General features: G+C 37.9%; 2 protein-coding genes across 4 annotated transcripts; both read left to right on the forward strand.

Moving 5' to 3' along the window:
• Positions 1-8,983: 8,983 nt before the first annotated feature.
• LOC150018849 (caspase-1-like) lies at positions 8,984-58,555 on the forward strand. Of its 3 annotated transcripts, XM_090267870.1 has the most exons (9): positions 8,984-9,079; positions 10,339-10,605; positions 13,079-13,170; positions 20,467-20,640; positions 26,395-26,629; positions 27,696-27,839; positions 29,096-29,202; positions 33,328-33,431; positions 58,383-58,446. In XM_090267870.1, the coding sequence occupies exons 1-8, from the start codon at positions 9,073-9,075 to the stop codon at positions 33,424-33,426; spliced, it is 1,125 nt and encodes a 374-aa protein (XP_090123996.1). In that variant the 5' UTR covers positions 8,984-9,072; the 3' UTR covers positions 33,427-33,431; positions 58,383-58,446. The 3 variants fall into 3 exon arrangements, with proteins under 3 accessions (XP_090123996.1, XP_090123994.1, XP_090123995.1); XM_090267868.1 differs by lacking the exon at positions 33,328-33,431 and having other exon boundaries at positions 58,383-58,555; XM_090267869.1 differs by lacking the exons at positions 27,696-27,839; positions 33,328-33,431 and having other exon boundaries at positions 58,383-58,555.
• Positions 33,377-58,441, forward strand: CARD18 (caspase recruitment domain family member 18). Its single transcript, XM_090267871.1, is given in 3 exon segments — positions 33,377-33,431; positions 56,738-57,004; positions 58,383-58,441. Coding segments are annotated over 2 exon segments (270 nt in total). The 5' UTR covers positions 33,377-33,427; the 3' UTR covers position 57,004; positions 58,383-58,441.
• Positions 58,556-72,089: the final 13,534 nt, after the last annotated feature.

Below are 72,089 nucleotides of genomic sequence, written 5' to 3' on the forward strand. Positions count from 1 at the left end.
CAATCACTTGAAGACATTATTTCTTTGAGTCAAATATTGCTCTGTTGTTAGTGAGAGTCCTTCAGATTGGCTCCCTGTGTCTCTTTAGCATGACCCCATGAAGGCTTCCTTCCTGATTGGTCCAAGAAGATATCTTGTGTTTGTTTTGTACATTTCCTGCTCCTCACCTGAGATCAGTGAATTCTCCAAAGAGCCCTTACCATTTTTACTGATAAATATATTTTTGAAATTAGATTTGGACACTGTATATGATCGTCATGGTTTCTAGGCTTTTTATACATAAATTAAAATATACATATGATATTTTCTCATGGTGATATTTATAAATCACAGTTGAGGATCCAAAGTTTTATTTAATGTACTTTATTTTATATTTACAACTCTTTTCTTTTATGCTGAAAAACTGATGGCAACAACCATAACAATCACATATTTTTTTTAACTTACAATGTACTATAAAGTGAGCTCAAAATCAACAAACCGTATCACTCTTTGCAGTTTCCTTATGCCCTCAACTCTCAGATTTAAAATATTGTATATTTTATAGTTTGTCAAAATTCTTTAAAATTGCTATCAGAGATGAAAGAAATATTCTGGGAGTGATTTGGAATGTTCAAAAATTAGTGGAGCAATCTTTTCCCTTAAATTGAACCTACTTTGTAGAATACACAGTTTTGCCTACTTAGTCAAAACTTCCTGATCATCCAATTGAAATTCTGCTTCCTCCATTGCCTTATTTCCTAACATGTCTTTTTTGGTAGGAATAGTAATGAGCATAAAAATAGGTCTATATTCTAAATACTAGTACCTGTGAATATGTTACAGCTGTGGGGGCTTAAAAAATAATTTTTCTTCTACCTTTCTAATTTTCTTCTGGTTGGACTAATAATCAAATTAACATGAAACAGATTGACAAGAGAAACTTACAAATCTAATACATATGTACATGCAGGGGTGCCATAAGAACATGCAATCTAAGGATGCATTGGCCAATTGAGCTTTCCATGCCATTCTAGACTAAATAGAGGGAGGCAGATTCTAGGATTCCAGAGAGAAAGTAGGCAGTTCATGGGTAAATGAGAAAGAGACATCATGTTTTAAATAAATTCTTGCTGGGCCCCCTAAAAACAATGAGACACAGATGGGAGTCAACAAACTTGCTTGGATCCTGCCTGTTTGCCACTTAATTCACATATGCTAAAGTAAGTAGATAAAGTGAATAACTTCCCTCCTGTGGAGGTCATGGTCAAAAAAATTACAGCCTAGCAAGAATTTGCTTGTATCTCTCAGATCAGTTGCAACCTCAGACAGGTTTTCCTACCTGAATTCCTCTAGGCAGACAGGTTTGGGGATGGGGGGGTCAAAATTTCTTTCTGAGTTTTTGTTTCTTAAACATAACCAGCTTCAAATCAATATCCCAAAAGCAATATTTTGGGATGTCAAAATCTGGTCCCCTTCACTTATCAGAAGGGACTTTGTAGAACCTTGAGATGGGGAGGACACCCTGTATTACTCAGGCGGACCCATGTGATTACAAGTTTCTTTATAACAAAAAGTGGAAGTCAGGAGAGTCGTATTCATAGAAGTAGATGTAATAAAAGAAGAAGTGGTCACAGTGACAGAAGGCCATGAGCCTAGAAACATGGGTAGCCACTAGAAAGTGGAAAAGGGAAGTGAAAGAATTGCCCCTTAGCACCTCTAGGAGAAACACAGCTCTGCTGACAACTTGATTTCAGTCCAGTAAAATCCACTGTAGACTTTTGACCTCCAAAATCTACAAGAATACATTTTTGCTGTGTTAAGCCACTAGATTTGTAGTAACTTGTTACATATATACCCCCACCACACCCATGTGTGTTTCCTTCATAATATGAACTATAACTTCCAATTATTAGTGTGGACTTATTAACTGTCTCTTTCCTATGAGAATATACATGTTATGAAGCCAAGATTCTATACTTATCCATTCTCACTGAGCACAGTGTATAATATTTAGCAGAGTCACAATAAATACGTTTAAGTGAATTAAGATTAATACAATTTAAGATTGTATTCAGTTGTTCTAGCACCCATGGAATTTATGAGAAAACAATTGCTCAGGACTTTTATTTTTCACAGAAGATATTGCCAAACCTGTTCCTCTAATAGTGTTTACTACCCACCTTGGACAGATTATAATTTTGTTAACATGAATGAATGACTCATATGTCTGAATTTGTTGGTAATCAGTAAAAATATTTAAGGACAAGGACAATACATTATTATTGTTTTGAATCCCTAGATTCTAATTCAGTACCTGACATTTGTTAGATACTCTATAAATATGTATGAATGAATTAAAACAAATGGGGGAATGTGTTATGATTAAATTTTTTGTTTTTTTTGTTTTTGTTTCTTGTCTTTTTTTTAATATGCTTTTTTAATTATGCTGCTACAGTTGCCCCAATTTATTTTCACTTTGTTATCCTTCACCCAGTGATGCCTCTCCCTCCAGTTGTCCCCTGCTCCTTAGTCCATGCCCATTGGTTGTGCATATAGTTCTTCTCAACATCTTCCTGTCTACTCCATTTCCTTCTACTATGCTTAATTCCTGTACCATCTCCCTCCCTCTCCCCACTTCTTCCTCCCTGCTTACCTCTCCCTGTAATGTTCCCCATACCTATAATTCTTTTCCCACTCTTATTGCCTACTTAGTTTGCCTTGTTTCAGTTTTCTAGCTTCTGTTGTTGGTTGTTGTGATACAGAATTCATTTTTATGTTCATAGTTTTGATCCTCTTTCTCCTAAACAAGTCTTTTTAACATTTCATATAACAATGGTTTGGATGTGATGAACTCCTTCAATTTTACTTTGTCCTGGAAGCACTTTCTCTGCCCTTCTATTCTGAATGACAGCTTCACTGGATAGAGTACTCGTGATTGTAGGTTTTTGCTTTTCATTCCTTTGAATACTTCTTGCCAGTCCCTTCTTGCCTGCAGAGTTCTTTTGAGAAATCAGCTGATATTCTTATTGGGACCCCTTTGTATGTAATTCTCTTCTTTTCTCTTGCTGCTTTTAAGATTCTCTCTTTATCCTTAATTTTTGAAATTTTCATTATAATGTCTCTTGGTGTGGTTGTCCCTGGGTCCAGTTTATTTGGAACTCTCTGTGCTTCCTGGACCTGTAAGTTTATTTCCTTCCCCAAGTTAGGGAAGTTCTGCTTCATTATCTTTTCACATAATTTTTCAACTTCTAGTTCTTCTCCTTCACCTTCTGGCAACCTTATGATTTGGATGTTGGCCCTCTTATAGCTGTCTCATTGGTTTCTGAACTTCTCATTTTCCTCACTTTTTCTTTCCTCTTTCTGCACTGGTTGACTGTTTGTTCCTTCCCTACGTTCTGATTTGTTGATTTGATCCGTGGTTTTCTTTCCCTCACCACCAGTTTCATATGTGTTTTCATTCATTTCAGCAGGACTATCCTTCATTCCTTCCATGTCTGGTTTAAGATCTGCTGTCAGGTCTGTAAGCATTTTTATAACCAGAGCTCTAAACAGTGCCTCAGAAAGGTTCCTATCTGCTGAGCTGTTAGATTAGATATTTGCTGTCTGGTCAGCTGTGTCACCGGGATCTCTATCATGATCTGTGCCATCCTGACAGTTTTGTGTTTACCTTTGCTTCCTGGGCAGGGCTGTCACACCTCCTACACTATAGGTGGTGGAGCCCCATGCACTTGTCACAACCAGGTAACCCTTCTCACCACGCTGTGAAGTTTTCTGTGGTGGTGGGGGTCCAAGATGGATTTCTGTCATTCACTCTTCACTGAGAGACTGGGAGCCTCCTCCTCCATCCCCACCCCCTCTGGGCCTCATAGTCCAAGGCAATGGGGGTCTGCCTTCCCCAGCGTTGGAATCGCAAGCTGACAGGTCGGGTCTGCAGCCAAGGGTGTTGCCCAGGCCCTTCTCACCTCCCCTTAAATAAGGGTGTCTGTGCTTACCACCGTCCTGCTGCCATCATTACTGCTGTTGTTGCCAGCACATCTTGACCTCTCCGCCTTGGCTTCACCCCTCCTACCCATCCAGATGAGCATCACTTCCTTATAACTTCATACTTTGAACTTCCATTTATTTTCTGGAACTTCTGGTTATTTTTGGTTTTACAGTAGTTGTATTCCTTCTTAGTCGTGGAGGGAGACAGAGCATGTCAGTCTAGGGCTCAGTCTTGGCCAGAAGTCTTATGATTAAATTTTAAATTCATATTTATCTCTCCTGCAAATATCTTCACAGTTTAATTTTAAATTTCAAATTATTTTTCTGCTTTATCAGATTTTTTCTAAAATTTTATTCACAAATTTGCTATGTTGATATTTATCCTTCTTTCACTCTAAAACATTTGTATTTTATGATATATACAGATTACCCTCTAAATAGCAACCATTGTTTTAGGCAATGTGTAGACATAGAAATGAAGGAGATAGGCAAAATCATACTTTCCTGGGGACATATTTTGTAGCAAAAGGGACAGACAATAAATAAACAGAAAATATTAGTTTTAAATCCTTTGTGAAGAAACCAATTTATTTGGTGTATTGCTCTTTAACAAGTATTCCTTCTTTAAAAATAAATTCCTTTTCCTCCCCACCCTTACTCTTCCTGCCTACTACCTGCACATGAACTAAACTAGCTTAGGTTTTGGGATTGGAAGAGTAAATTTAAATTTGATTTCTACCAGATGTTAACAATGTGGCTTCCTGCAACAGTCTTAATCTAGAGCTTTAATCACCTGTAAAATGGATATATACAACTAACATTTATTACTGAGTATTAAGAGAACAATATTCTTTTGTTATGAAGTATCCACATCAATGCCTGACACTTAGTATATGCTCCTTAAATGCAGTTTCTTTCTCTTTTCACCTGCACACTCAAAATCTTCACATTCTTTAAAGTCCAGAGCACTTTTAAATCCTTCTTTCTCTAAAGTTCTAATCTGGCACTCCCTGTTTGTCCTACCATCTCGTGGATTCTCAACTTTCTTCTATTTTCATATATTTTTTCTTATGCTTATGCTTTTGTCCCCCAGATTATCTTAAGCTTTTTGAAAGCAGACCTTCAATATTACATTTCTTATATTCTTCTAGGTCTTGGCACAATACTCAAGATGAAAGTTGCTTTGCTACTAGAGAAAGCTGGCCCAGGGATGAGAAAAATTGGCTTCTCACTCAGGCTCATCTCATCTCTCTGGCAAGTAAGCAGGCTCATTATTATTCATCAGACAAAGTTGCTATTATTCACCTGGCCCTGTTTAGCTCTCAAGGTGGTTGTAAGGACGCAGTGTAAAAAAGTACAAAAGGAAACTTATGACATGGCACCTGCTTTCAGAGCTGTATACAATAATAACACTAATCTAACAATCAATGCAATCTATTAAGCTTTTACTATGTGCCAGGCATGTGCCATATGACCCACACCCTGTTTCTGAGGCAGCTTGGAATAATGAAGAACCAGATTTTGCTGCCAGACCACCTGGGTTTGAACTTTGGCTCAGCCACTTACTTACTATGTGGACTTGGACAAACTATTTAATCTCTCTGCACCTCAGTTTTCTCATCTATAAAATGGATGTAAAATCATCCATTTCATATAATAATCATGCATATTAAATTAATAAGTAATTGAAATGTGCATGTATATAGCACTATATAAATGTATATTAAATAAATGTTGTCATTTAGCCCAAACAAGCATAATATTATTATCCCCATTGAATAATTAAAGCAATTAAGGATAAACCCAAGGTAACACAACTTGTAAGCCAGAGAGCAGACATTTTGCTCAAAATCTAAAGAGACTCATTGGAAAGTGAGGTTGAGAGAGGGGTACAGCATTTTGCAATGTCTGGAGACATTTTTGGTCATCACCAATGGTGGCAGTGTTTCTGAAACCCAGTGTGTAGAAGCAAGCAATGCTACTGAACATCCTACAATGCACAGGAGAGTCCCCTTCTGCAAAATATTATCTGGCCCAAAATGTTAATAGCGTTGCCAGATAAAACACTGAACAACAGTTAAATAACATATACTTTTCTTAATATAAAAAGATCCAAATACTTCAATAAATATCCTCCATAGAAAACTGGGGACATATTTAACCAGAATTCATGTTTCTTTTTAATACGTTAAATATTGTTAGCTATAAAGTACCTCATTAGCTCTTAACAAAAACTCCATGAATTGATGGTACATAAAATACTCCTATTTATAGTTTACAAAATGAGGCTCAGAAAGGTTAACTTATTTGCTCATGGTCATGGAGCTGGAAAGTGGAAAAGACGAGAGTTAGGATGCATCCATCACTTCACAGTTACTGCTCTCTGTTTTTTCATTTTTTTGGTAAGAACACTTGAGATCTATTCTCAGCAACTTTCAAGTCTCCAATACAGTACTGTAACTATAGTCACTATGCTGTACATTAACTCCCTAGAATTTACTTATCTTATAACTGAAAGTTTATGCCCTTTGCCCAACATTTCCTTATTTCCCCACCTCCTAAGGCCTGGCAACTAACAATTTACTCTATTTCTATGAGTTTAGAATTTTTAGATTTTACATATAACTGAGATCATATAGTATTTGTTTTCTCTGTCTGACTTATTTTACTTAGCATAATGCCTTCAAGATTTATTCATATTATCTCAAATAGCATAATTTCTTTCTCTTCTCTGTGTGTGTGTGTGTATATATATATATATATATATATATATATATATATATATATAATATTTTTTATCGGTTTAACTATTGATGGACATGTAGGTTGTTTCCATGTGAGGCTATTAGAAATAATGCTGCAATAAATTGGTGGTTCAGAAATTTTTTGAGTTAGTGCCTTCATTTCCTTCTAATGTATACCCAAGAATGGGATTGCTAAGTCACGTGGTAGTTCTATTTTTTATTTTTTTGAGAAACTTCCATGCTGTTTTCCAGAGTGGCTGTACCAATTTACATTCCCATTAATAGCGTGCAAGGGTTTTATTTTCTCTACATGTTGGTTCTTCTCTACATGGTATCTCTTATCATTTTAATAATAGTCATTCTAACAGCTGTGAGTTGATATCTCACTGGGGTTTTGATTTGCATTTCTCTGATGATTTGTGTTATCAAGGACCTTTTCATGTACCTGTGGGGCCTTTATATGTCATCTTTGGAAAAACTGTCTATTCAGGTCTTCTGTCTATTTTTAAATTATATTATTTGTGTTTTGCTATTGAATAGTATGAGTTTCTTATATATTTTGGATATTAACCCCTTAAACTAAAGGGGTTAATTAATAAAAAAATCTCAAATAACCAAAGTAATCTTGAGAAAGATCAAAGCTGGAAGGCTCACTCTTCCTAATTTCAAACTTTATTTCAAAGATATAATAAAAACTGTATGAGACTGGCATAAAAACAGACATAGATCAGCAAAACAGAAACAAGAACATAGACATGTATGATCAACTAATATTTGAAAGGGAAGTCAAGAATACTCCATATGAGGGGATAGTCTCTACCATAAGTGGTGTAGGGAAAGGTCATTGTGATAGAGGTTAACCTGACCAAAAGCAGCTCCAGAAAAGCTTAAGAGCTTGTTTCAGGGTAGGGGAAGGGTTGAAGGTACATAAAGCACTCACTCCTCTGTATAGGAATTTTCACTGTCTGAGCAGGAAAGTATGTTTTCTCTTTCAACACATGGGAAAACTGAGCTAGCCAAGGCTGATGTGCAATTCACTAAGTGCTGGAATTGTAAATTATTGCCGGAATAAATGTCCTTACCCCTTCCATGGAAAAAAAAAAAAATGACAGTGCTCATATTTAACACTTGTGAATAAAATGGAAAGGATTTGGTGTCATTCCTGATGAGCTTTGTGGTATTTTTCATGCCACAATTTGTGAGTTGTAATTGTGGTTTCCCATTTAATTGTAACTGGGCAGAATTTTTTTTTTTTAAATCAGAAGAATTCAATAAAAATACAAATGGTTCAGCAAAAATAAATAATAAATGGTGTAGGGAAAACTAGATATTCACATGCAAAAGAATAAAATTGAATTTCTCTTACACCACGGGCAAAAAATTAACTCAAAATGGATTAGTATTTACATGCAAGATCTGAAACTAAAACTCCTAGAAGAAAACACAGGGAACAAACTCTTTGACTTTGATTTTGGCAATGATTCTTTAGATATGACAATATGTAGCTGAGGAAGAGAATGCCCCCCTTCTGCCCTTCTTTAATTCGTATGGATAGATTAATAAAATTGACACAAAACTAGACTAACATAAATTTTAAAAAAAATTAAATACATGTGCATAGGAGAATCACAATATGATGTTCAGATCATAAAATGAGGTTCAAAGAAATGATAAAATTAGACACTTTTTAGACAAAAAAATAGTAAATTTGTGAGAAATTGATAGGACAAAGAAAGTTAGTGCTCATGAGAAGGGAATCTGCAAAAGGATTGGGTTTAAGTAGTAAATAATAAAGGCCTTACTGGGTTTGTTTATACAGCCTTTTTTGACTCTGGATTTAATAATCCTTTAATAAGGTTGTCTCAGCCCTCAGGCACAGGGAGGGCATCCATCACATGCAGAGTCATTTCCTGCATTTAGAGAGACAAACTAGCTAGAGCGTTCCTCTGACTCCTGCTTTTCAAGTGATTTTAATTCAAAATTATCAATATGACATTGAAGAATATCTTGAGGTGACCTGCTCCAACAACACCAAAAGCAAATGCAACAAAAGCAAAAATAATCAAGTGAGAGTAGGTCTAACTAAAAAACTTCAGTATTGCAAAGGGATCTCCAAAATAAAAAGGCAACCTACAGAATTCTTCCTCATTCTTTCGTAAGAAGGTATCCTGAGAGATGATATCAGGGTCTCATTTAAAAAAAAAAAAAGGCATGCCTATGTATATAGCCATTCATATGCACAATGCAATAGTTATGTCTCAAGATGTGAACAGGGCCTGCCCAACAAGAAAATCCTGATTGTTCTGAGTATTTGTTTTTCTTTGCTTTTTTCCTGATTCCTGAGAAGAGAGCCACGAATATCATGGCTGGTAATGTTTTGTTTTGTTTTATTAGGTTGTATTAATGCAGGTGTCCTGGGAGTCTGGGGAACTGAGGGTCCATGACCCCACTCTGGGTTTTTGGCTTCCTGCAGGGTAGAATTCAAATATAAGACAGCACAGAGTTTAAAGTGAAAGTGAGTTTATCAGTGAAGCAGTGAGACAGAGAATGGGCTACTTCGTGGGCAGAGAAGCCCCTATTTAGTAGAATTTTCTACTTTTATTATGTTCATTAATTAAGGGGTAGAGTATTCAATTAAAGAAAGGAATATTCAGGACCTTCCCAGGGAAATGGGTGATTTCTTGGAGGAGCTTCATTGACTATTTTTGTCTTTATATCTTCTTCCCATTTCCATTTCTTTCCATTTCTAGCTGGGTGTGTTGTATAGCATGATAATGTATTACAATGAATGTGTATTGAAACTAAGGGTCAACCTAAAGTGAAATTAGTCCTTATGTTGATTGAGCCGGTATCTGTCTATTTTTAGCCATAAATCTGGGGATGGGTGGAGGGTGAGCTGGTCTTCTTGAAGCTCCTGCAGCTGTTCTGCCATATAACTTTATCTCAGTATCTTTAGAGGATATATCTTGGGGATAAAATAGATTTAATTTTTTTTTTTTACTAGGTTTTGTCTAGTTTGTGTGAGCAATATTTAGTTGGAAAAGAAAGGAAGATGTTTTTGTTTCATCAATATTCTTTCATGTTTTGAGGTATGAACCATAAGCTAGCTAAGTTTTTTGGTGTTTCAGAGGGAAAAGTAAGCAGCATGAAAGTATGGCCTTATTTTCTGAGGTTTTGTGTCTGTGCATGAGTGTATTTTCCCTGAATGCCCAAATATCCAAATATGATTGAAGTTCAGAATCTGCATGGCAAGATCACCATGGGCTATTGTTCCTAAGTAAGAGAATAAAGATGACATGAATGTGACCATTATTGATTCTGTTTTCCACAAACATAATCATCAGAGTAATAGCTCCTTGAGTCCTACCTGTAACTCACCAAAGCAAAACAATGAGAACAACTTGGATAAGCTCAGCTTTACTCTGACATTGCTGGGTTAAAATTCTGGGAGTGGGCACCCATGGGCTTATAAAAAAATGGAAGTGATCTTGGATACAGTAAATAATCCATTTTTGGAACATTTAACCTATAAAGAAGAAATACAGAAAAAAGAGTATCTCAGTTACTGAGGTAACAGTGATGTTTCTTAACTTGTTTATAAGTCTCAACCTTTTTGTGTTCCCAACAGATAAGAGACTAACTGAAAAAAGAAAAATATTCATTAATTCAGTATCTGAAGATACACTTAATAAGTTGCTGGATGATGTCCTAAGTGAAAAGGTGCTAAACCAAGAGGAGAGCGAAAAAATAAAAAAGGGAAGTGTTACAACTATAGCTAAGGCCCGTGACTTGATTGACTTCGTGGTTCCCAAAGGGCCCCATGCCAGCCAATTATTTATAGGCTATATCTGCAAAAGAGATTCCACTCTTGCTTCCAAGTTGGGATTTTCTTCAGGTGAGATTCCTCAATTTTGTGTAAAGGGTGTCTCAATTTGCCCTTGTAGCTTGGCATTCAGTATCTGCTTTCTTACTGACTTGCTAAATAATAAATAATTCATTAGCTTTTAACCTCATATGTCCTCAACTGTAGGCTCCCATTCATTTTCTTCAGATGAGGCTGACCTGCTCCCTCTGTTCTTCCTTAGTCCCTGCAAAATTTTCCCAGTTCTCTGCTTTATGTCCAGACCATATCTTACTCTTAAAGTATTTTTCTATTATAGGAAAGTAATTTAATTCTATAAAATAGCTTGGAAAACTTCATTCTAATCTTCCTAAGTAAATAAAAGACAAAAACCTTTATTTTGGTCATTGACAGTAGGCTCTTATAGTTCATGAAGGCTCTTGAAGAAAAATTAAAAGCAGTTTCCCAGCCCCTACTCTTTACTTACTTGATTTATATATGTTTTTAATATTTCTCTGACCACATGCGTCTCCTCTACCTAAAATACAATAAATAACTAAATTTTTCCAATAATGATAGAACCAACATGTCATCTCTTCTACAAAAGCAAAGGGTCATTGTTTTTCTTAATTTTTTTTACAGCTGGATATCCTAGAAACATTTCTCATAGTCTTCACTGTGCCAAATCCAAATCTGTTTCTTCAGAAAAGATACTAAATACTAATGGCAATAGTGAAAGTAATAAGGTACAAAATAGAGCACTTAATAAAATGACTTTCCATAACTTGAAAAATGTTACCATCCCATATTACTAAGGCCAAAGTCCACAATTCCTAATTTGGCACTTATTCTGGCTCTCTAATCCAGCTTCTATCTCATTTTGCATGGCTCTCCATGTTACATTGTGTTCCTCCTAATAGAACACACTCATTCTTTTTTAAAAGGCCTTGTACTAGGATCCACACTCAGTTTATAAAACAACTTAGGTCAAAATTTAACCTGAATTTTTAAAACTCACCAATTCATTAATTTATTCATATATTTGTCAACAAAAACTTTGAGTAACTATTGCCAGTTATTCTTTTTCACCTTGGGTATTTATAACTTTAAAATGAGACTCACATAGATTTGACTTGAGTGAGGAGGAGATAGTAATTAGAAATAAAAAATAATTAACATGTTTGTAGAGATTGATAAAAGCTACAAAGAAAAACAAAAGATGACAATGGGATAGGTTAGACTAGAAGATGGCTGGAATGCTACCCACATTAGGTAGTCAGTTAAAGTTATGCTACTGCTGTGAATGACAAAAGCCAGTTTTATGTAAGTCTAGGGGAAAAGAAAACACAAATAGGGAGGATGGTAAGTGCAAAGGTCTCAAGCAGCAATAGGAATGAGTTGTTTGAGAAACACTGAAAAACTAGATATTGTAAGCAAGAATAGAACGAAGTTAAGTTTGAGCAGTGACCTGATCATATAGATTTTCAAATGGCATGTTCAAGTCACATGGACATTATTTTAACTGTGATGAAAAGCCACTGGAGTGTTTCATTCAGTGCAGTATAATTTCCCAGAAGGCAAAGTTAATTCAAGGATGGAGGAATTGTTAACATTTTAAGTGTCTCCTCAGAGAAGAGATTGTAACTTGTTTGATGATGTATATGATTATGATTTAAGTTGTATTCTTGAGGATATTTATGTTGGTATTTTTGCAGAATTTTTTCTCTTGAGCACATTGAACTAAGGCAGAAAGTACAATGGATAAACTTCGGAATTGAAGAAAGAGAAAAAGTCCTATGTGCCTTTTTTAAAGACCATTCTGGTCATTATTAGGGAAATGGAATGGAGTAAGATAAGAGTAGATGTGCAAAAGTAAAATTCAGGCTGTTTTAGTGATCCATATGAGAGAATATTGGTGCTGGGAATGTGAACATATCAGTGTGGAGGTGAGGACTTATGTATATGATACATTTTGATGTAGACTTAACAGAATATGCTGATGGAAGGGATCAGGGGATGAAATGGGTAGAGGGTGAGGGAGATAGTGGAATCAATAAAACCTCTAGGTGTACAGCTTGGGCAAATGAGTAAATAGTAGTGTCATTTATTAAGAAGCAGGAACATGAGAGAAAATCATTTAGGAGGACTTTATTAGACCTTCTTTCCGTCTAGTCTTTACTAAGTAGTCACATGCATACATTTCTGCATCTTGGGTAGAACTCATAATTAAATAAGTTTCCTCACAAAAAAGCTATCTCTGTTGCCTGGCCATAATTCACCTCTGTTTACAAAATGTTGGACAAAATTATGACACTTACAAGCTAAGATATCTTCTTGCAAAATTTTCTTCCATCTTTTAATAGAATAAGTGCCTTTCTCTAATTGTTTCTATGGTGATATAGGGTATAGGGCCCAATAATAAAGCCATTTACCAGATACCACAATTCTAATTATACCATGTGTTTAAAACTCTTACAGAACCTCTATAACAATCATTATTATATCACATGTTTTAAAACTTGTACAGAAGCTCCTGCAACATCCGAAGAATCCATAGACCAACTCAAGCTTTGTCCTCGTGAAAAATTCCTGGAACTATGCCAAAAGGACACTAGAATGGTAAGATAATCAATGCATGGAATAAGGGTAAAATGAAGTGGAAATGTTCCTTACATAATTTTTTCAAGTGATGTCTTAAGCCACTAAAATAATTAATAATGCCCTGGCTGGTGTGGCTCAGTGGACTGAGTGCTGACATATGAACTGAAAGGTTGCCAGTTTGATTCCCAGTCAGGGCATATGCCTGGGTTGTGGGCCGGGTCCCCAGCTGGGGGCACATGAGAGACAACCACATATTGATGTTCCTCTCCCTCTCTTTTTTCCTCCCTTCCCCTTTCTCTAAAAATAAATAAATAAAATGTTTTACAAAATAAACTAATAAATAATTATAGATAGGTAATTTCATGTTATTAAGAGAATTAGATAGGTAATAATGAGTTAATAATGCTACAATGTATTATTAAACTGACATACCCCTTATACAGACATGTAGGTTTAATTATGATCAACAGAGAGGGAAGATGGTGGAGGAGTGAGGGGAGGCTGCACTCTCAGGCTCCTGACACCTGTCTGTAGTTTGGACTAATTGCAGACAGAACATTTCAGTGAGCAGCTGGACACTGGCAGGAGTTGAGCCTTGGCACTGCTGAATTAGAGAAAAACATCTGGGAACAACCTGTTTAGTGAGGATAGTGGAAGAAAAAGGAATGAAACGGGATTCCTGACTGAGGTGGCTGCCTGAGCTGCGGCTGAAAGGACACAAAGGCTTTTTGGTGACCACAGGCTTCCCCAGGGGGGAGTCAGGAGGAAAGCGGATCTCTGCCCGCTGGCAGAGACGGAACTCGACCAGGCGGCATTGGCGCTGGAAGACGGGAGACAGCGTGCTGCTGAGCAAGTGAAATTGTAATTTTTCCTTTATATTTTTCTCTTGTGAACTGCGGAGAGGTGGGGAAAGTTTGGGGGTGATAGGACATTCTTGAGGAGCGCAGGTGTAGGAGTGCACTCACCCACTCCCCAGCCCTCCCCTTGGGTTGCGGGCGCAGATAGGGAAGTGTCCTCATTCACTGGCCCAGGTACGCAAGGCCATGAGTCCAGGTGCCCCTCGGACACACCCCAACAGACATAAGATCAGTGCCCCAACGGGTGCAGGGAGGGCCTACTGGATACACAGAAGACTGTGCGCAGTCGCCCCTGGCCAGCTCCAGTGGGTGCCAGGCCCGAGTGCCAGGCCAGAGTGCAAAGCATTTGCTCAGGCTCTGCTTGTGCCTGCCCAGGCGGGTGCAGGAATGGTGGGCGTCTGCGGCACCGGAACTGCAGGCAGCAGTGACTCACCAGCACTCACTTCTACTGAGCACAAGTGTTCGGGGCCCCGCCCTAAGAGGCGAGAGACCAACTCCCAGATCGCTGCACGGCAGGCCTGAGGCAAGCTCTCAGGCTGCCTTACCGTCTCACAGGCGTGCCTGCAAGGACACCTTGGCTAGCTCCAACAGGCACTGAAGGAACGCGCAGTGTGAGGGCCCACTGCTGCAAGGAACAGGAACCTCTGACCCACTTCATTAGACCAGCTGTGGATACAGAAAAACAAACAACACACGAAGGCTGAACTGACATCTCCACAAAAGAATTAAAGATAAAGTGGATAGAGTGACTCTCAATCAACTAGCCAGAAGGAAGATCCTAACAAAAAGCATCTGAAATATAACCAGACAGCATAAACAAACGACATAAAAGGTACGCCAAGAACATCAGGCTCAGAAGATCAAAGAGACTGCACCACTGAAACCCTTAGATCTACCATAAAGAATCTCATACCACAAAGGTGGGAAGGCAAAGCAGACAATCCAAGTAACAAAAACAAACAAGAAGAATCCAACATGGTAAGATGCAGAAACAACCTCTCAATGAAAAGGAAAGAGGAATCCCCAGAAAGAGAGGTAGATGGAATAGACATAGCCCAAATGTCAGACATGGAATTCAAAACAATGGTGGTGAAGAAGCTCAATATACTCAACAACCTTAAAAACAACTATGACAGCCTCCAAGGAAGTTACCAACAGCTCCAAGAAAATTACAGGGAACTTGCAGAGAACTACACCAGCATAAAAAAAAGACATAGAAACTATCAACAAGAACTAGGAAGAAATGAAGAATGCAATCTCTGAACTGAAAAACACAGTAGAATCAGGCAAAAACAGACTAAACGAAGCAGAGGATCGGATTAGTGAGTTAGAAGATAACGTAGGAAAAAATTCTCAGATGAGAGAGCAAAATAAAAAAAGATTAAAAAAGTATGAAGAAGAGGTAAGGGAGTTACAGGATAGCATAAGGAAGAACAATATAAGAGTAATTGGAATTAAAGAGGGATCAGAAGAACAAGGAATAGGTAAACTGAGAGGAGAAATAGTGACAGAAAATTTTCCCAACCTGATGAGAGAAAAAGTTATGCAAGTCCAGGAAGCACAGAGAGTTCCAATAAAGAGGAACCCCCAAAACCCACTCCAAGGCACATCATAGTTAAAATGGCAACATTCCAAGACAAAGAGAGAATCCTAAAAGCAGCAAGAGAAAAACAGCAAATAACTTACAAGGGAGCTCCAATAAGGCTATCAACAGATTTCTCAACAGAAACACTACAAGCCAGAAGAGAATGGTCAAAAACATTTCAAGCAATGAAAAACAGAGGCCTACGACCAAGAATACTCTATCCAGCAAGGCTCTCATTCAAAATAGAAGGTGAAATAAGGAGTTTCTCAGACAAAGGAAGACTAAAAGAATACATCTCCACCAAACCAGCATTGCAAGAGATGCTAAAGGGAATATTCCAAGAAAAAGGAAGAGAAAAAACAAAAAAAAGAGTAGAGGAACAGAGGTACAAAAAGAAATGAATAACTACACGTCAATAATAACCTTAAATGTAAATCGATTAAATGCTCCCATTAAAAGACACAGGGTAACGTAATGGATAAGAGAACAGAACCCACATATTTGCTGTCTACAAGAAACACACCTCAAAACAAAAGATTTACATAGACTGAAAGTAAAGGGATATAAAAAAATATTCCAAGCAAACGGACCCGAAAAAAAAGCTGGGGTAGCAGTCCTCATATCAGACAAAACGGATTTCAAAGCAAGGGCAATAAAAAGAGACAAAGAATGACATTTCATAATACTTAAATGAACAATCCATCAAGAAGATATAACACTGATAAACATATATGCACCCAACATAGGAGCACCCAAATACGTAAAGAAAATACTAGAAGACCACAAAAAGGATATTAACAACCACACACTCATAGTAGGGGATTTCAGCACTCCATTATCAACAATAGACAGATCATTGAAGCAAAGAAACACCAAGGATATACAGGCATTGAACAACACACTAAACCACATGGACTTAACTGATATATATAGAACTTTTCACGCCAAAGAAGCAAAATATACATTTTTTCAAAGGCACATGGGATATTTTCAAAGATAGACCACATAATAGGACACAAAACAAGCCTCAACAAATTCAAGAAAATTGAAATCATATCAAGCATGTTTTCAGACCACAATGCCTTGAAACTAAAAATCAACCTCAGAGAAAAAAAATCAAAGACATCCAAACTCATGGAGAATGAATAACACGCTATTAAATAATGAATGGGCTAACAATGACATCAAAGAGGAAATCAAGAAATTTCTAGAAACTAATGATAATGAACACACAACAGCCCAAAACCTATGGGACACAGCAAAAGCAGTCCTAAGAGGGAAGTTCATAGCAATACAGGCATATCTGAAAAGGATAGAAGAATCTCAAATAAAAAATCTAACCACAATGCTACAAGAACTAGAAAAACAACAAACAAAGCCTAGGGCAAAAAGAAGAAAGGAAATCATCAAGATCAGAGCAGAATTAAACGACATAGAGACTAAACAAACAATCCAAAAAATCAGCAAAACTAGGAGCTGGTTCTTTGAAAAAATAAAGAAAATCAAAAAGCCTCTAGCCAGACTCATCAAGAAAAAAAGAGATAAGACCCAAATAAACAAAATCAGAAATGAAAGAGGAGAAATCACAACTGATACCTCAGAAATACAAACAATTGTAAGAAATTACTACAAACAACTGTATGGAAAGAAATTTGAAAACCTAGAAGAAATGGACAAATTTCTAGAAACATATAACCTTCCAAAACTGAATCAAGAAGAAGTAGAAAGTCTCAACAGACCAATAACAAAGAAGAAATTGAAACAGTAATCAAAAATCTCCCTGCACACAAAAGCCCTGGACTGGATGGCTTCACAGGCGAATTTTACAAAACATTTAGGGAAGAACTAACTCCTACCCTCCCCAAACTATTCCAAAAAATCCAAGAAGAGGGAAAAATTCCAAACTCTTTCTATGAAGCCAGTATTACCCTAATCCCCAAACCAGGTCAAGACACAACAAAGAAAGAAAACTACAGGCCAATATCACTGATGAACATAGATGCTAAAATCCTCAACAAAATATTGGCAAACAGGATCCAGCAATACATCAAAAAGATCATACACCATGATCAAGTGGGATTCATCCCAGGGATGCAAGGATGGTTTAATATTCACAAATCCGTAAATATAATACATCATCTAAACAAAATGAAAGACAAAAATCACATGATCATATCTATAGATGCAGAAAAAGCATTTGATAAAGTACAACACCCATTTATGATGAAAACACTCAGCAAAATGGGAATAGAGGGAGCATACCTTAACATAATTAAGGCTATATATGAGAAGCCTGAAGCCAACATCATACTCAATGGACAAAAACTGAGAGCATTCCCCCTGAAATCAGGAATGAGACAAGGCTATTTACTCTCTCCACTTCTATTCAACATAGTGTTGGAAGTCCTAGTCACAGCAATCAGACAAGACAAAGAAATAAAAGGCATCCAAATCGGGAAAGAAGAAGTAAAACTATCGCTATTTGCAAATGACATGATAGTATACTTAGAAAACCCTATAAACTCCACTAAAAGACTACTCGATATAATAAGTGAATTTGGCAAAATAGCAGGGTATAAAATAAACATACAGAAATCTAAGGCATTTCTGTACACTAACAATAAAATATTAGAGACAAAGGCAAAAAAGAAAATACCATTTACTATAGCAACAACAAAATAAAATACGTAGGAATAAACTTAACCAAAGAGATAAAAGACCTGTACACTGAAAATTACACAACAATGAAGAAAGAAATTAAGGAAGATATAAATAAATGGAAGCAAATACCATGTTCTTGGATGGGAAGAATCAACATCATCAAAATGGCCATACTACCCAAAGCAATTTACAGATTCAATGCAATCCCTATTAAAGTACCAATGACATATTTCACTGACCTAGAACAAATCCTCCAAAAATTCATATAGAACCAAAAAACACCCCGAATAGCAAAAGCAATCTTGAAACAGAAGAACACAGCAGGAGGAATCACGATACCAGACATCAAACAATACTACAAAGCCACTGTGATCAAAACAATCTGGTACTGGCATAAGAACAGACACATAGATCAGTGGAACAGAATAGAAATCCCAGAAATAAACCCAGGCCTCTATGGTCAACTAATATTTGATAAAGGAGGAAGGAACATAAAATGGAGTGAGAAGAGCCTCTTTAACAAATGGTGCTGGGAGAACTGGACAGGGACGTGCAAAAAAAATGAAACTAGACCACCAACTTATACCACACACAAGAATAAACTCAAGATGGATTAAAGACTTAAATGTAAGCTGTGAGACCATAAAAGTCCTAGAAGAAAACATAGGCAGGAAACTTTCAGATATCCCACGTAACAATATCTTCATGGATACATCTCCTAAAGCAAGAGAAATAAAGGAAAAAATTAACAAATGGGACTACATCAAACTAAAGAGTTTCTGCTCAGCCAAAGAAAACATCAGCAAGATGAAAAGGAAACCAACCATATGGGAAAACATATTTGCCAATGATATCACAGACAGGGGACTGATCTCCAAAATATATAAAGAGCTTATACGACTCAACATCAAGAAAACAAAAAACCCAATTAAAAAATGGGCAAAGGACCTGAAAAAACACTTCTCCAAAGAGGACATACAGAAGGTCCATAGGCACATGAAAAAATGCTCAACATCATTGGCCATCAGAGATATGCAAATAAAAACCACAATGAGATACCACTTTACACTTTTCAGAATGGCCATCATCAACAAATCAACAAACAGCAAGTGCTGGCGAGGATGTGGAGAAACAGGAACCCTACTGCACTGTTGGTGGGAATGCAGACTGGTGCAGCCACTATGGAAAACAGTATGGAAATACCTCAAAAAACTAAAAATGCAACTGCCTTTTGAACCAGCGATTCCACTGCTAGGATTATACCCAAAAAATCCTAAAACCCTAATTCAAAAAAACTTATGCACCCTTATGTTCATAGCAGCCCTGTTTACAATAGCTAAATGCTGGAAACAGCCTAAGTGCCCATCTGTAGATGAGTGGCTCAAAAAACTGTGGTATATTTACACAATGGAATACTATGTAGCAGAAAGAAAGAAGGAACTCTTGTCATTTGCGACAACATGGATGGAACTAGAGAGAATTATGCTTAGTGAAATAAGCCAGGCAAAGAAAGTAAAATACCATATGATATCACCTAATATAGGAAACTAAAGAGCAATACAAACAAACGAACTAAATAGGACAAAGAGTAGAATAGTAGTCAGTAGGGGGGAGGGCGGAGGGAGAGAAAGGGGAAGGGTCTAATCAAGGAACTTGTATAAATGACTCATGGACATGGACAATGGGGAGGGATATGATTGTGGGAGAAGAGATGGGCTGGGTGGGGGGAGCCATGGGGAAAAAATGGGACAACTGTAATTGAAAAACCAAAAAATAAAAGAAAGAAAAAGAAATAAAAATATAAAAAAATAATTATGGTCACCATAGACAAGTAGGCGGAGAATGTTTTTAATATTCAAAATATTTGAAATGGATTTTAAATATTAGATATTTTGGTTAAATGTAAAAAAGGCAAGAAGGAAAGAGAGACAATATTCTAGTGCACTCCATAAAACCATTCCATAAAATGCCCACATCTGCTCTTGTTCACCACTTTCGGATTTCACTCTTTTAATCACACCCAAGTTAGAGTCCATTATCCATTTCCCACTGCTTTCTTCAGAAATTCTATCTTCTATCAATTAGTAGAGAGTAAAGTATTAGCAAAAGTTAGAAGACAAACAATGGTTGTCATATTCTTGAGAGAGTAACTGACTATGCTGTGGAAATGAGGAAAAATTATGATGTATTTAACTTGTCTTTGTTATGCAGATTTATCCAATAAAAGAGAAGGAGGGCCGCACTCGTCTGGCCCTCATCATCTGTAACGCTGAGTTTCACTACCTCCCAAGGCGTAGTGGGTCCAACCATGACATCATTGGAATGAAGAAGCTGCTCGAGGACCTGGGCTACAGTGTGCATGTGAAAGAGAATCTCACAGCCAGAGTAAGAGTCACTTTCCTGTGTAGTACATATAAACCCATATGCTCATATACCTTTAATAGCTAGCTTTGTGATATGGGGCCATTTATTTAAATTCTCTGGAACTTGCTTTATTAAATTTCAAAATAAAAAAGTTAAAGGTGGTATCTATAATTATCTGTGCTCCCTTTGAGTGGTATATGTGTACTCATATCTTTCAGCCACAATGCTGTGATTATTAGTGTGGTTATTTTTATTATTTTTAAACCAAAAACTGCTCACTTGACTTTGTGTAGGACACACACACAACCACACTTCGTTCCAGAGTGTGGTGATGTGGTGATAGCTGGAGGAGGAAATCCATCACCCAGAAGGCACTGTAGTCATAGAGGACACAGCCAGTGACAGAACAGTGGTAACACTGGGGTATGAGGCATGTGGAGGGGTAGAGTGTCCCAACTCCTCTCTTCTACGGCTCTCCAATTACCTCAGATCTTCTGCTAGTGCCTCCTATTGGCCAAACACAATTTGAAGTTTATTGACAAGAAAGCTCAGCCTGGTCTATGATCCAAAGAGCCACCAAATAAAAAAGATAAGAGCAATATATGGGTTCAGGGTTTGAAAGTAAAAATAAGCAACAGAACAGAGTGACATCAGAGAAGGTAGAGGACTACAAAGTGCCAGAACTCCATCACGCTCTTCACCTGCAGAACAAATGTACTGACAGAAACAGTCTGAAGTAACTACTATGGGATTCTGGAGTTTATTTGAACACTTACAACTTCCAGGGAAGATCTTGACTAAGTGGACACTAATTTCAATCAGTTTTAGCTGTGAGAACAGTGGTGAATACCCATTGCTCATTCTCCAGTCCTGTGGCAGGCAGCTGTGGGGACTACAACCTACATTTATGGTGTCGCCCAATTCATCCAGCATCAACAATAAGGACATTCTCCTCCGAATATTAGGGTCTGTGTTCTGATGGTATTGCTGCTTTAGGCTACTGTGTGGTGGACACAGAATTGGATGCCATTGCTTCAATCCCCACAAACTAAACTGGATTCCAGAATATTTAAAGGAGCTGTACCTGTTTGTTTGTTATTGACATTCATAAACAACTGTGAATATGGGAGAATTTAGAAAACTATACTCAGGTATTCAGAAAGGACCTAGGAAAACCGAGCTTTCACCTCACACTAATATCTGGCACAGAGATGCACTAAAATAACAACAACAACAACAAAGCTGCAAATCCTGGGGTAAGAGAAGCTGAGTTCAAAATTATATAAAATTAAAATATCCAGTTTTTAACAAAAAATCACAATGCACATGAGGAAGCAGGAAACCACAGACCATTCAAAAGAATACACTATAAGGAAAAAATATCATTTATGAGAAAGCCCAGATGGCAGACTTATTAATAAAAACTTTAAATAACTATCTTAAAGATGCTACAAAGGCTAAAGAAAGACATTGTCAAACACAGGAATAAGATATATGAACAATGTAAGAATATCAATAAGGAGATGAAAATTATGAAAAGAAATCAAAAAGAAATTCTGGAGTTGAAAAGTGTAACTAAGTGGAATAGAAAAACAAGTGTGAAAAATCAATTAAACTAAAATTTGGTTCTTAAAAAAATTCAACAAAATTGACAAACCTTTAGCTAAACTGACAAAGAAAAAAAGATTCAAATAAATAAAATCAGAAATGAAAGAGGAGACTACTCCTGTACTTATGGAAATAAAGACAGATTATAAGAGTACTGTACTATAAATTGTTGTTAACATAAACAAGTGAATAACTTAGATGATGTAGAAATTCTTAGAAACATACAATCTAATAAGACTAAATCATGAAGATACAGAAATTCAAAAATAACCTATACCACTAAGAAGATTAAATTATTAATAAAAGAAAAAAGCAAGACCTTGTAACAAATAAAAATCCTGGACCAGATGTCTTCATTTGTGAATACCAGCAAACATTTAAAGAATTAACACCAGCCCTTCTCAAAATCATTTAAAAATAATGAAGAGAAATGAACAGTTCCTAACATTCTACAAGGTCAGAACTACTCTGATATAAAACTAGATAAAGACATCACAAGAAAAAAATTACATGGTAATATCCCTGATGAATATAGATGTAAAATTCTCAGCAAAATAATATTGAATGGAATATTAAAAGGGTATTTACCCTTGCAGGTAGGAGTTTTTGCAATAATGTAAGAGTCTTTCAACATAAAAAAACAATTAGTGTAATAAATCATATTAATAAAACGAAGGGGAGAAAACACATAATCTCAACTGGTACATAAAATTATGTATGACAAAATCCAACATTCTTTCATGATAAAAACTTTCAGAAAACTAGGAATAGAGAAATTTTCTCAGCATGATAAAGGGTATTTATGAAAAACTCCATGATGAGAGGCTGAAATATTTCCCACTGAGATCAGAAAAATACAAAGGTAACTGTTTCCATTGCTGCTATTTAACATCATGATAGACATTCTAGACAAAGCTATTAAACATAGAAAATACAAATTGTAAATGAAGAGGTAAAATTATCTCCATTCACAGATGACATATTCTATATATAGAAAATCCCAAAGAATTCACAAGAAATCTACTGGACTAATAACCAAATTCATCAAATTTGCAGGGTAGAAGATCAACACACACACAAATTAGTTGTTTCTCTACACCAGCAATCAATACCTGAAAAGAAAATTATAAAAGCCATTTTATTTACAGTAACACCTAAAATATATACTTAAGAATAAATCTAACAAAGGAGGTGAGAGCCTTGTACACTGAAAACTATAAAACAGTTTATGAAAGAAATTAAGGAAGATCTAAATAAGTAAAAATATAACCTATTTTCATAACAATATTGTTAAGATGTTGATACTACCCAACATGATCTAAGGATGCAATAAAATGTTCACCAAATTCCAACAGTTCTTTTTTTTTTTTAGAAATAGAAAAGCCAGTCCTCAAATCATACAGAATTTAAAGGATAACCAAATAACCAAAGCTATTTTGAAAAAGGATAAAGTTGTAGGACTCATTCTTTTCAACTTTGACGTGTACTACAAAGTTACAGTAACTAATACAATATCATACTGGCATAAGGACAGACATATAGGTCAATGGAATATAATAGAGCATCCAGAAATAAACCCTCATATGTATGGTTAATTGATTTTCAACAAGGGTGCAGAGACTATTGAAAAGGGGATAATAAGTCAACAAGGGTGTTGGGAAAATAGGATATACACAAACAAAAGGATAAAATTGGAACTTTACATCATATATAAAATTAATTCAAAATGGGTCAAAGAGCTAAATGGTAAAACTCTTAGTAGAAAACCTTGGATAAAATCTTCATAACATCAGATTTGGAAACAACTTCATGGAAGGTCAAACACACATAAAAGCATGTAATAAAAGGAAAAAGTAGCTAAAGTAGACTTTTGAAAATTAAGAACTTTTTTGCCATAAAGCATACAATCAGGAAAGTGAAAGATAACATATTCAATGAGACAAAATGGTTACATATCTTATATCTAATAAGGGACTAACATTCATAATAGATAAAACTCTTCTAAAATTCAACAACATTTGTAATTTTTGCCCATTGAATATGATGAATATGATGCTGGCAGTGGGTTTGCCATATATGACCTTTATTATGTTGAGGTATTTTCCCTCTATTCCCACATTGCTGAGAGTTTTTATCATAAATCAGTACAGGATTTTATCAAATGTTTTTTCTGCATCTATTGATATGAACATGTGGTTTTTATCCTTCATTTTGTTTATGTGGTGAATCACATTTATTGATTTGTGAATGTTGTACCAAACTTGCATTCCTGGAATAAATCCCACTCGATCATGTTGTATGATCTTTTTGATGCATTGCTGTATTCAGTTTGCTAATATTTTGTTGAGGATTTTAGTGTCTATGTTTATCAGGGATATTCGCCTATAATTATCAGAGAAATGCAAATTAAAACCACAATGGGGTATCATCTCACACCTGTCAGAATGGCTATCAACAAACAAGTGCTGGTGAGGATGTAGAGAAAGGAGAACCCTTTTGCACCATTGGTAAGAATGCAGATTGGTGCAGCCACTGTGGAAAGCAATATGGAGATACCTCAAAAAATTAAAAAGGATCTGCCTTTTGATTCAGCAACCCCACTTCTGGGAATATATCAGAAGGAACCCAAAACACTAATTTGAAGGAACATAAGCACCCGTATGTTCATTGCAGCATTATTTATGATTGCCAAGATATGGAAGCAGCCCAAGTGTCTGTCATTAGAAGAGTGGATAAAACAACTATGAGACATTTGCACAATGTAATACTACTCAGCCGTAAAAAGAAGAAGAAGAAGAAGAAGAAAATTTTACCCTTTGCAATAGTATGGATGGACCTGGAACATGTAATATTAAGTGAAATAAGCTAGTCAGAGAAAGAAAAATACAATATGATTTCACTCATATGTGGAATTTAATGAACAAACTTAATTAATAAGCAAAATAAGGACTGATTCATAGATGGAGAGCATCATGTCAGCTAAGGGAGGAGGTAGAGGTTAGGGGCTGGAAGGATTCAGCAGAAAGAGAAAGAGTGTATGAACTTAAACTATGGTGGAGTGACTGAGCCAGGGAGGAGGATATAAGGGGGCTAAATGGTAATGGAGAAACTACAATAATTTTTTTAACTCAATGACAACAACAAAAATACAAACAACTCAATTCAAAAATTGGCAAAAGATTTGAATAGTCATTTTTCTAAAAGAGATATACAAATGTCCATCTATTATGGAAGTTCAAGTCAAAGAAACAATGAGATAGCTCTGCACACCCATTAGATGGGCCATTAGAAACATAGACACACACACAATTATAGGCATTGACAAGGATGTGGTAAAATTGGTAACCTGTGTGTTATTGGTAGAAATGTGGAATAGTGCAGCCAGTGTGGAACACAGTTTGGCAGTTTCTCAAAATGTTATCCTACTATACAACTCATCAATATATATTCCTAGTTATATACCCAAAATAACTGAATGCAGGGATTTGAACAGGTATTTGAATATAGTTGTTCACAAAAGCATTAATCACAGTAGCTAAAAGGCAGAAACAATCCAAGTGTCCATCAACAAATTAATGAATAAATAAAATGCAGTCTATACTTAAAATAGAATATTATTCAGCCATAAAAATGAATAAAATTTTGATATATGAATGGGCCTTAAAAGAAGTATATTTATTGAAATAAGTCAGACACAGAAGAGCAACAACCATTATATAAGTCCACTTATCTGTACTTAGAATATTCATATTCATAGAAAAAGATAACAAAATAAGGTATACTCAGGGTTAAGAGATGGGACAATCTGGGCTTATTGTTTGATAGGTACAGAGGTATTGTTGAGGATAATGAAAAGTTTTCTGTAAAATAACTGTGATGTTTATAGAACACTGTGAATATATTTTATGTCACTCAATTGTACCTATGAATGTTCAAAATGATAATTACTATATTATGTATATTGTGAAATATTTGCCAGAATTATTCTAGTAACTGTGACATTAACAACAACAACAGCAAAATAATAATAATGGCCACTCTGAGCATCTTCTATATATCAGTCACTATAAAGTGCCAGGCAGTTGTCACATATTCTTTCTTTTCCCCAAAGCATCATGGTAGAAAGGGGTATTATGATCTGATGTTTAATGGTTTTCTCTCTTTCAGGAGATGGAATCAGAGCTGGAGGAATTTGCTGCCCACCCAGAGCACAAGACCTCAGACAGCACATTCTTGGTGTTCATGTCTCATGGCATCCTGGATAGAATCTGTGGGACCCTGCATAATAATGAAAAATCAGATGTGCTGCCTTATGACTCTATATTTCAGATTTTCAACAATCGAAACTGCTGCCATCTTAAGGATAAACCCAAGGTCATCATCATCCAGGCCTGCAGAGGTGGTGAGTTCTGATGGGGTCTACAAGTCAGGAAAGCATGTCTCATGCAAGGTTTCACTGGGTGTTTTATATCTAATGAAAACAATCTTGTGCTTCACTTTTGGGCAATTATACCAAATACACATCTTTGGAGAAAATACCTAGCGATGACAATTGAGAAACTGCTACACAAATAAATATAAGTGTAATCCACTGTCAGTGAACTATAGCAAGTGATGATGATATTAATGCTAACTCTAACTTATTTTTATATGGAATTTTTAAATTGTAATATAAAATGAGTTTAATTTCAACATTTGCTAATAAAAATTTCAGGATCTCTGAGCTGAGGAATATTTTACTTAATAGTGAAAGATTAAAATATAATACAATGCTAAGTAAGTGAAAGACTCTAGACCCTAAATACTCTACACAACATAAGAAAAAGGCAAAGCATAGGGATGGAATCAGGTTGGTGATTGTCAGGGGCAAGGGATGGAGGGGCTACTATTGATTGCAGTGGCAGTTACCTGACTATATAGTTATCAAAAACAGTTAAACTGTACAATTAAAAAGTGAATTTTACTGTACGTAAGTTACACTTCAACTAACAAAAACAAATTATGACATTGCTTTCTCCCATAGATATTTTACCTCAAACTTTAATATAATTATATTACTTGTGGAATGGCTTAGAAGAGAAAAGCAACAATGGGAAAGTGAGGGGGAAATTTGTTTTAGAATCTTGTGTCTATTGTTGAATTGAGCAGATATTTCCTTTCTTGATTTTGCAATGTAATTTTACTATCATTAAACCAAAAACTGATTACTTTACTTAGGAATAGTCAATAGTAGTTTATAGTACCATTACTTTCCCTGATCAATAGGCACATTCTAGTTCCAGATGGTAGTTGCTATTTATTGATAGCCTATTAGGTGTGAGTAGAGATAATGTTGTGTTAGGCCTATGCTGTGTGTGTGTGCGATTAATTGGAACACCTTCATTAAGAACATCCTATTTATTTAGTTGTCAAAGGTTTGCTAAAATGGGTTTCACTGTAAATAACATAACAGGATGGTATCCCCTCAGCAAACAGTGGAGAGGTGTGGGTCAGTGACTCGCCAGTGGCCTCAGACAACAGCTCTGCACAGTCTCCAGAGGACCTGAAGGATGATGGTGTCCACAAGACCCATGTGGAGAAAGATTTTGTTGCTTTCTGCTCCTCAACCCCACGTATGTGTCTTTCATTTGTAGGCAAGGTTGTGTGGAAAGGATGCCTGTCTGCCTTTATAATTTGCCTCAATATTCCAGAAAAGAACACAGGCTACAAGGTTTCTGGAAAGCATTTATATAGGAATATAAGAAATCTGGGTATAAAGTACTGTTAAGGATAATCAAATAATTAGTAGCATCTAGTAAAGGGAGATTACAACCTAGAGGTAGTAAAGAGTTTTAGAGAATCAATTCCAAAAACAATCATATTTAAGATGATATAATTTGAAAAAGAGGATAGTATGGCAGTGAGAAGAGAATTGCCAGGCCTGGACAAAGGGAGATAGAATTTCTGAAATGCTGAATGTGTGTGTGTGGACAAAAGCAGGTTACAGTCATGAGAACGTAAAACACAGAGTTTATTCTTACATTATTATTTGTTAATTATTATATTATTTATTTGTATTACAAATATATATATAGTTCCTAACATATCTCTATCAGCTAAATACTATAATGTCATTCACCCAGATAAGGAAACTAAAGCTCACAATAATTATATCAATTGCCTGGTAGTATTTAGATATGAATTTGAGTCAGTTTGATTATGAAGTATAGGTTATTTTAGACAACTGACAAAAACAATAGAGAAGAGAAGCTATATTACTTAAACGTTTGGACCATTTCAAAGTCAGAAGCACGTAGACTTCTGTGCCCAGGAATGGGCTACTGAAATACCAGAATACAGCAGTCATAGCAAAAGCAGACTCTGTCCATGACTGATCTGGGAATTGAACCAACCAGTATTAACTAAGAGAGCGCACCCTCAGGGTTGTCTGCTGGCTGGTCTGCTATTGAAGAGGGCATTAACGGTGCAGTATTGAACCATCTTCAGTGGCAGACAGATCTGGGTTCAATAACTGCTCCATTAATTTGTGGCTATTAGTTCTTGAAAAAAATTTAAGATTAAGTGAGACAATATTTGCTAGAAAACATGATTTATAGAATCAATTTAAACATATCAGTTTTAAATTTTGAACCATAGAACTATGATTCTAGAACTCTGTTCTGTCATCTGAGATGTTGTAACCCATACATAACGTCTTCTATGGGTTAGTATAAATCCACCATGTTCCTTTGTATAATAAAGTCAAGCATAGTCTTCTGAGTCTTTATTTTTCTACATGCTTAAGTCTGTCCAGAGATATTTTTAATCTATGACCTTTTTATAAGAATGAAGGCTGTAACTCAAAAGTTATGATTTCCTTTATGCACAGATAATGCTTCCTGGAGAAAACAAAGTGGTTCTCTCTTCATCACACGACTCATAAATTATGTTAAAAACCATTCTTGGTGTTGTCACCTTACAGAAATATTTTTGATGGTAAGTAGCATATTATCTGTTAAACTATTTATTTGTTCATAGAAGTAAAAATGTATATGATAACCCACCTGGATATCTTACACAAATTATAGAACATTAGTCACAGTGGAGCACACCTTTCTTTTAAATTATTTCAAAAGTACTAAGCTCTAGTAGGCAAAAATGTTAATACATACTAAACTTCTGTATTCAAAATATTAAAAACTTGAGAGATAAGGAAGATAGAAAAAGGATTATTAAATACAGAATATTATAGAACAAATATGGCCTATGGAAATAATGTTGTATGGAATAGTAGTTACTTAAATATTCATATTACAGAATAATTTTGGTATAAAGTATATATTTGATATATATGTATTGATTTTCTTTTTTTAAGCCTCAACCACATACATTTTTTCCCATTGGTTTTAAAGAGAGAGGAAGGGGGAGAGAGACAGAGAGAAACACTGATGCGAGGGACATCGGTTGGTTGCTTCCCATACACACTCCAACTAGGGGTATGGAACCTGCAACCTAAGTATGGAACCAACAACCTTTTGGCTTTCAGGATGACACTCCAACCAACTGAGCACAGTGGCCAGAGCTATTGGTTTTCCTTATAAGTAAGAAGTAAGGCTGTCTGGTGCAGATAAAACAGTTAAAGAATTAAAAAAAAAGGACATACAGTCCCTGCTTTTATAGTTAATATTCTAGGAGGAGATATAAGTTGTAAAATCAAAGTATTCAAAATACATCATTTCCAATTTCTAGGGAAAAAATAACAGGGTTCTGTGAGGGAGACTAGGGGGAAAGTTGTATTTACATACTGTCATCTGTAAAGTGAAAGTTTGGTAGAATAGGGCAATTTATGTGTGTTTTGAACTGAAATTAAAAGTATTAATGGATCATTGGAAGAGTGATATCATGAATTGAGAAATTAGTAAAAAAAAAAACAACTCAAGTAAGGTCATAGGGACAGTATTTTGGTTTGGGTGCATTTACATCTTGACTATTTTAAATAATTCTAGGTGTTCATTGATAGATGAATGGATAAAGAGGATGTAGTACATATATAATGGACTATTAGCCATAAATGAGAATGAAACCTTCTCATTTGTAACAACATGAATGATTCTACATAAAATAAGTCAGAGAGAGAGAAAGACACATACCACATGATTTTACTTATATATAGAATAAATAAAATAAATCAAACAAAACAGAAACAAACTCATAAAACAAACTGCTGCCTGATGGGGGTATGGATCAAAAAGGTGAAGAGGATTAAGAAGTACAAAACTGCCAGTTACAAAATTAGTCATGAGGATGCTAGACAGCATAGGGAATATAGTCGATAATATTGTAAAAAGTATATATGGTGCGAAAAGGGTAGTATATTTGTGGTGATCACTTCATTAGTTATGCAAATATCTAATCACTGTCTTGTACACCTGAAACTAATATAATATTCTCTGTGAATTATAGTTTTAAAATAAATTTAAAAAATAATTTGGGATAGGAATCTCAGAGGACTGAAAGATCAGTTCTTGATGAGGAATGAAGGAAAAAGTCTTTACAGTTAAGGTCTCCAGGGCATAAACCCTGACATGAAAATTTGTAGTTAAAATCTAAGGGTCAGAGACTCCTGTTTTTAGCAAAGATAACCTAACAGAGACTAGATTTAGACTCCTGTCTAAAACAAACAAACAACAAACAAGACACCAAAACAAAATATATGCAGCAAGTTTTAAATACACCGGAAATCAGGCAATGAAGAACACTGATTTCCGAGAAATGGTAAACAAGCAACAGCAAGACCTAAAATTATGTTGTTACTATTTTGATTGAGTTTCCATGGCACCGCACAAGGAGGCAGAAACAAGACAGAACCTGGTAGACTCACACAGTTGAAGAGACAGAGCTGATAGTTCAGGGAGAACAAGGTGATTCACAGAACAGACTACCAAAGAAGAGAGACCTATGGAAGGAGAGAACTCTGGAGATCTTCCAAGGTCCCTATGAAGTATTTAGAAGAGTATGTTCAGCATGTGTGTATGTATGCGAGGAAACTAGAGAGTCAAGGGGGAAAAAACTACCCTAAGAGATTAGAGGGAAAAATATTATGATGCTTATACAAAGCCAGAGATAGCATCTATTGCCACCAGCCAGATCGGAAAAATATCATATTTTGCATGTGGTCTACTCAGAAAGGTCTTACCTAAGTTGTAGGTATTAAAGAACCCTGAAATAAGTAATTCTCAGGTCCTTCCCAACAGATCTAAAACCAATAGCCAGAAGGATCAAACTGCTCCCAAGTAATATAATGAACCCAAGAACAAAGCACAAACATATATACAAAAATATTCTCCACTTGAAAATATAAAATTCAAAATATATGACATCAAATAAAAATTACCAGGTATGCAAAGAATTGAGAAAAGTAAAACCCTTTATCAACAGAATAATCAAAACTGAATCATAACTGACAGTTATTAGGATTAACAGAAAAGGACAATAAATAATATTTCATATGTCCCACAAGTAGAGACATAATAAAATATCTAAATTGTATCTTGAGATAGAAAAAACAAAATATGTAAGCTAAAAATACACTGAATAGGGTAAATAGCAGATTAGATATTGTAAAAGAAACAAATAATCAACTTGAAATAATACAAGGTGAAGCACAGCAAACACCAAAAAATACAATAAAAAATAAACAAAGCATCAATGAAATGTGAGATCAATTTAAAAATCCTAAAACACATTTAAGTTGTGTCCTAAGTGGGGAGGAACAAAATAACATTTGAAGAAAAAAAACAGCCAAATTTTCTCCAAATGTAATAAAATCTATAAATCTATAGATTTAAGAAAAATAACAAACCTGATATAGTAAAAAAGTAGAATCAATACAGCGGGCTCATATTAGTCTAAATTCTCTAAGCCATTGGTAACAATAATTCTAAAAGAGAATAAAAGAGACAAGCAACACACAGAGAAACAAAGTAAATGATGCAATAGATTATTAGAAATAAGTCATGCTAGAAAACAGTAGTGAAAGGCAAAAGAAACTCATCCTAAAATTGTAAGTTCAGAAAACATAAAATTATTTTTATAAACAAAGGCAAAGTGAAGGCTTTTTCAGCCATACTGAAGCTGAAATATTCTATTACCAGCAGATGGACACTACAAGCAATGTCAATGGAAGTCAATCAGCAAAATAAAAGTGATACTACATGGAAATACAGATTTACAAAAAGAAATAAAAACACTAGAAATGGTATCTACACAGACAAATATACATACGTTTTCCTTTAAAAACACTCTTTAAGAGAAAATTTGATGGTTTAAACAAAAATAATATTTGTTGAGAGATTATGACAAGTTAAAGTCATATATTATAAACCATGAATAAGAACAAAATCAGAAATTATAGCTAATATTCTAGTAAAGGACATAAAACAAAATCATAACAATACTCAACCAAAAAGACCATAGAAAAATAAAAATAAATAAAAATAAATAGATAATACATATTTTTAAAACTAGCAAAATTTAAACCTAGCCGTTAATAATTATATTAAATATAAATGGTCTAAACACACCAAATAAATGTTAGACATAATAAGACTGCATAAAAAAGCAAGACAAATATATGCTCCCTACATCAAACACATTTGATAAATAATGAGACAAACAGGTTAAAAGTGCAATGATGGGAAACTGTACTATGTTAACACTAATCAACAGTAAACTGGAATAGATTATTAGATTCAGATATAAAGTAAATTTAATATCAGAGAATATTCACAAAATAAAACTATATATGAAGATAATGAGATCAAAACATGGAATAGATATAAAAATTCTAACTAGGTCTTGGGTCTTGGGTTTTGGGTCTTGGATTTAGTGGAAGTTTATTAGAAGGTAAATTTTCAGCTCTGACTTAGGGTATCAAGTTATGTGTGTGAATGAGGAGTTGACAGCATAATCAAGGGTTTGACTCCTTTTTAGGATTGTTATAGATCTTTGACATGTCTACAGATACCCTCAATTACATCCATCCTCATATTGGTGAATGGTGTAATGGGTTCTGTTCTTCTGCCCAAGGGGTAGGACACAAAACTTTCATTTTATTTTCAGGTTCAACGATCGTTTGAAGAACCAGGTATTAAAGCCCAGATGCCTACACTTGAAAGACAAACTATGACCAGATACTTTTACCTCTTTCCAGGCAATTAAAATGAGTAAGTACGCACAGTTAATCTTAGCAAATCAGAAAATGGACTAAAGCAGGGAACAGAGTGATGATAGGTTATACACAAATAAAGTTCACAATATATAGTTTTTGCTGTTTTAATCTTGCATTCTAATATATATCAAAAATATTTTGACAAAGGGGAAAGGAACATAAAATGGAGTGAAATAGCCTCTTCAACAAATGGCACTGGGAGAACTGGGCAGGGACATGCAAAAAAAAAAAAAAAAAAAGAAACTAGAACACCAATTTATACCACACACTAGAATAAGCTCAAGATGCATACAAGACTTAAATGTAAGCTGTGACACCATAAAAGTCCTAGAGGAAAACACAGGAAAATTTCATGGATATATCTTCTAAGGGCAAGGGAAATAAATAAAAGAATAAACAAATGGGACTACATCAAACTAAAGCATTTCTGCTGAGCAAAAGAAAACATCATAATATGAAAAGGGAACCAATCACATGGTAAAGCATATTTGCCATATGGAAAAATATATTTACCTCAGACAAGGGATTCATCTCCAAAATATATAAAGAACTTATATGACTCAACACCAAGAAGACAGACAACTTAATTTAAAAGTGAGCAAAGGACCTTAACAAACACTTCCCCAAAGAGGACATATAGAGGGTCCATAGGCATATGAAGGAATGCTCAACATCACTAGCCATTAGAGAGATACAAATAAAAACCACAATGAGATACCACTTTGCACCAGTCAAAATGGCCATTATCAACAAATCAACAAACAACAAATGCTGGCGAGGATGTGGAGAAATGGGAACCCTACTGCACTGTTGGTGGGAATGCAGACTGGTGCAGCCACTATGGAAAACAGTATGGAATTACCTCAAAAAACTAAAAATGCAACTGCCTTTTGAACCAGTGATTCCACTGCTAGGATTATACCCGAAGAATCCTGAAACACCAATTCAAAGAGCCTATGCACCCTCATGTTCATAGCAGCACTATTTACAGTAGCCAAGTGCTGGAAACAACCTAAGTGCCCATCTGTAGATTAGTGGATCAAAAACCTGTGGTACATTTACACAATGGAATACTATGGAGCAGAAAGGAAGAAGGAACTCCTACCATTTGCAATGAATGCATGGAACTAGAGAGAACTATGCTAGTGAAATAAGCCTGGCAATGAAAGACAAATACCATATGGTATCACCTAATGTAGGAAACTAATGGGCAGCACAAGCAAATGAGCAATATTGAACCAGAGGCATGTAAACAAGGAGCAGACTAACAGTTACCAGGGGGAGGGGGTAAAGGGGAGGGGAAGAATGGGGGTAAGAAGGGGAAGGGTGAACTGGTATAAATGACCCATGGACATGAACAAAGGGGTGGGGATTGACTGTGGGAGAAGGGGTGGGCAGGGTGGTGGGGAGCAGTGGGGGAAAAATAGGACAACTGTAATATAAAGCAATAAATAGATCAAAATTAATACAAAAGAATATTAAAAGTGAGTTTAATGATATTAAGAAAGTCATAACCATAAAGAGAGAAAATGAAATATCTTGAAAAAATCCAAACTGAATCTGAAGTGCTTAAAAAAGGTAATAAATGAAGTGAAAATTTATTGGTTGTAGTTAACTGCATATTAAAATGTAGGAAAATAAACATAACTTGAAGTCTTAGCAATATAAACAAGTCAAACTATAGCATAGAGAGAAAAAAAATCAGACATAGAGCCTCAATATATGGGATAATAAAAATTATCTAACAAATATCCATGTAATTGGATCCCTAGAAGGAGAGGCAAGAAATATTCAAAGAAATAATGCCTAACATTTTTTCAAAATTATCAAAAATTATGAACTCACAGAACCTAAAAAATTAAATGAATCAAATTCCAAAATCCATTGAAAAATTTTAAGCTCGAAGAAAAAGACAACTTAAATATAGGTGAACAAAAATAAAAATAATGACTGTAAACTTATTGTCAGAAAAATTACAACACAAAATATAATGAAACATCGATTTTTTAAATGCTAAAAGGAAAATAAAATGATAGCTTAGACTACTATTTCCAGAAAATATCATTAAAAAATAAAGGGGAAATAAATGTACAAATCCAATCAAACTAAAAGAATTATTATAATAAACCACAGCTCCAGTGAATAAGTAAATGAAATGAAAATGCAGACAAAGGAAATTCTTCAGGTGCAAGAAAAATGGCACCAGGAGGAGATGTACATCTGCAGAATGAGAAGCCCTGTATTTTTAAAAAAGCTTTTTGTTCTTTAAAAAAAATTTTTTAAAGATAATTGTTTAAAGTAAAAATGTAATGTATTGCAAGATTTATAAAACTAAGAATTTAAATACATAATAGCGATAACACATGGGTTGGGGAAATTGGAAGTATATTATCAAAAGCTACTTATATGTAAGTAAGAATAGCACTTGAAGGTAACATATAATAAATTAAAGGTATATATTGTAAAATCTATAACAATCTCTAAGAAACCGTTGTATAACTAATAGCAAATCAAATAAATACTAAAGAGGAATACTAAGCTAAGCCAAAGAAAGCAGAGAAAGAAACAGATGATATATAGAAAACAACCAGCAAGGTGTGAGGCTCAAACTGATCTATACTGAGTATAATGTAAGTCTGTACAATAGTTTAAATGTAATTAGTTATAATTTACCTACGTACTCTAAATAAAAGACACAGACTATTAGACCAAATAAAAAAATAATAATTCTATGCTGTCTAAAATAAACATACTTTAGATGTAGGAGTGATAAAGTCAAAGACAGAAAAAGAAACACGATTCAAACCTATCTCACAGAACCCCAAAGTCACAGAGAACATAAGAAGAAAGGATAAATTTAGCTTTGTAATAATAAAAACTTTTGTTTCCAAGCTATCATTTAGAAAATTTCAAAATAAGCATTAGCTAGAAGAAAATACATATATCCAACAAAGTTCTTATATCAAGAATGTTTAAAGAATACTTATAACTCAGTAAGAAAACAAACTACTCAGTAAAAAAGAAGGGGAAATAATTTGGACACTATAAGGAGGTACATAAAATGATGTTCAACAACTTTGATTAGAAGAAAAATGTAAGTTGAAGTCATACTAAGATAGTATTGTAGCAAAAACCCACAAGTTACCCAAATATCCACCACATAAATGGATAAACAGATTGTTATATATTCATTTAACATAATGTTCCTCAGAAATAAAAATATATAAAATAGTTTTACATATATCAAAATAGAACTCTTTAAGACATTTAATTGATCAAAGGGATACTTGTGTAAACAGTGCATACCATATGATTCTATTCGTATGGAAAAAAGAACAGAAAAACGGATCCTTGGTGACAGAATCAGATCACTGGTTTTCTTGAGCTAGAGGTTATTGTAACTGACTCCAGTTTGACTTGTTAAAATAATGCAAATACTCTGTAAGTAGACTTTGGTAGTACATACATTTAGCAAAGCATACTGAGCTTACATCTAAAATGGGCACATTTTTTTGTGTGTGCAAATATACCACAATAAAATTAATTAAAAATTAACAAAGGTAAATAAGTCAAAGGTATTTTTTATAATGCTAGGAAAAAGGGTTTAACTATGATAATATACCAACTTTAAATAAGTATTAATTTCTACATACTAACCCAAGAAAACACATACATAGGGTATCCATCACTAGGGATGACTCTAATTACAAGAAAGAATTAACTATAGTGAAACCACTTGTTCAGTTGACTAAGTGTGGAAATATCTGTGACTAGGATTGATCCGCTCGCAGCATGAAGCACATTAGCAAAAAGCCTTTATTTATGTTGACAGTGCTTTCATTGTATCACGGTCAGACAAATGCAGCTCACAGGCTATTAAATTTCATGCATAGAATTTTGGAAGAGTCATTCTTTCAAGTATTTTAGCTAACACACTGACTTTTCTATGGTCAAACACTTCCAAATACTTGACATAAATATACACTAAGAAATTCACATTTTCATATGAATAAACAAGTTTATTATATTGAGCAACAGATATTTTGTTTGTTTAACTGTAACAACACACTTCAAATTTTTATTATAAAATAAGTTTCACAACAAACAAGCAAGTGTTGGCCAGATTGTGGAGAAAAGGGAATCCTTGCGCATTGTTGGTGGAAATGCAGATTGCTGAAGCCACTATGGAAAGCAGTATGGAGTTCCCTCAAAAATTAAAAATTAAACTGCCTTATGACCCAGTGATTCCACTTTTGAGACTATATCCAAAGAAACCCAAAACACTAATTCAAAAGAATATATGCACCCTTATATTTTTAATGCAGAGTTATTCACAATAGCCAAGATTTGGAAGCAGCCAAAGTGTCCATCAGTCGATGAGTAGATAAAAAAGCTATGGTGCATTTACACAATAGAATTCTTTGCAGCTGTTAAAAAAAAAAAAAAAAAAAAAAAAAGCAATCTTACCCTTGCAACATCATGGAGGGACCTGGAGAGCATTACGCGGCTTGTGGAGCTGGGGGAAAAAGGTGAAGGGATTGAGCAAAAAGGAAAAAGAGTCATAGACACAGACAACATTATGGTAATTGCCAGAGGTTAAGGGAGTTTGGGATGTAGAAGAGGTTTTGGGGAGATAAATGGTGATGGAAGGAGACTTGAATACACAATACAATATATAGATGATTAATCATAGAATTGTCCACCTGAAACCTATATAATTTAAGAGCCAATATCACTCCAATAAATTCAATAAAAAAATAAAAAGAATTGGCAATTAAAAATAATAAAATAATAAAATGTAATTCTTCTTATAAAAATTAAGTCAAATTAGTTGAGAGAGTTCTTCAAGTCTTCTACATACTTACTGATTTTCCAAATTCGTGTTCTATCAATTATTGAAAGAAGACTGTTGAAATCTTCAACTATGTCTTGGGATTTGTTTGTTCCTCTTTTTTGTTCTAGTGAGTTTTGCCCTGTATTTTGAAGCTCTTATTAGATGTGCACTCATTTAAGAGTGTTTGGTCCTCTTGATGATTTGAATCCTTTGTCGTTAGTAAAAGTTCCTCTTCATTCCTAGTAACATTCCTTGTTCTAAAATATACTTGACCTCACATGTAGCCTCTCCATCTTTCTCTTGATTAGTTTTTGCATAATATCTTTTTTTATTCTTTTACTATTAGTGTATTTGTGTGTCTGTACTTATAGTGGGTTTCTTTTAGACAACATAAACTTGTTATTTTCTTTTTTTAAGTCTAATATAACAACCTGTATTTTGGTTGTGGTATTTAGATTATTTTAAATTAAATATGGATATAATTTAGTTTAAATCTATATTCTACTTTTTTCTCTTTGTCCTTTGTCCCCTTTGCTCTCTTTTTCTGTCTTCTTCTAAATTTGTTGACATTTTCTATGATTCCATTTTAGTTCCACTATTAGATTATTTTCTTCATTTGCTTATTATTAGTAGCTGCTGCAGAGATTATATTATGCATCTTAACCCCATTACTCTCTGCCTTCAAATATTTGTTTCCTCTTATAATTTGTGCTATTGTTATGTTTTACTTCTGTGTATACTATAAACATCACAATACATCACTAATTCACTTCATGTAACAATTCTCTTTTAAAGTGATTAAAATGTGGGGAAAGTTTGTTTATATTTCCCATATATTTATCATTTTGATTCTCTTTATTCTAAGGTGTAGATCCAAAGTTTTATCTCATATAATGTTCTTCAGTCTGAAATATTTCTTTTCATATTTCTTGTAGTAGGAGTCTGCTGACAACAAATTCTGAGTTTTTTAAAAAATATGTCTTCATTTCTAAAGGAAAAATTTTCTTAGTTGAGAAACCTAGATAAACAGGTTTTGTTTTGCTTTGTTTTGTTTTCAGTACATCAAAGACATCCTCCATAATTTTCTGGCTTGCATAGTTTCTGCTGAGTAGTATGTTGCCATTCTGGTAGCTCTGTGTATGCTATACCTATTTTTTCTGTCTCAAGATTTTTTTCTTTAGCAACGGCTTTTATCAAATGTTTTTATAAAGTGTCTTGATTTTTTTAAATATTTATTTTATTTGGAATGTTTTTTTCTCATTATTGTTTTGCCCACTGTGTCCTCTTTTACTAGGGCTTCAATTACACATATCAGGCTCTTTGATATTGTATTTATGCTCTGATAATCTTTCCAGTCTTTTTTTCTCTGTGCTTTATTTTGGATAGTTCTAGAAGTATATTTTTATATTTTTTTCATGATAGTATTTGCCTCAACCTATCTGAACACATGGACATAGTTATAATACTCTCTAATTATCTTTCCTGTTATTTTTATCATCTGTGCTCTTTCTGGTTCTGTTTTTATTGATTGGTTTTTCTCCTAATTGTGAATCAAAATTTTCTGCTTCTTTGCATTATTGGTGCGACTGTTGAATATCAGATTTTATGGTACTCCTTTAAGTAAAGTTGAACGTTATTTCAGAATGCAGCAAATTTTTTTGGCATTAGTGAATATAGTCAAAGGCTGTTTTGACGATATTTTTGAGTGGGTCCAGAGGAGTTTTACTCTAACCTTAACTTGATCACTTTCTTAAGGCAATACCTTTCTGGCACTTTATACATTGCTGCATATATTTTATCACCTTTTCATTCTGGCTTTTGGAACATGAGCTATTTCCAGCCCGTATGAATTCCAGTAAATTCTCCCACGTAGTGCCATTCAGTGGCTATTAAGTGGCTTGGGTAATTTCTTCTCTCACAGGTTCAAATCAGTAGTCAGCCAAAGACTTGAGGCAACATTTCTACAGATCTTCAGAGCTCTTTCTATCTATGTGTGCAAATTCCTCTTCTCAAGTATTCTGAAAACCAAAGCTCCCTGACCTTCCAGACCTTTAATTTAGTCCTGCTTGATTGACCATCCTCTGCTTGGATACTCCTTTTCTGCACTGCAGCCTGGAAACTGTCTTCAGGAAACAAGCTGGCACAATCAAAGTACCTACCTTGTTTGTGTCCTTCTTTTAGGGTCCTTTTCTCAGAGATCACAGTTTTGTGTGGTCTTTCCCAAAATGTCTAAAAGTCATTGTTTTAAAAATAAAAAATTTTGGTGAAGGTGCGGAGGAAAGGAAAACCTGTACACTGTTGATTGGAATGTAAATTAGTATACACATTCTATAAAATAGTATGAAGATTTCTCAAAAAAACTAAAAATAGAACTACCATATGATCCAGCAATCTCATTTCTGGGTATATATCCAAAATGAAATCACTATCTCAAACAGGTATCTGCCTTCCCATGTTTATTGTGGCATAATTCAAAATAGCCAAGATACAGAAACTACCTACGTGTTTGTTAATGGTAGAAATGAATAAGGAAATTATGGTACACGTATACAATGGAATATTATTCTGCCTTAATGAAAGAAAAATTTACCATTTGCAAAAGCTTTGGTGAAACTAGAGGACTTGTGCTAAGTGAAATAAGGCAGGCACATAAAGACAAGTACTGCATGATCTCACTTTTATGAGAATCTAAAAGAGAGTAGAAAAGTAGTTCCAGTTATAAGATGAAAAAGTTCTGGAGAGTTAATGTACAGCATGGTGACCACAGTCAATAATAGTGTATTGCATATTTGAAATGTACTAAGAGACTAGATGTTCTCAGCACAAACAAAATAAATGCAACTATGTGAGGTGATAAATATGTTAATTAGCTTGATTTTGGTAATAATGTATACATATGTCAAATAATCACATAGTACACCTAAAATAGTATATAAAATAATAAATAAATCAAATCAGTTTCAATTATTACAGCAATTAGTATCCCATCCAAATTATTTTCCCTCATATCTATTCCATTAGTTATTTTAACATAGATTTGATCGATGCAGCAAAATAGATTTCACTGTTTTTTTCAAGATATATAGGTCTTTCAAGTTCAGATTTTATAAGTGCAAGCTTGTGTTTGGAAACCACCACAAACATCTCCTTACATTATTTTTGGGACTAATAGAGACATATAATATTGGGACAATAAAGACATATTTGAGACATGACAATATTCAAACTACTCATTACAGAATATTATCTTTGAGCAATTTCTGCCACAGCTATTGACTCTCATTTCTCTCTCTTCTACAGGAAATCTCAGCAATCTAGTCCTTGTCTATATACTTCCTGAAGGAAATTTTCTCATCCAATATGATTTCTAAAATCACTTTGTATTTCAATACAAGAGAGAAAAATAAGTGATTCCCTATTTTGTAGTCTGGAGAATAAAGGAGGGGAGAAATTGCTGAATAAATTTAATTGAATAACTCGTCGTCGTCGTCGTCGTCGTCGTCGGCAGCCGTCCGTCTCGAGAGACGATGGTGTAGCTTCTTAAGAGTCTATCTGGATGATCTGACGCCACCAGAGGCAGATCCAGGAAGTGCAGATCATTCCAAGAAGCACCAACAAACAATAGGAGTCAAAAAAATGGGGAGACAGAGAAACAACCTCCCATCAAAAGGAAAGGTAGAATCCCCAGAAAGAGTGCTAAATGAAATAGAGGGGAGCGAACTATCAGATATGGAATTCAAAACATGGATTATGGAGAAGCTGAATGAGCTCAGCGGAAACGTCAAAGAACTCCAGAAAAACTACAAGGAACTCACAGAAAATTACGTGAGCATGAAAAAGGACATAGAAGCTATCAATAAGAGCCAGGAGGAAATGAAAAATACGATCTCTGAATTGAAGAACACAGTAGAAGGAATTAAAAGCAGGCTAGAGGAAGCAGAAGATCGGATCAGCGAGCTGGAGGACAACCTACACAAAAACTCCCAGACAATGCAACAAAATGAAAAAAGACTGAACAAGACTGAAGAGGTTCTAAGACAGCTGCAGGACAACATGAAACGTAATAATATCCGTATCATAGGAATTCCAGAAGGAGAAGAAGAAGAGCAAGGGATAGAAAACCTCTTTGAAAAACTAATGACAGAAAACTTTCCTAACATGACGAGAGAAAGAGTCACGCAAGTCCAGGAAGCACAGAGGGTCCCAATGAAGATGAACCCCAACAGGCCCACCTCAAGACACATCATAATTAAAATGGCAACATTCAAAGACAAAGAGAGGATCCTAAAAGCAGCAAGAGAAAAACAACTAATAACATACAAGGGTACTCCAATAAGGCTATCATCAGATTTCTCAGCAGAAACACTACAAGCCAGAAGGGAATGGCAAAAAGTATTCCAAGCAATGAAAAACAAAGGCCTACAACCTAGAATACTATACCCAGCAAAGCTCTCATTCAAAATGGAGGGTGAAATAAGGAGCTTCCAAGACAAAAGAAGGCTAAAAGAATACATCTCCACCAAACCAGCAATGCAAGAGATGCTAAAAGGTCTGCTCTAAGAAGATAAAGAAACAGAGAGAGACAGAGAAGAACACGAGTACAAAGGGGGAAAATGACAATGAATAAGTACTTATCGGTAATAACCTTAAATGTAAATGGATTAAATGCTCCAATTAAAAGACATAGGGTAGCTGAATGGATTAGAAAGAATGACCCACATATATGCTGTCTACAAGAGACCCACCTTAGAACAAAAGATCTACACAGACTGAAAGTAAAGGGATGGAAAAATGTATTCCAAGCAAATGGACATGAAAAAAAAAGCCGGGGTAGCAATACTTATATCAGACAAAACAGATTTCACAGCAAAGTCCATAAAAAGAGACAAAGAAGGGCATTTCATAATACTTAAGGGAAAAATCCATCAAGAAGATATAACCCTTATAAATATATATGCACCAAACTTAGGAGCACCCAAATATGTAAGGAAACTTTTGAAAGACTCCAAGAAAGATATAGACAACAACACACTCATAGTAGGGGACTTTAACACCCCATTGTCAACAATGGACAGATCTTCGAAGCAAAGAAACACCAAAGATATGGAGGCACTGAACAACACTCTAGATCAAATGGACTTAGTCGATATATATAGAAGTTTTCACCCCAAAGAAGCAAAATATACATACTTCTCAAGTGCACATGGAACATTTTCAAAGATAGACCACATGGTAGGACACAAAACAAGCCTTAACAAATTCAAGAAAATTGAAATTATATCAAGCATCTTCTCAGATCGCAATGGCTTAAAATTGGAAATCAACCTCAAGGAAAAAACTCAAAAACATTCAAACTCATGGAGAATGAATAACATGCTATTAAATAATGAATGGGTTAACAATGACATCAAGGAAGAAATCAAAAAGTTTCTGGAAACTAATGATAATGAACACACAACAACCCAAAACCTATGGGATACAGCGAAAGCAGTCCTAAGAGGAAAGTTCATAGCAATACAGGCCTACCTAAAAAAGCTAGAGGAATATCTAATAAAAAATTTAACCCTACAGCTACAAGATCTAGAGGAAGAACAACAAGCAAAGCCCAGATCAAGTAGAAGGAAGGAAATCATCAAGATCAGAGCAGAATTAAATGACATAGAGTCTAAACTAACAATTCAAAAGATCAACAAAAGTAGGAGCTGGTTCTTTGAAAAAATAAACAAAATTGACAAGCCTTTAAGCAGGCTCATCAAGAAAAAAGGAGAGAGAACCCAAATAAATAAAATCAGAAATGAAAGAGGAGAAATCACAACTGATACCACAGAAATACAAAGGATTATAAGAAATTATTATGAACAACTGTATGGCAAGAAATTTGACAACCTAGAGGAAATGGACAGATTCCTGGAAACCTATAGTCTTCCCAAACTGAATCAAGAAGAAGCAGAAAGTCTGAATAGACCAATAACAGCTAGTGAAATTGAAGCAGTAATCAAAAAACTCCCAGCACACAAAAGCCCTGGACCGGATGGCTTCACAAGTGAATTCTACAAAACATTTAGGAAAGAACTAACTCCTATCCTTCTCAGACTATTCCAAAAGATACAAGAAGAGGGAAGACTGCCAAACTCATTCTATGAAGCCAGTATAACCCTAATTCCAAAACCAGGTCAAGACACAACAAAGAAAGAAAACTACAGGCCAATATCGCTGATGAACATAGATGCTAAAATCCTCAACAAAATATTGGCAAACCGGATCCAGCAACACATTAGAAAGATCATACACCACGATCAAGTAGGATTCATCCCAGGGATGCAAGGATGGTTTAACATTCGTAAATCAATAAACGTAATACACCACATAAACAAAATGAAAGACAAAAACCACATGATCATATCAATAGATGCAGAAAAAGCATTTGATAAAGTACAACACCCATTTATGATAAAAACTCTCAGCAAAATGGGAATAGAGGGAGCATACCTCAACATAATAAAGGCCATATATGAGAAACCTGAAGCCAACATCATACTCAATGGGCAAAAACTGAGAGCATTCCCCCTGAGATCAGGAACAAGACAAGGATGTCCGCTCTCCCCACTCCTATTCAACATAGTCTTGGAAGTTCTAGCCACCGCAATCAGACAAGAAAGAGAAATAAAAGGCATCCAAATTGGAAAAGAGGAAGTAAAACTGTCATTATTTGCAGATGACATGATAGTGTACATAGAAAACCCTATAGACTCCACAAAAAAACTACTCGACCTAATAAGTGAATTCGGCAAAATAGCAGGATACAAAGTCAATATTAAGAAATCAAAGGCATTTTTATACACCAACAATAAAAACTCAGAGATAGAAACTGAAAGAAAAATTCAATTTACCATAGCAACAAGAAAAATAAAATACCTAGGAATAAACTTAACCAAGGAGGTAAAAGACCTGTACTCAGAAAACTACATAACATTGAAGAAAGAAATTAAAGAAGATACAAATAAATGGAAGCATATACCATGCTCATGGATGGGAAGAATCAACATCATTAAAATGTCCATACTACCCAAAGCAATTTATAGATTCAATGCAATCCCTATTAAAATACCAGCAACATATTTCACAGACCTAGAACAAATACTTCAAAAATTTATATGGAACCAAAAAAGAGCCCAAATAGCCACAGCAATTTTGAGGAAGAAGAACACAGTAGGAGGAATCACAATACCTGATATCAAACTATACTACAAGGCCACGGTAATCAAAACAGTCTGGTACTGGCATAAAAACAGACATATAGATCAATGGAACAGAATAGAGAGCCCAGAAATAAACCCAGGTTCATATGGTCAACTAATATTTGACAAAGGGGGAAAGAACATCAAATGGAGTGAAAAGAGCCTCTTCAACAAATGGTGTTGGGAGAACTGGACAGGGACATGCAAAAAAAATGAAACTAGACCACCAACTTACACCATACACCAGAATAAACTCAAAATGGATCAAAGACTTAAATGTAAGCCGTGATACCATAAAAGTCCTAGAGGAAAAAATAGGCAGGAAAATTTCAGATATCCCACGTAGCAACATTTTCACTGATATATCTCCTAAGGCAAGGGAAATAAAGGAAAGAATAAACAAATGGGACTACATCAAACTAAAAAGTTTCTGCTCAGCTAAAGAAAACATCAGCAAGTTGAAAAGGAAACCAACCATATGGGAAAATATATTCGCCAATGACATCTCAGACAAGGGATTGATCTCCAAAATATATAAAGAACTCATACGACTCAACACCAAGAAGACAGACAACCCAATTAAAAAATGGGCAAAGGACCTGAACAAACACTTCTCCAAAGAAGACATACAGAGGGCCCATAGACATATGAAAATATGCTCAACATCACTAGCCATCAGAGAGATGCAAATAAAAACCACAATGAGATACCACCTCACACCAGTCAGAATGGCCATAATCAACAAATCAACAAACAACTTGTGCTGGAGAGGATGCGGAGAAACGGGAACCCTGGTGCATTGCTGGTGGGAATGCAGACTGGTGCAGCCACTATGGAAAACAGTTTGGAATTTCCTCAAAAAACTAAAAATGGAACTGCCTTTTGAACCAGCAATTCCATTACTGGGATTATATCCAAAAAATCCTGAAACACCAATTCAAAAGAACCTATGCACTCCAATGTTCATAGCAGCACTATTTAAAAAAAAAAAAAAAGAGTCTATCTGCACCGCCGAGAATGGCTGTGCAGTCCGACTCGGGAGTGACACGGTATCTGTCTCCTCCCGTGTTGAATCGACATCTTACGATGACACTGAAGTGTCCTCTCCAGTGAAGCTGAAGCTACAGAGCCTGGGCAGGGTGATATGGAGGGTCTGCTGTTGCCCATGCAGCAGACCCCCCCTCTCTTCGCAGCTGAAGGGTCCAAGGGAAAGACGGAGTCAATACAGCTTGGCTTCAGGTGCGCCGCAGGAGTTGCCGGTGTTGACTACAACGTCAAACCGCCTTAGGGACTCCGGCTCCGGATTTTCTGTCGGGGTTTACTCCCTTAGCCTTTCCCCTGAAGAGGTATGCCGCAAGGCAGCGGAGGTTTTTTGGAGTCAGAGTTTTCCTTCTCTGATGTTTTCCTCAGAGAAGGAATTGAATAACTACTTTTCTGCTAATCCCATTATAGTTTTCATATGGCCCAAAATCGGTGACTCTGGAGTTCTTTTAATACATGTAAGCATAGAATTCATTTATTTCCTCCTCCAAATTTTAAACTTCTGTTAGTTGTGTTCTTATTGTTTTAATCTCGTGGTATTTCAGAGAGTAGACATGGCATGAAACATTTACTGGGCATTCCCAATCTAACAACCACACCACATTCCCAGCACTGACTACCTAAAATAGCTCCAGTTTTTAAGGATAACCTGAAAGTTATCTTTATGCAGGCCAGATTATGGAAAAATGTTGTGTGTTTTCTTAGTGTAGGGAGTATAAAATAACTTGCAAGTTTATCTTTAGATAGTGTTTTGTAATGACCTGGTCCCTGGGTCTTGAGGGAGATAGCCCTTGAGACCATCCCTTTGTGCTGTACTCTCTTTTGTTCTTGTGAGTATATTCAATTTGGAGAATTTGTTTCTATATTTTACTGCTATATATGACTTTAAGTCAGCATTCTGTTTGGAATTAAAAAAAGTATCTTTAGACGCTAATAGAATAAAATTAAAGGTGATTGTGGATGTTTGTGTGTATGCATTTTTAAGACAGATAGTCATAAGAGATAGAAAAACAGACAATAAGCCCTGGCTGCTGTGGCTCAGTGGATTGAGCGTCGGCCTGCGAGCCAAGTGCCGCTGGTTCGATTCCCAGTCAGGGCACATGACTTGGTTGCACGTCAGGTCCCCAGTTGGGGGCGCGAGTGAGAGGCAACCACACAGTGATGTTTCTCTCCCTCTTTCTTCCTCCCTTCCCCTCTCTTTAAAAATAAACAAATTATTTTAAAAAAAAGAAAGAAAGAAAAACAGACAATATAAGGGTATATGGGTGGTGAAAAAAGAGGAAATGACACAATCATTAAGAAAGGATACGTGAATGATTTTATTCACCATTGATTATTTCCTGTGAGTTGTATGCAGAAAATAGACATGAAAGAATATCTATGGGTGAAAAGCTAACCTCCTGACTCAGAATTTTTTGGCAGTAGCTTTCCTAATTATTTCAGAGGCCATGTGATTCTGAGAGTAGCAACTGTCCCTACAAGCTCCACCTAAGCTTGCTCTTAAGCTTCTAAAAGTGAATTTTTGTCTGCATTCCGCTACACCATGTATTAGTATCGATTGCTATGTAACAAGTTTCCCTAAAATTCAGTGGTTTTAAACAACAAGTGATAATCTCACCATTTATGTGTGACAGAAATCCAAGAAATATGTGACAATCAAGATGTTACCCAGGGCTGTGGTCTCATCTGAAGTTTCAATAGAGGGTCAGATCTGCTGCTATACTCACAGTGACCTGAATTCTACTTGTGGGAAGGACTCAGTTCATCACTGGTGTTTGGTCAGAAGCTTTGCTCTCTTTCTTAATATGTGAGCTTATTCACAGGACTACCTATAATATAACTTACATAATAGTGAGCAAATGAGGAAAAAATGTGAGCAAGATGGAAAGCAGTCTTTTTGTTACTTAATTTTGAAAAAAAAATTGCGTCGTATTGCTCAATCCTATTTATTAGAATTGAAATACTAGGTTCAGCCTGCACTCAAGTAAAAGGTATTAAACAAGGGCACACAAACCAAGAGGTGGGCCCTGTTAGTAACTGCCTAGTATGTGATTTATTTAGTAATAAATCATTTTCTAATTAACCAAGCTAAAGGGGTTTCTGTTGCTTATAAATGAACCATAACCAAAGAACTCACTACGCATTATGGAGCTACATTCTGCATGCTCTGTGAAACCATATGAACCAAGCTGGAATCTTATAATTTTCTTTATTTACAATTAATTTATGAGAAGAGAGTCACAAAGAAATCTTTCTCTTAACACTTGATGCATGACCTGAATTAGACCGGCATGGGTGATTTTTGACAAAAAGCTCCCTGCACTCTTTTTTTCTCATCTTCAAAATAGGAACAACGATGTATATATATTTTTAGCATAATCAATAAAATATACTTTATATTTTTGCCTTTTTTAACGTTGGTCTTTTACAGTTCTCCCAATTTCTCCCCCATTGCTCTCCCTTGCCCACCCCCTGCTCCCACAGTCAATCCCTACCGTGTTGTCCATTATCATGGGTTATTTATAGATGTTCCTTGACTAAACCATTTCCCTTCTTTCCATCATTATCTCCTCCCCCCTCCCCTCTGGTCACTGTCAGTCTGTTCCTGTTTCCATACCTCTGGTTCTATTTTGTTCATTTGTTTGCTTTGTTCATTAGGTTCCTGTTACAGGTGATATCATATGGTATTTGTCTTTCGCCAACTGGCTTATTTCACTCTACATAGTGTTCTTCAGTTCCAGCCATGCTGTTATGAAAGGTAGGAGTTCTTTCTTTCTGCTGTACAGTATTCTCTTGTGTAAATCTACCACAGTTTTTTTGATCCACTCTTTTACTAATGAGGACTTTGGCTGTTTCCAGCACTTGGCTATTGTAAATAACACTGCTATGAACATAGGGGTGCATAGGTTCTTTTGAATTGGTATTTGGGGATTCTTTGGATATAATCCCAACAGTGAAATCACTGGATAAAAAGGCAGTCCCATTTTTAGTGTTTTGAGGAAATTTCATACTGTTTTCCACAGTGGTTGCACCAGTTTGGATTCCCACCAACAGTATGCTTATGTTCCCTTTGCTCCACAACCTCTCAAGCACTTGCTGTTTGTTCATTTATTCACAATAGCCATTCTGACAGGTGTGAGGTGATATCTCATTGTGGTTTTAATTTGCATCTCTCTGATGGCTAGTGATGATGAACATTTTTTCATATGTCTATGGGCCATCTGTATGTTCCCCTTGATGACTTCATAATAATTATGCATCTTTTTTTCACAGGTTTATTTAAGTATTTCTTACATAAATCATGTGTATTTTTAAATTTTGATTAGCCCCAAATCTGTGAATCCTTATACCTCTAAATTTTTTGTTTCTTGTTTCTTCTGACATCTACTCATAAGGGTTGCTTTCTGGTATATTTTTAGCATCCATTCATATATTTAGTGCTTACTTAATGTGATTATTTTCTTGATATTTCAATAGGCCTAAGGAAACTTTCTTCCAAAGTGTGTTTGTTTAAGTTTCTGTCAATAGCCAAGTAACACATCAGATTCATGATAATTCAGATTTACTGTCTCTTGAGGGTTTTGGCTTAGAGCAAGTCAATTGCTAAATTTTCACCTTTGGCATACCCCAGCAATTCCACTCTAGGAATTGTCCTCTGAAAGTCTCCACCCCTCCTGGCTGTCTGCCAGTTTAGGCAAACTCTCTGCTTCCTATTCTGCACCCTTCCTTCAACCCCAAATCCCAGGTGTTCCTTCCCTATTTTCTGACTTCAATGCCACAACCATTCAGACCCAGCTCCTGAATATACTTCCTCATAGATAGTGAAGTATTAACATCTGGATTATGTGGTGCATGAAAAGTCCTAGAGAATCCTTTCGATCCCAATTACAGAAGGTGCCCAAACAGTGCCTTTCAACAGAGTTATATATCAGATCTGCCTAAAGTCATATTCACTGGCTCTATGATCTTGGGAAAGAGGTTTATTTTCTAAAAGACTCAATTTCCTCATTGGCAAAGGTACAAATGTCATTTGCTCACTGATGTTGGGCAGGTTAAACAACCTGTTGCAGTACTCAGGAAAAAATTAAGCTATAAGTAAATTATCAACCTGCTCTCTCCTCCCAGTTCTGACATAAAAATTTTCACCCTACAGGTTTCAGGAGCATTTCCTACTACTTGTGTGAAATATTCCTATCTGCTCCAGGACATTTAATTCCCCCTTTTTGGATATAACACTTCTACTTTATCTTCTTCTGTATAGTCACAATCTTTTCCTATGCTTATGCCTTATCACCCTCAAATATTTTTAACTCCTTAATCCTAGGGTCTGAGTCCTACCTTACCTGATTATGTTCTGCATTTTTATACCACAGTGCTAGATGAAGAGCAAGCAGCACTTCACACAGATCCTAGTGTTCAGTGAGGGGGCCTTTTGCTTGGCAAGCGTCTAAACCTCTAATACTTGGAATTCTTCTTCATAAAACAGACATATGTTTTGTTTTAAAATAGAGAGACATTTTTTAAAACCCTCACCTGAGGATATATTTGATTTTAGAGAGAGAATATGGGAGGGGGAGAAAGATGTGAGAGAGAAACAATTAAAGCATTGTTTATCATTTAGTCCATCATTTATGTATTTTATGATCATTATATCTGAATTCAAATTATATTCTGAATCTCTATCCAACAGAGTGGTGAATAATTCCATTTTTAGCTATTGTAGAAGCCTCATCTTCTTCTTGGAGTCTTCTCAGATTTTTATATGCATGAGTGGTCTCCAGAAAGATGAGAAATAAAAAATCCTATCTTTTCATTTAAACATTGTAATCATTGACATTTTCATTTCTAAAGCCAGCGATGGACTTTTATATCTAGTTACTCTCTACTGCACTTTCAGAAAACTGAGAATCAGGGATCCTGGTGTCTACAGTATGGCTTCCTAGGATGATTTGGCCATTGATTGTGGTCAGGATACCACATTGGGATCATGGCTGGCTGGCAAACTCAAACATCTCTGTTCACCCAGTCCACGATAGGAAATATTTATTATTTGGAGGACAATGTCCTATGCATTTTCCACAGTAATATTTCAGTTTTTGTTTGTGTGTCTTGTCCTCTTTCTTCAGATTCCAGTGACTTTTGGGCTGTTTCTAATTTCTGCCATGCTATGATTATTCCTTATGGCAACAAGACACAGAGCTTGTTACAAGATTGGTTTGGGAGAAAAAAAAGGGAAAGTAAAAAAAAAAAGAAAATTAAGAAAACCATAGATTAAAATGTACAAAATTTTATATTACAGATTGCCAAGTCAGAGGGTCCTATTCCCAAGACTATAAATGCAATAATTTTCCAAGAGCATGGAAGAAAAACATGTGACCTGTAGTTCAAGTGTGATTCAAAGGCAGGTTTTGTTTAATCTGCACAGTGTTTTAAAACAATAATAACACAATTGAAAATATTTTTTTAAATGAGAGATATAGTACAGACACATATAAGATAAACCAGATCTTCATTCTCTTGGACAAAATCAGTTGGTCTGAGCACCCTTGCCTTTCAGAGAAGACTAATCTCACCAGCTGGGCACACCCCTCTCCACTTCAACTCACCTCGGTCAGTTGGAACATTCCTTGGCTCATAATCAGTTACACTGTGGCAACTGGCCCAGAACCTAAGTACATACCCAATTAGTTTAAACATGTAAGCTATTAGTGAAAAAATGTGATTCTTTAAATCTGAGAATTTTTTCTTTTAATTCTAAAACATGTACTAAGTATAAAAGATTAATATCTGTATTTTGTGACTAGATTTTCACTCCAGTTTTCAACAAATATGTTGGCCATATGGAGTTTACTTCTGGGATACTTAATTAAACCTGTGTTGTAAATTAACAGTGAATGTCTTGTTGCAGCCTTGACTGGACCTTCAATCTATGATTCAATGCCCCCACCCAATATTACCCCATCTTTATTTTCTTCTTATTCTATGTATTACTTATAACAGAAGGTATTTTGAATGAATTTAATATGTATTTGTATCTTTTTCATTATAATATAAATTCTGTTAGGAGAGAATTTCTTGTCTGTTTTTGCCATCACTATATTCCCAACATCTATAATAGTGTTTGGCACATAGAATTGGTCCTCAGTAAATATTTATGTTGAATATTTATGTGGAATTAACTGATGTGATAAATGAGGGTTATTGCATGGACATACACAATAATATTAATTGTGTCTTCTCTATGCTAGGTACTATTTTAATGACTTGTTAAATATTCATTTAGTATAATAACAATACAATGTAGGAATAATCCTTAAACCCATTTGACCATGGAGAAACCAAAGCATAGTTAAGTTCCTTGCCTAATATTACTAATTGAAATACTGATTTAACTCTTCTGACTCCAGAATCTGCATCCTCAGTCTTTGCCACATATCATACCTTAAAACTGGGCCATCTAAAGAGAAAGAGTCTTATATTAAAAGAAAATCCACTTTTATTTCTAAAAATAAAACTGCTTCACAGGGATACAAACCATTCCTGTGGCTGGAGGTGGCCCAGAGCTTGAGTGAAGTACAATGAAAAGGAATCAAGAAGTTTCAGTTCACCTAACACACACTAGGATGTGTACTATCAAAACAAGCAAACTAACAAAAACCCATACTGTGGAAAAATTGGAATCATTGTGCACTGTTGGTGGGAATGTTAAATGATGTAACAGCTATTAAAAACAGTGTAATTTCTGGTCAAGATGGAGGCTTAGACGGACATGCTCGGTCTTCCTCTACAACTAGAAAGGAATACAACTACCCCAAAACAAAAGATAACCAGAAATTCCATAAAATAAAACTACATGGAAGCCCAACGTATGAAGTTATAAACTAGCAGTGCTCGCCTGGATGGGTAGGAGTGGCGAAATTGGAACCAGAATAGAAAGGTCAGGTGGTGCTGTTTGCTGTAGCAGCGGGGAGAGCGGTAGGGAGAGCAATCTCAGCTGCAGTTGAGCCCTGGCAGCTCGTGAACCAAACGTCGGGAAAGGCAGCTCCCCCCCCCCCAATTGCATCGGACGGTGAGGCCCAGAGGGTGGGAGGATGGACCCCAGTCTCCCAGTGGAGAATAATAGCAGGAATCTATCTTGGACCTCCGCCCTCACACAAAGTGCCGCAGCGCGATGAAAAAGGTGGGGTTCGCTGCTGATCCCAGGTAGTGACGAATACACGGGGCTCCACCCCCCACAGCCTGCCCAGGAAGCAAAGCAAAACACAAATCTGTCAAAATGAAGCAGACAATGATTGAAATCCCAGTGACGCAGCTCACCAGGCAGCAGATGAGGAACTTGACAGATGAACAAATAAGAAACCTTTCAGAGGCTCAGTTCAGAGCTATAAGGTGGCTTACAGAATTAACAAAAGATTTGGAACAGGACAGGGAAGGAAAGAAAGTCACTCATACTGAAAATAACAAAAACACATACAAGTGGTGAGGAAATAAATCCAGAGATAAAATCAACAAACTGGAACTTAGAGAAGGAACAAACAGTCAACCAGTGCAGAAAGAGTAAACAAAAAGAAAAGAAAGTGAGAAGAGGATCAGAAACCTCTGGAACAGCTATAAGAGATCGAACATTTGGAATATAGCTTTGCCAGAGAGTGAAGAAGAAGAACAAGAAATTGAAAAATTATGTGAAAAAATAATGAAGCACAACTTCCCAAACTTAGGGAAGGAAATAGATTTACAGGTCCAGGAAGCACAGAGAGTTCCAGAAAAACTGTACCCAGGGAGAACCACTCCAAGACACATTATAATCAAATTGTCAAAAATTAAAGATAAACAGAGAATCTTAAAAGCAGCAAGAGAAAATAAAAAAATCATGTACAAAGGGGTCCCAATTAGACTATCAGCTGACTTCTCAAGGGAGACCCTGCAGGCAAGAAGGGACTGGCAAGAAATATTCAAAGTAATGACAATCCAAAACCTACAACCACGAATACTTTATCCAGCGAAGCTGTCGTTCAGAATAGAAGGGCAGAGAAAGTACTTCCAGGACAAAATAAAACTGAAGGAGTTCATTAGATCCAAACCACTATTATATGAGATGTTAAAGGGACTTGTTTAGAAGAAGGAGGATCAAAACTATGAACATTAAAATGAAAACTGCATCACAAGAACCAACAACAGAAGCTAGGGAATTGAAACAAAGGCAAACTAAATAGGCAATGAGAGTGGAAAAAGAACTGTAGGTATGGGAAACATGCTGAGGGGAGGTCAGCAGGGAGGGGGAAAGGGGAGAGGGAGGGAGATGGTACAGGAATTAAGAAGCATAGTAGGAGGGAATGGAATAGAAAGGAAAAGGTTGAGAAGAACTATATGCACAACCAATGGACATGGACTAAAAGAGGGGGACAGCTAGAGGGAGGGGGGCCACTGGGTGGAGGGGAGCAGAAGGAAGGAAAATTGGGACAACTGTAACAGCATAATCAATAAAACATATTTAAAAAACAGAGTAATTAATCTCAAAAATTAATAAAAGTAGAATTACTGTGTGATCTGGCAATACCACTTCTGGGTATATGCATGCACAAAATTAAAGCAGTCTTAGGTAGATGTTTGTTCACTCATGTTTGCAGCAACATTATTCATAATAGCCAAAAGATAACAATATAATTGCCCATTAATAAATGAATGGATAAGCAAAATGTATGTAAATGTGTCTGTGTGTGTGTGTGTGTGTGTGTGTATAATGATATTATTCAGCCTTAAAAAGAAAAGGAATTTTGAAACATGCTACAATGTGGATGAAACTTTAGGGCACCATTTTGAGTGAAATAAGCCAGTAACAAAAAGAAAAATACTATATGATTCCACTTATATGAGCTAGCTAAATTAGTCAAATTCCTAAAGACAGAAAATAAAATGAAGGTTGCCAAAGGTTGTAGAAGGGTAAAATGGAGCGTTACAGTTAATGGATATAGTTTCAGTTGAAGATGGAGTATGGAGATGTATGGTGGTGATGGTTGCACAACAATGTATATGTATTTAATGCCACTGAAATAAACACTTAAAATGGTTAAGATGGTAAGTTTTATGTTATGTGTACTTTAACACAATTAAAAAATTCTTAGTACTTGATTTATGTGGCAAAACATTCCATATTCTGGTTTGACTTGCTATTTAAATCTCAGTGATCTGATGATTCTTTATTGCATATGTTTAACTCTATATGCTTTTTCATTTGTTTTATATTCTTCTCAGTCCCAAAGAATGGTGAAATAAATGTCTTATTAGCACAAGTTTGTGGTAAGCTAAGGTGCAGTGACCTAAAAGCATTTCAGAAAATGACAATAATTATTGTCATTTATTATTTGTTCTAAGTAATTATTTACTAACAATAAAACACTTATTATGAAATAATAATATTATCATCATAGGTAAGTGTAATCATTATTTCCGAATCTCTGCACATACCTACATGTCCTACAAAAAAACGATAGGGCCAACCTGTTTGTCATTTCAACTGCACACCCAAGGCAAGTGTGAGGAGCCATGGTTGGTGAATCTTTCTAGTATGAGGGCCCATGCAGAAGAAATAGTTTGGGAAACTGTTGCCTTCCACATTAGACATGGTGAAGGCTTATATGAGCAACCTAAACCTAAAAGGTTTATGTGGAGATGGAATAGGAGGAGGAAGGGAAGGAGCTCAGCCAGGCTTTCACTATACTTTTGAAATAAAAGGTAAAAGCCAGGAGAATCTAGGATTCTATTGGTGTCCTGTTATTTTGCTAATCTTATATGATTTTGAAACTGTGAATCACCTGAGGATGATAATCGGCACAAGATGGGTATCAGCAGCTGTTGTTTCCAAAGGAAACAGCCTGCCATCGTCTTCCGAATTTAAGAAGTTGGACTGTGTCAGAGCACAATGACCTCTGATTTTCAGGAAGCTACATAAAAATCAAGAAATCAACTCTCTTAGGTTACTTATGACCATATATGTAGGTAATGATAGAATGAGAAAGAATTATATATAATAAATGCCTCAAGATTCAAAGGCATTAGATCATTTCTTAAGACTACTTAACCCCATGGAGAGAAAAGTTTGGTTGAAAAAGACTAAAATTATTGCTTCCTTGTTGGTGAATTGAAATAGAAATAGGGTTATTTTCCTTATTCTTTATGTTTCCAACAAAGTCTTGATTCAGAAGAGAAGGCCGGTTATATACTCAGTGGGCCAGGATACAGTAAATGCCTTGCTGGATGACCTATTAGAAGATGAAGTGATTGGCCTGGAGGATATGTTTAAAGTAACAGATGAAAGTGACACTGTCATAATTAAAGTTTGAGTCTTGATTGACCTTATTATTGGGAAAGGATGCTAGGCCTGCTAGAAATTTATTAAGCATCTCTGTGAAGAAGACCCTGAATTTCCATTAAAGATAGGGCTGCCTCTTTACTAAGGTAAGGTCCAATGATTCAACCTAAAGTCCTAGTAGTCCCTGTATCTTGAGCCCAGTACCTGTTATTTTTATTTGTCTTGTCAGTTTAGAATAAGTTTCCTATCTCAACCTCAGACCTTACTCCTATGTGGCCCTAGTGCATGTTCTCTTTTCTCTAGAGAAGACATAAACTACTTATCAGCCTGCTATTACTTCATCTTTCTACTAATGTACTTTTCAAAATGTGGTAAGCAATTAAGTAGACATAAGCAGAGCAGGGACAACAGACCAGGTGAAGAAGGTCACCAGGGCAGAAAGCCTCAGGTGCCTAGCAATGAGCAAAACTGGGAAAACAAAGACTTCAGTGTAACTATTCCTCCCCTAGTATATCACTGGTCATGCACTTTAGACCTCCTGGCCTTTCAAATTACTAGTTATGTGGTTTGTGCCTTCCCCTTACCTTTCCTCCCTTGACATGTTGCTAATCACATAGGTTAGATCCCCTTAGAGGAGAAATGAACAAGGGGGTCAGTCAGAGAATAACTCTTAGGCATTAACCCCCAGAACAGTGAGGTTCTGACCTGCATCAAATACATCTAGGCTTCAGTTGTGTTTCAGCTCCAGGCTCAGAAAAGCAGCAAAACTAGATAAGTGATGCCTTAGCTGATGTTAGGATCAGCTGCATGGGCTAATGACCTCCTGCTATGGCACCAACCAATCAGTGGAGATCACAACCCTTCAAAACCCTGAAAGGACAAACCTGGAAAGCTGATAAATATTCTATTGGGATTCTCCCCTAAGACCACCAGATAAATACCTTCAAGATTTAGATCCTAACCTTCTCTCCCCACCCAGCACAATGATACCTTTCCACTCCCCCTCCCCATTTTCTTTCCCCCAGGTGCACAACCTTTATCCCCCTCTCTCCTAAGTTCCAAGGTCCTTTTTGCCTCTGTAACGTGTTTCCTGAGCCCATTTTTTTCCCACAGCTCACTTCTTCTACCTCTGTGACTTTCTACATAAACTTTCTCTTATAGTTTGAGCCTTGGCTCTGAGTTATTTCCGAGCCAGAACTCAAATACCGAGGTTGCTGAACCAGGTTGGGGCTGACTGCACCATGGTGCCATTCTCGCTGCTACCAATAAATTGTAATGTGATGGTGGAATTGTCAGGGACCAAATTGAGTATAAAGTTAAGTGTGCATTAAATAATTACATTTGCATTAAATTACACGTAGATTCTGCTTTTTAGTCAACTCCTTTGCTTATTTTGTGCAGTATTGTCCTCTTGCACATGCCAATCTATGGGTGGTTCCATGAGGGCTACACTCTCTACCACCAGCCCTCCTAAGAGCCCCATTCCAGGTACTTATATCTTACAATGTTTTGCTCTCTCCACAGAGTGAAGATGGGATCTCTGTTGGGCTATCTGAACTAGAATACCAGCACTTTCCAAAGCCATTTCACAGGGAGAAGCTGTTAGTTATTAAAAGAGGAAAAGAGTTTTCTTCTATAATAAATGATTAATGTCTCCAGTAATCATCTAATTTTAATAAATATCTCACTATGTTACATGTTTGTTTCTTATTCTCCCCCTCTTCATCCCAACCAATGATAATCCATAAATAACCATGAAAAACATAGATGATTGTAATTAATTGACAATGTCTCTCCTCCCTCTGCTTCCTGTTCTGTTCCCTTACAATGCAGTATACACACATACAACTCACTTTGGATTCTGCTGTGATGGGAAAGAAATGATACCCTCAGTCAAAATCTTCAATAGTATTGACTCTTCATAATGCACTCATCTTTTTACCAGTTTTTCAGCACCAGTTCTATGACAAATAGCTAATATAATAAACAAAACTTCCTTGCTCAGAGAACACTAGATAAAATCCATGGACAAATATTCCATTGCCAGAAACCAAGCTCCCTTAAAAATATGTTCATGAAAGTACAGATAGTAAATACAACCCATCAAGCCCAAATGTGCAGAGTATAACAAGATGTGGCTTGCTGACTGAGGAATGAAGATTTGTGGAGTAACCATAGCATTATGACACATCATGGCTCTGTGCCCTTCAGAGCAGGGAAACAGCCATTAATTTTGCCTAAGCTGTATTTTCCTCGTGCAATAAAGTAAGAAATAATGAAATATTACCTTTGAGAAATCTTGAGAGGGTTTCTAATTTGTTGTTTCATGTTAATTTCTAAAAAAATTCAGCATAGTTTTTGGCAAGGGATTGGGTGCCAGGAACTGAAACCAAAACGTTACTGAGTTTTTCAGGTTTGGGCAATTTTAATGAGCTTTTTATAAAGCAGAAATAAAACTTAACATGATTATTTTCCTTTTTGAATTTGTCAATAATAAGTTGGGGGAAAAATAATTGTGGCCTAATACCAAATACAGTAGGTGAAGGTTTTCAATGTTTTTCTCCACCTAAGATATATACGCTACTGACAGTTTGTATTCATCTGTGAGGTACCAGAGATTGAGGTCAGGGCTCCATTTCCATATGTAATCAGATAGTTTCTGAAGAAACATATTTTGCTGAAGAAATCATTTTGAGGATGGTCTGCATGGTCTCCCAATGTGCTCAGTGATCAAGAGCACAGTTTTGAGGTCAGGATGGGTCCGTCATAAGCTATATGAACATTTGGAAAGTTACTTAACCCTTCTCAGGCTCAGTTTCCTCATTCATAAAATGGAATTAACAGCACCATACACATACAGAGTCCCTGAGAGAGCTAAAAGAGCTTGTAAAGGGCTAATCCTAGTATTTGCCATTGAGTAAAAAAGCAATAAATGTTGCATGCAAATGTAATCATTTTATTGTTATTTTTGTTCTTAGAGACACATAATCATAATACTGAGAAAAGGATAGAAAGTCCAGGGAATAAGAGTTATAATCCACACAGTAGATACCACAAATAATTTTTTAACTCCATGTACAAGAATTACAAATATCCAAATCAAGATAGTAAAAACCTGTCCAGTCATGTAATTTATGTGAGGAATACAGTGGCTCCAGAATATCCCATTGTCAGTGAAACTTTTAGAGTCAACAAGGGGTTGAAGACCTTTGCAATTCCTGTTAGACAACAGCAGCCAATCAGCAGTGATATCTGTGCAAGACGATCATTTCACTACTTGCTTCTGCAATAAGTCTTTGCAAGACTGGATTCCCAGTGGAGATACCTCTTTTATTCATACTTCTTTCCCACAGCTTAGTCATCTCTGAGCTTCACAGCTTCATGTTGGAAATCATTGTCATAAATTGGTAGTCAGTTCTGGAGCTACCAAGACCTACCTATTCAAGAGATGAGTTTGAAAACATCAGCACACTCCTTTATTTTCAGATAATCATACTTTGTAATAGATTATCAGCCAGCCTAAGAAAGGAATTGTCAGTGAAGAATGCCCAGTATATTTAGGGAAATAGTCATTAGAATTGATAAGTGACTATTTAAATACTTCTACCTTTCCTCAGAAACCCATTCTGGAAATGACCATAATATAAAGGCTCTCCAGCAGTAATCCTCCCTTGCTGGTAGTGAAGGGTGTTTCCAAAACAAGTGCATCCTTTGGAGGCCTTGTCTCTTGGTATTAACCACTGATTCATGAAGTTAATCTATGGTGAGAAGAAAATTGAGATTTCTTAGAGATTGATTCTAGGCTTTACTCATGTATGCTCTTTGAACTGCCTCATCCATTCCCATTGCTTAAGTTTTCATTGATATACTACATCAAATCCTCAAGTCTAGAGCACATTTTAGAGTTCCCAACATCTCTTTTTAGCTTCCTACCAGACATCTTCAACTACCTTGAACTGAACATGCACAAAACTAAACTCATCATTTTCCCTCAATTTATCCTATCTATAAATAACACCATCATCTGCCTAGAATTTCAAAGAAAAGCTTTAGATTCGCCCTGGACTTTTCTTTCACCTTCATTTCTAGCATGCAAGCAGTGGCAATATTTTGATTCTTTTATCAACTGTATCCCAATTTTTTCACCCTCTGTATCACCATCCTATTTTAGAGTCCATATTCTTACAGCATCATGCCTCATATTCTCTGCTATAATGTTTATTACAGTTATATATTAAAAATTAATTCTTAAGTTCTATTGAGGACAATAAACATGCCTGTCTTATTTGCAGCTACAGCTCCACATAGATATCACAGCTATCAAGTCAGTAGTCCTTATGCTTCATCTGATAAGTTTTAGTATGTTGTATTTTCATTCCCTTTGTCTCATTATTTTATAATTTTCCTTGTGTTTTCTTTTTTGACCCATTTGTTGTTTAAAAGTGTGTTTTCACATATTTTTTAATTTTTCATTTTTTTCTTTTGCAATTGATTTTTATTTTCATTTCATTGTGGTTGGAAAAGATATTTGACATGATTTAATCTTCTTAAATATGTTAAGATTTGTTTTTGTCCCAAACATGTTATCTATCCTGGAGAATATTCTGCCCGACATTGAGAAGAATGTGTATTGCAGTTGGTAGGTGAAGTTTCCTGTATGTGTGTTAGGTTCAATTGGTCTATAGCATTGTTCAAGACCTCTGTTTCCTTGCTGATCTTTTTTCTAGCTCTTCTATCCATTACTGAAAGTGGGGTATTGAAGTCTTTTACTATCACAGTGATATTATCTTTTTGTTTCTTTTGATTATGTCAGTATTTATTTTACATATTTGATATTTTTGATGTTAGGTGTACATATATTTATAATTGTTATATATTTCTGATGAAATGACACTTTTGCCAATATAGTCACACACCAATTAATGATAAGGATGCATCCTGAGAAATGCATCATTAGGCATTTTTATCTTTGTGTGAACATCATGAAGTGTACTTACTCAAGCCTTGTTGGTACAGCCTACTACTTATCTAGGCTATATAGTATACCACCATTGAATATGTAGTTCATCATTGAACATGACTGTACATAATGTCTTTACTTGTTTCTTAGGAGATTTTTTAAAACTTAAAGTCTAACTTGACTGACACAAATATGCCCACCTCTGCTCTCTTTTGGTTTACATTTACATGGAATATCCTTTTCTATCTTTTCACTCTCGTCTTGTGTATGTCCTTATATCTAAAGTGAATTGCTGGTCTGGGGGCATAAGGAGACTGAATAGGAATGTAAAAAAAGATACAATCAAGATTAAATAACAGAAAAGAAAGAAAGTGAATTTCTTAGAGTGTAGAGTTGAAGCTTATATTTTGTATGTGAGGTTTTGTTATTTTTTGTATGCTTTATTGATTATGCTATTAAAGTTGTCCAAATTTCTTTTCCCTTTTTTCCCCTCCACGCAGTGACCCCCTTCCTTCAGTTTTCCACCCTCCTCTTAGTTCATGCTCGTTGGTTGTGCATACAGTTCTTATCAACATCTTCCTGTGTACTCCACTCCCTCCTACTATGCTTCTTAATTCCTGTATCATCTCCCTCCCTTCTCCCTCACCACTGACCTCCCCCCATAATGTTCCCCATACCTATAATTCTTTTCCCACTCTCGTTGACTACTTAGTTTGCCTTTGTTTCAATTCCCTAGTTTATGTTGTTGGTTGTTATGATACCGTTTTCATTTTAATGTTCATAGCTTTGATTCTCTTTCTCCTAAACAAGTCCCTTTAACATTTCATGTGAGTGGTTTGGATGTGATGAACTCCTTCAGTTTTATTTTGTCCTGGAGGCACTTCCTCTGCCCTTCTATTCTGAATGACAGCTTCACTGGATAGAGTAATCGTGGTTGTAAGTTTTTGCTTTACATTACTTTGAATATTTATTGCCAGTCCCTTCTTGCCTGCAGAGTTTCTTTTGAGAAATCTACTGATAGTCTTATTGGGACATCTTTTTACATAATTCTCTTCTCTCTTACTGTTTTTAAGATTCTCTCTATCCTTAATTTTTGACATTTTGATTATAATCTGTCTTGGTGTGGTTCTCCCTGGGTCCAGTTTATTTGGAACTCTCTGTGCTTCCTGGACCTGTAAGTTTATTTCCTTCCCCAAGTTAGGGAAGTTCTGCTTCATTATTTTTTCACATAATTTTTCAATTTCTTGTTCTTCTTCTTCACCTTCTGGCAACCCTATAATTTGACTATTGGCCTGCTTATAGCTGTCCCATAGGTTTCTGAGCTTCTCTTCATTTTCCTCACTTTTTGTTTCCTCTTTATGCACTGTTTGACTGTTCCTTCCTTCCTTATGTTCTGATTTGTTGACTTAATTCCTGGTTTTCTTTTCCTCACCACTAGTTTTGTTGCAGAAACAGGGGAGTCCAAAAATCCCTGGAGTTTGAGGCTGGGGGATGGGGAGATGGAAGCAGCTTTCAGAATGCCTCTACACGTCTGAGGCTGGTGGCCGGTGTCTTTCATTATGCAAAATTGCTTGGATGCTTCCAAGGCCTCAGGTGGATGGGAGGAGTCTTGAACCAGGGGACGGTATGGAAAGCACACAGTGCCTACGTGGGATTCTGCCAATGGTCAGAACTATTGGCAACACCCACTGCGTCAGAGGACGCAGTCAGGGATATATAGGCAGCTGCGAACACTTTAGGGAGGGTGCGCTCTGCGGCTGTCTCCCTTGATGGCGGGTGTTCGCAGGGGTGCTCTGGAGAAGGAGAGGAGATCCATGCAGTTTACAGAAAGAAGACAGTTTGCAAGGAGGCTGAGAATCCTGGCGGTTTTGCATTGAGAGCTGAAGGGCACCACAGCACAGAAGGGACCTCTCCAATCAGATTGAGTGATTGGCAGCCGCTGGTAAAGCTGAACTGTGCCTAGGAAGTAGGGAAACGGTGTTTCTGACCTCCCTAAAACTGGCTAGGTTTGGTAGAGGGGAGAAAAGGATATGTGTAACTGTTAAATAAACAATTTTCTTTTCACTCAACTATAATATTCAGAGTTGTAATTCTGGCGGCGGGCAATCAGACCCCTAACTAAAGAGCCCGTGGGTTTGTTTTCAAGTGGAGCAGCCCAGGGGTTCTGTAACAGTTTCATATGTGTTTTTGTTCATTTCAGCAGGACTAGCCTTCATTTCTTCCCATTTTGTTTAAGATCTGCTCTTGTGTCTGTAAGCATTTTTATAACCAAAGCTCTAAATTGTGCCTCAGAAAGATTTTCTATCTGCTGCTTCGTTAGATTAGATATTTGCTGTCTGGTCAGCTGCGTCACTGGGATCTCTATCATGATCTGTGCCATCCTGACAGTTTTGTGTTTACCTTTGCTTCCTGGGCAGGACTGCCACATGTCCTACACTATAGGGTGCAGAACCCTGTGCACTCATCACAACGGGGCAACCCTTCTCACCACGCTCTGGAGTTTTCTGTGGGGGTGGAGGTCCAAGATGGTTCCTGCTGTTCACTCTCCGCTGAGAGACCGGGAACCTCCTCTTTCATCCCCACCCTCTTTATGCCTCACAGTCTAAGGCAATGGGGGTCTGCCTTCCCCAGTTGGAATCGCAAGCTGATGGGTCTGGTCTGCAGCCTGAGGTGCTCCCCAGGTGCTTCTCACCTCCCTTTAAGTATGGGTGTCTGTGCTTACCACCATCCTGCTGCTGTCACCACTGCTGCTACCTCCAGCACAGCTTGACCTCTCTGCCCTGGCTTCACCCCTCCTACCTTTCCTGATGAGCTCCACTTCTTATAACTTTATACATTGGACTTCCATTTATTTTCTGAAACTTCTGGTTATTTCTGGTTTTGTGGTAGTTGTATTTCTTCTTAGTTGTGGAGGGAGATGGATTGTGTCAATATAGGCCTCCATCTTGGCCAGAAGTCCTCTTGTTATTTTTTATTTTTCAGCTACTCTATATCTTTTCATTTGGAAGCTTAACGTATTTATATTTAAAGTAATTAATGACAAGGGAAGCACTTACTATTGCCATTTTGTTAATTCTTTGCTGTATGTCTTACAGATATTTTTCTTTTCTTGCTGTCTTTCTTTGTTTTTATTGATATATGTCATCGGCAGCCGTCTGTCTCGAGAGACGATGGCGTAGCTTCTTGAGAGTCTATCTGCACCGCCGAGAATGGCTGTGCAGTCCGACTCGGGAGTGACAATCCCTGCCGCACTTGTTACAGGTGAAGGCAGATGGCTGTTGTTGCTACTGTTGACGATGCTTCCGCCTCGATCTTTTCTGGACCGCCTCCTCGTTGCGCACAGCCTCTGCGCGTGACGTACCTTGCCTGACCGCGAGCCTCCAGGCTAGGCGGTCGTCTGCTTGAACTTCCCATGTGTTGAGATTGATGGAGCATTGTGTCATGTCCTTTTTGCAGATGTCTTTGAACCGCAGTTTTGGGTGCCCTGTCATCCTCTGGCCTTCTGCTAGCTCGCCGTAGAGGAGGTCTTTGGGAATACGGCCTGCATCCATTCTTTTGACATGGCCGAGCCACCTGAGGCGTCTCTCACTAAGAACTGCATGCAAACTGCTCATGTTGGCTCGCTTCAGCACCTCGGTGTTGGGAACCTTATCCTGCCAGGCGACATGCAGGACTCGTCGCAGGCACCTCATGTGGAAGCTGTTGAGTTTCCTTTCGTGCCTTGCGTAGGTGGTCCACGTCTCGCTGCCATAGAGGAGAGTGCTGAGTACGCAGGCTTGGTAGATGCGCAGTCTGGTTTTCTCAGTGAGGCTGGAATTGTTCCACGCTCGCCGGTTCAGTTTGGCCATAACTGTGGCTGCCCTGGCGATTCTCCGGTTGACCTCCAAGTCAACTGACAGAGAGCTCGAGATGGTGGACCCGAGGTAAGTGAAGTCGTTGACAACCTCCAGGGTGTATCCGTCGATGGTGATGCATGGGGGAGTCCCCGTGCCTTGAGCCATAACGTTCGTCTTCGTCAGGCTGATGGCTAGTCCGAACTCCTTGCATGCGTGGGAAAGGCAAGTGACTAGCTGCTGGAGTCCCTCTTCGGAGTGTGATGTCAAGGCTGCGTCGTCGGCGAAGAGCATCTCACGGATGAGCACCTCTTTGACTTTGGTCTTGGCTCGTAGACGGGCCAGGTTGTAGAGCTTGCCATCGGATCTGGTGTGAATGAAGACACCCTTGCTGCAGTCCTTAAAGGCGTATTGGAGGAGCATGGAGAAGAAGATTCCGAACAGCGTAGGCGCGAGGACGCAGCCCTGCTTTACTCCGCTGCTGACTGGGAAGGCCTCAGAGGTTGCGCCGTTGTAGGACACCGTGCTGTGCATGTTGTCGTGAAAGGACATGACCACAGCAAGCAGATGTGGTGGGCAGCCAATCTTCCGTAGCAAGCTGAAGATTCCGCTTCGACTGACCAGATCAAACGCCTTCGTGAGGTCGATAAAGTCGAGGTAGAGTGGTTTATGCTGCTCGTGACACTTCTCCTGCAGCTGGCGTAGGGAGAAGATCATGTCCACTGTTGATCGGCCAGCTCTGAAGCCACACTGGGACTCTGGGTAGACGCGGGAAGCAAGGGTCTGCAGGCGGGCAAGAGCGACCTGGGCGAATACTTTGCCGACGACGCCGAGGAGAGAGATGCCCCGGTAGTTGTTGCAGTCGCTGCGGTCTCCTTTGTTCTTGTACATGGTGATAATGTTGGCGTCTCTCATATCCTGGGGGATGTAACCCTCCTTGATCTCTACTCCTGTAAAGGAGGAAAGAGGAAGGACATCTCTAAAACCAGAGAAGGAAAACTCTGACTCCAAAAAAAAAACCTCCGCTGCCTTGCGGCATACCTCTTCAGGGGAAAGGCTAAGGGAGTAAACCCCGACAGAAAATCCGGAGCCGGAGTCCCTAAGGCGGTTTGACATTGTAGTCAACACCGGCAACTCCTGCGGCGCACCTGAAGCCAAGCTGTATTGACTTCGTCTTTCCCTTGGACCCTTCAGCTGCGAAGAGAGGGGGGGTCTGCTGCATGGGCAACAGCAGACCCTCCATATCACCCTGCCCAGGCTCTGTAGCTTCAGTTTCACTGGAGAGGACACTCCAGCGTCATCGCAAGATGTTGACTCAACATGGGAGGAGACAGATACCGGTTATAAGCTCATCCGATTGGCGAAGGAAATGAGCGCCAGAGGTCTCCTCTGACGGCGGGAGAGGTCATCGCACCTCACTGGACAGCTACCGCCCGCCTCAAGCTGGGCAGCCCCCAGCCAATTAGGTGCCGTCTCGCCATGACTCGCCTGCCCCACTGGGTGCGTGGGGATCAGAGAGGCGCCTCTCGAAAAGTGGGCCACAAAACACCCGCACCAGTTAATTCCAAGCAAACAACAAGAAAGAAGCCTCCAGCTCTTCGCCTCGCTAGCTGGAACATCAGGACCATGTGCCCCGGACTTACTGCAGACCATCCGTGGATCAATGGTGCCAGGAAAACCGCTGTCATCGATAGGGAACTGGCACGACTAAACATCGACATTGCGGCTCTACAGGAGACCTGGTTGGCCGACAATGGAACTATCAGAGAAACCAACTACACCTTCTACTGGCAAGGGAAGTCTCCGGACCAACCAAGACAGCACGGTGTTGGGTTCGCTGTGAAGAACACGCTTGTTAACTCCATAGAGCCACCCACAGGAGGCACAGAGAGATTACTTACCCTCCGATTGTCAACAACTTTCGGCCCAGTCAGCATTCTTAGCGCGTACGCCCCAACCCTCTGCGCCACCATCGAAGAGAAAGAACAGTTCTACCATGCACTGGATGAAGCGTTATCCAAGATCCCCAGAAGTAACGCTCTCTATCTCCTTGGAGACTTCAACCCAAGAGTAGGAGCCGACCACATGGCCTGGCCCACCTGCCTTGGAAACTTTGGGAGAGGAAAGATCAATGAGAATGGTCAGCGACTGCTTGAGCTTTCGTGTCACCACGGCCTGTGCGTGACAAACACATTCTTCAAGTGCAAAGAGATCCACCAGGTGTCATGGAGGCACCCCCGCTCCCGCCATTGGCACCAGCTTGACCTCGTCATCACCAGAAGAACGGATATTGGCAGCACCCTCCTCACCCGCAGCTACCACAGTGCAGACTGCGACACGGACCATGCTCTCGTGGTAAGCAAGGTGCGCATAATGCCGAAGAGGTTGCACCACTCCAAGATGAAGGGTCGCCCACGCATCAACACCAGTTGTGCCAGCAACCCAGTTAAGACCCAGCAATTCATCAACAAGATGGAAGATGCACTCGGCGAGGTAGTGGCGGCAGATGACATTATCGAATCCAATTGGCTACGTCTCCGCGACGCCATATACAACTCCGCCATTATTGCTTACGGGAAGAAAGAGCGGAAGAACGCTGACTGGTACGAGGCTCACTGGGAAGAAATGGAACCCGTGATCGAGGCTAAGAGGAAGGCCCTACTGGCTTACAAGGCCACGCCCACTCCCAGTACACTTCAAGCTCTATGGGCTGCCAGGAACAAAGTCCAGAAGACCGCCCGCCACTGTGCCAACACCTATTGGCTAAACCTGTGCAGAAGCATTCAGGAAGCCGCCGATATAGGCAACGCATGAGGAATGTATGAGGGTATCAAGAAGGCAACAGGCCCAATCCCCTCCAAGATCGCCCCCCTTAAGTCCAAGACAGGTGAGGTCATCACTGACCAGGAACAGCAAATGCGGCGGTGGACCGAGCACTACCTCGAGCTGTACGCAACGAAGAACACCGTAACAGACACTGCTCTTAACGCCATCCCAGACCTACCAGTCATGGAGGAGCTAGACACCCCACCTACTGCGGCAGAGCTCAGCAAAGCCATCGACCGCCTCGCTTGCAGGAAAGCACCAGGAAGTGACGGAATCCCTCCAGAAATCCTAAAGAGCGGGAAATCAGTCCTGCTACAGCCGCTCCACCATCTACTCTGTCTCTGCTGGAAGGAGGGTTACATGCCCCAGGATATGAGAGACGCCAACATTATCACCATGTACAAGAACAAAGGAGACCGCAGAGACTGCAACAACTACCGGGGCATCTCTCTCCTCAGCGTCGTCGGCAAAGTATTCGCCCGGGTCGCTCTTGCCCGCCTGCAGACCCTTGCTTCCCGCGTCTACCCAGAGTCCCAATGTGGCTTCAGAGCTGGCCGATCAACAGTGGACATGATCTTCTCCCTACGCCAGCTGCAGGAGAAGTGTCACGAGCAGCATAAACCACTCTACCTCGCCTTTATCGACCTTACGAAGGCGTTCGATCTGGTCAGTCGAAGCGGAATCTTCAGCTTGCTACGGAAGATTGGCTGCCCACCACATCTGCTTGCTGTGGTCATGTCCTTTCACGACAACATGCACAGCACGGTGTCCTACAACGGCGCAACCTCTGAGGCCTTCCCAGTCAGCAGCGGAGTAAAGCAGGGCTGCGTCCTCGCGCCTACGCTGTTCGGAATCTTCTTCTCCATGCTCCTCCAATACGCCTTTAAGGACTGCAGCGAGGGTGTCTTCATTCACACCAGATCCGATGGCAAGCTCTACAACCTGGCCCGTCTACGAGCCAAGACCAAAGTCAAAGAGGTGCTCATCCGTGAGATGCTCTTCGCCGACGACGCAGCCTTGACATCACACTCCGAAGAGGGACTCCAGCAGCTAGTCACTTGCCTTTCCCACGCATGCAAGGAGTTCGGACTAGCCATCAGCCTGACGAAGACGAACGTTATGGCTCAAGGCACGGGGACTCCCCCATGCATCACCATCGACGGATACACCCTGGAGGTTGTCAACGACTTCACTTACCTCGGGTCCACCATCTCGAGCTCTCTGTCAGTCGACTTGGAGGTCAACCGGAGAATCGCCAGGGCAGCCACAGTTATGGCCAAACTGAACCGGCGAGCGTGGAACAATTCCAGCCTCACTGAGAAAACCAGACTGCGCATCTACCAAGCCTGCGTACTCAGCACTCTCCTCTATGGCAGCGAGACGTGGACCACCTACGCAAGGCACGAAAGGAAACTCAACAGCTTCCACATGAGGTGCCTACGACGCGTCCTGCATGTCGCCTGGCAGGATAAGGTCCCCAACACCGAGGTGCTGAAGCGAGCCAATATGAGCAGTTTGCATGCAGTTCTTAGCAAGAGACGCCTCAGGTGGCTCGGCCATGTCAAAAGAATGGATGCAGGCCGTATCCCCAAAGACCTCCTCTACGGCGAGCTAGCAGAAGGCAAGAGGATGACAGGGCGCCCAAAACTGCGGTTCAAAGACATCTGCAAAAAGGACATGACACAATGCTCCATCAATCTCAACACATGGGAAGTTCAAGCAGACGACCGCCTAGCCTGGAGGCTCGCGGTCAGGCAAGGTACGTCACGTGCAGAGGCTGCGCGCAACGAGGAGGCGGTCCAGAAAAGATTGAGGCGGAAGCAGCGTCAACAGCAGCAACAACAGCCATCTGCCTTCACCTGTAACAAGTGTGCCAGGGATTGTCACTCCCGAATCGGACTGCACAGCCATTCTCGGCGGTGCAGATAGTCTCTCAAGAAGCTACGCCATCGTCTTTCTAGACGGACGGCTGCCGACGACGTAACCCTCCTTCCAGCAGAGACAGAGTAGATGGTGGAGCGGCTGTAGCAGGACTGGTTTCCCGCTCTTTAGGATTTCTGGAGGGATTCCGTCGCTTCCTGGTGCTTTCCCGCAAGCGAGGCGGTCGATGGCTTTGCCGAGCTCTGCCGCAGTAGGTGGGGTGTCTAGCTCCTCCATGACTGGTAGGTCTGGGATGGCGTTAAGAGCAGTGTCTGTTACGGTGTTCCTCGTCGCCTACAGCTCGAGGTAGTGCTCGGTCCACCGCCGCATTTGCTGTTCCTGGTCAGTGATGACCTCACCTGTCTTGGACTTAAGGGGGGCGACCTTGGAGGGGATTGGGCCTGTTGCCTTCTTGATACCCTCATACATTCCTCATGCGTTGCCTATATCAGCGGCTTCCTGGATGGTTCTGCACAGGTTTAGCCAATAGGTGTTGGCACAGTGGCCGGCGGTCTTCTGGACTTTGTTCCTGGCAGCCTGTAGAGCTTGAAGTGTACTGGGAGTGGGCGTGGCCTTGTAAGCCAGTAGGGCCTTCCTCTTAGCCTCGATCACGGGTTCCATTTCTTCCCAGTGAGCCTCGTACCAGTCAGCGTTCTTCCGCTCTTTCTTCCCGTAAGCAATAATGGCGGAGTTGTATATGGCGTCACGGAGACGTGGCCAATTGGATTCGATAATGTCGTCTGCCACCATTCCCTCGCTGAGTGCATCTTCCATCCTGTTGATGAATTGCTGGGTCTTAACTGGGTTGCTGGCACAACTGGTGTTGATGCGTGGGCGACCCTTCATCTTGGAGTGGTGCAACCTCTTCGGCATTATGCGCACCTTGCTTACCACGAGAGCATGGTCCGTGTCGCAGTCTGCACTGTGGTAGCTGCGGGTGAGGAGGGTGCTGCCAATATCCATTCTTCTGGTGATGACGAGGTCAAGCTGGTGCCAGTGATGGGAGCAGGGGTGCCTCCATGACACCTGGTGGATCTCTTTGCACTTGAAGAATGTGTTTGTCACGCACAGGCCGTGGTGACACAAAAGCTCAAGCAGTCGCTGACCATTCTCATTGATCTTTCCTCTCCCAAAGTTTCCAAGGCAGGTGGGCCAGGCCATGTGGTCGGCTCCTACTCTTGGGTTGAAGTCTCCAAGGAGATAAAGAGCGTTACTTCTGGGGATCTTGGATAACGCTTCGTCCAGTGCATGGTAGAACTGTTCTTTTTCTTCAGTGGTGGCGCAGAGGGTTGGGGCATACGCGCTAAGAATGCTGACTGGGCCGAAAGTTGTTGACAATCGGAGGGTAAGTAATCTCTCTGTGCCTCCTGTGGGTGGCTCTATGGAGTTAACAAGCGTGTTCTTCACAGCGAACCCAACACCACGCTGTCTTGGTTGGTCCGGAGACTTCCCTTGCCAGTAGAAGGTGTAGTTGGTTTCTCTGATAGTTCCGTTGTCGGCCAACCGGGTCTCCTGTAGAGCCGCAATGTCGATGTTTAGTCGTGCCAGTTCCCTGTCGATGACGGCGGTTTTCCTGGCACCTTTGATCCACGGAAGGTCTGCAGTAAATCCGGGACACATGGTCCTGATGTTCCAGCTAGCGAGGCGAAGAGCTGGAGGCTTCTTTCTTGTTGTTTGCTTGGAATTAACTGG

The sequence above is a fragment of the Furipterus horrens genome, unplaced genomic scaffold (assembly GCF_987537825.1).
Source record: "Furipterus horrens unplaced genomic scaffold, mFurHor1.1.pri manual_scaffold_2, whole genome shotgun sequence".
Classification (NCBI taxonomy): Eukaryota; Metazoa; Chordata; class Mammalia; order Chiroptera; family Furipteridae; genus Furipterus; species Furipterus horrens.

What these genes read in the sequence shown, in the direction of transcription:
- LOC150018849 (XM_090267868.1), top strand. An exon ending in CAAGTTGGGATTTTCTTCAG is followed by an intron (nt 10,606 to 13,078) that starts GTGAGATTCCTC and finishes AAACTTGTACAG; the next exon opens with AAGCTCCTGCAACATCCGAA. An exon ending in TTACAGAAATATTTTTGATG is followed by an intron (nt 29,203 to 58,382) that starts GTAAGTAGCATA and finishes CTCTCTCCACAG; the next exon opens with AGTGAAGATGGGATCTCTGT.